This window comes from Salmo trutta, chromosome 4 (assembly GCF_901001165.1).
Source record: "Salmo trutta chromosome 4, fSalTru1.1, whole genome shotgun sequence".
NCBI lineage: Eukaryota > Metazoa > Chordata > Actinopteri > Salmoniformes > Salmonidae > Salmo > Salmo trutta.
Window position 1 is genome coordinate 64,573,375 of NC_042960.1, and position 72,089 is coordinate 64,645,463.

The 72,089-nt window shown below is 41.7% G+C and overlaps 3 protein-coding genes across 3 annotated transcripts in view; all 3 read right to left on the bottom strand.

Annotated features, from left to right (window-relative positions):
• Positions 1-7,944: 7,944 nt before the first annotated feature.
• On the bottom strand, positions 7,945-39,896 carry LOC115192859 (AT-rich interactive domain-containing protein 3B). Its single transcript, XM_029751767.1, has 9 exons — positions 39,485-39,896; positions 37,111-37,761; positions 18,861-18,935; positions 16,937-17,009; positions 13,024-13,207; positions 12,430-12,683; positions 10,316-10,600; positions 10,021-10,116; positions 7,945-9,848 (listed from the first exon to the last, which is right to left on the bottom strand). The coding sequence occupies exons 1-9, from the start codon at positions 39,506-39,508 to the stop codon at positions 9,703-9,705; spliced, it is 1,788 nt and encodes a 595-aa protein (XP_029607627.1). The 5' UTR covers positions 39,509-39,896; the 3' UTR covers positions 7,945-9,702.
• A 2,902-nt stretch (positions 39,897-42,798) lies between these two features.
• Positions 42,799-53,311, bottom strand: LOC115192860 (cytochrome c oxidase subunit 5A, mitochondrial). The gene is made up of 5 exons (XM_029751768.1): positions 53,132-53,311; positions 49,622-49,741; positions 44,241-44,362; positions 43,826-43,943; positions 42,799-42,986 (listed from the first exon to the last, which is right to left on the bottom strand). The coding sequence occupies exons 1-4, from the start codon at positions 53,202-53,204 to the stop codon at positions 43,836-43,838; spliced, it is 423 nt and encodes a 140-aa protein (XP_029607628.1). The 5' UTR covers positions 53,205-53,311; the 3' UTR covers positions 42,799-42,986; positions 43,826-43,835.
• Positions 53,312-65,626: 12,315 nt separating this feature from the next.
• Positions 65,627-72,089, bottom strand: part of LOC115192861 (protein mono-ADP-ribosyltransferase PARP6) — a 17,776-nt gene continuing 11,313 nt past the window's right edge. Inside the window, exons 9-19 of the mRNA XM_029751769.1 lie at positions 72,084-72,089; positions 71,523-71,615; positions 70,993-71,118; positions 70,237-70,302; positions 70,018-70,134; positions 69,445-69,557; positions 69,291-69,363; positions 68,976-69,125; positions 68,750-68,813; positions 66,326-66,410; positions 65,627-65,898 (exon numbers count right to left, since the gene is read on the bottom strand). The exon at positions 72,084-72,089 is cut by the window's right edge and continues 90 nt beyond it. Coding sequence (XP_029607629.1) covers positions 65,802-65,898; positions 66,326-66,410; positions 68,750-68,813; positions 68,976-69,125; positions 69,291-69,363; positions 69,445-69,557; positions 70,018-70,134; positions 70,237-70,302; positions 70,993-71,118; positions 71,523-71,615; positions 72,084-72,089 — 990 coding nt within the window. The 3' untranslated portion in view covers positions 65,627-65,801. The remainder of the gene's footprint in view (positions 65,899-66,325; positions 66,411-68,749; positions 68,814-68,975; positions 69,126-69,290; positions 69,364-69,444; positions 69,558-70,017; positions 70,135-70,236; positions 70,303-70,992; positions 71,119-71,522; positions 71,616-72,083) is intronic.

A 72,089-nucleotide genomic window follows, 5' to 3' on the forward strand; every position in this document is an offset into this window, starting at 1 on the left:
CATACCTCCCAGCTGAACTATACCTTCCAGTTGCTTGGTGAACAGGACCTGTATGAGCAGCCAGAAGAACAGTATGACCATAATGCCTTCGATCATTCCTTTACAGCAGAAGAGTACCACTGCCTGCCACAGCGTCTGGCCAGGGTATTCCTCATCGTGGTAAGGCATGGTGCTGCTGATGCCCCAATGTCTTATTGGACTTGAGTTATTCTTTTAAGTGAAGCGAAGGGTCTAAAGAGCGCATCTTCATGGATGCCCATTGGGCTCTATAGAGTGAGCAGAAACTTCACTTAAATATGGATCCTAGGAGAGATAGCTTACTCCATAGCTCAACTCCTACTCCAGTACATTAGATCCAGAAGACTTTGTAGATATATAAGTGGTTCTACAGGGAGGACCTGGGTCCCAGAGGTCTAATTGGGACTTGACTTATTCCGTTCAGTTCCTAGTGGAGCAGAGGGCCTCAACAGTGCTAGTCTCTAGAGAATCCTGGGGTCCTACTGGAAAATCTCCACAGAAATACGGTGCCTCTAAACATCCACTGGATCCATTACACAGAGTTAGGACTCATTGCCGAGGTAGGATGGATAGTACATTCAGTTCAGTAAAGGGAAAAGCCTGAGTTTAGATATGAGATATCTAAACATCCACAGCAGAATACAGTCCCCAGGTTCCACGAAATTACAGTTCTGGTTTAGGATGGATATGTCATTGTGTGTAGCATAAGGAGAGACAGTTCTGGTTTAGGATTGTTGTCATTCTGTGCAGCATAGGGAAGAGCCAGTTCTGGTTAAGGATGGTTGTCATTCTGTGCAGCATAGGGAAGAGCCAGTTCTGGTTAAGGATGGTTGTCATTCTGTGCAGCATAGGGAAGAGCTCGAGATTAAATCCTGTAGGTACTTCACTTTATTTCTAAACATCCGTACCAGTTCAGAGAATCCAGAAGAGTTCAGATGGATTGCCGAGTTAGGGAGGATTGCAGGATGATTGCATTCTGTGAAGCAGAACAGAGTTTCAATCATGTCAGTACTTCTTCTGCTCCGTGTCTTTATTCCTGCTCCGTGTCTTATTCCTGCTCCGTGTCTTATTCCTGGTCCGTCTTATTCCTGCTCCGTGTCTAATTCCTGCTCCGTGTCTTATTCCTGCTCCGTGTCTTATTCCTGGTCCGTCTTATTCCTGCTCCGTGTCTAATTCCTGCTCTGTGTCTTTATTCCTGCTCCGTGTCGTATTCCTGCTCCGTATCTTTATTCCTGCTCCGTGTCCAATTCCTGCTCTGTGTCTTATTCCTGCTCCATGTCTTTATTCCTGCTCTGTGTCTTATTCCTGCTCCGTGTCTTATTCCCAATCCAAAATCTCTCTTTCTTTCTTCTTTAGCTTTTCTCTTCAGAAGGCTCTTTGTTTGCCCCACATTGCTTCAGAGTGATGACCAAAGTCACAAAGAAAGGAGAACCGCATCTACCTTATATCATTCCAAAATTCCCCATTTCCACACTGCTTCAAGGATGAGTTAGCCAATCTTGCAGTCCTTCTCCAATGTCCTCTCTGTGATTCAATCCAGCCAGGACAATAATTCCAGAGATTAAAGGTTTTGGTAATTCTACAGAGAGACTCCCCAGTGAGAGAGGCAGGGGCCGGGAGGGGGAGGAGGACCAGGCGGGGGGGGGGGGGGGGGGGGGGGGGGGGGGGGGGGGGGCGGAAGGGGGGAGCGGTTACAGGATGAATGAAACCGGTGCTCCAGATGTCAATCCAGCAGTGTCACTAGTACCGACCTCACACACACACACACACACACACACACACACACACACACACACACACACACACACACACACACACACACACACACACACACACACACACACACAGTACACCTACCCTTCACCCCTCATCCCTGTATATACACACACACACAACCCCCCTCAAGCTGTCACTTCTATTAGCATGTCCACAGTCATCCATCTGTTGCACATCCAAGTTCAGGAATTGACTCTCCTAATCCGGAAACAAACTCCTTCTCTCCATTCCACACACAAAAACACACTTTAAGATGGTGCGGAGGAGTCATTAAAACTATTTTTCAACCACTCCCCAAATTTCTTGTTGGCAAGTCGCTTAGGACATCTACTTTGTGCATGACACAAGTAATTTTTCCAACAATTGTTTACAGACAGATAATTTCACTTATAATTCACTGTATCACAATTCCAGTGGGTCAGAAGATTACATACACTAAGTCTCCTACAGATAAACGTACTTTGGTGCGAAAATTGCAAATCAATCCCAGAACAACAGCAAATAACCTTGTGAAGATGCTGGAGGAAACAGGTACAAAAGTATCTATATCCACAGTAAAACGAGTCCTATATCGACATAACCTGAAAGGCCGCTACGGGTTGCAACTGCACATGGGGACAAAGATCGTACTTTTTGGAGAAATGTCCTCTGGTCTGATGTAACACAAATATAACTGTTTGGTCATAATGACCATCGTTATGTTTGGAGGAAAAAGGGGGATGCTTGCAAGATAAAGAACACCATCCCAACCGTGAAGCATGGGGGTGGCAGCATCATGTTGTGGGGGTGCTTACTGCAGGAGGGACTGGTGCACTTCACAAAACAGATGGCATTATGAGGAAAGAAAATGTTGTGGATATATTGAAGCAACATCTCAAGACATCCGTCAGGAAGTTAAAGCTTGGTCACAAATGGGTCTTCCAAATGGACAATGACCCCAAGCATACTTCCAAAGTTGTGGCAAAATGGCTTAAGGACAACAAAGTCAAGGTCTTGGAGTGGCCATCACAAAGCCCTGACCTCAATTCTATAGAACATTTGTGAGCAGAACTGAAAAAGCGTGTGCGAGCAAGGAGGCCTACAAATCTGACTCAGTAACACCAGCTCTGTCAGGAGGAATGGGTCAAAATTCACCCAATTTATTGTGGGAAGCTTGTGGAAGGCTACCCGAAACATTTGACCCAAGTTAAACAATTTAAAGGCAATGCTACCAAATACTAATTGAGTGTATGTAAACTTCTGACCCACTGGGAATGTGATGAAAAACATAAAAGCTGAAAGAAATTATTCTACTATTATTCTGACATTTCACATTCTTAAAATAAAGTGGTGATTCCTAAGACAGGGAAATATTTACCAGGATTAAATGTCAGGAATTATGAAAAACTGAGTTTAAATGTATTTGACTAAGGTGTATGTAAACTTCCGACTTCAACTGTATACCTATATTCATCTACACACATACATCTATACACGTACATCTACATACATACATCTATACACATACACCTATACACATACATCTATACACATACATCTACACACATACATCTACATACATACATCTACACACATACATCTACATACATACATCTATACACATACATCTACACACATACATCTACATACATACATCTACATACATACATCTACACACATACATCTACACACATACACACTTTTTTTTGAATATACCTTTATTATTCCCCAAACCCTACCACCCTTCCCCCAATTGGAGTAAACTAATGGACAACAACACTTAGACGTTTACTTCCAGTTTATACATACTATACACATTTTACAGACATAATCTATTATACAAAAGTTATGTTTTGTTTGTTTTTAGTCCTGGCCTTCTATTTCTGATGTCCATCCAGTTTGATTATATTTGCCATATATTTTTCAACTGTGATGCATCACAAAAGCACTGAACCTTTCTATTCTCATAGCTTCTAGAGATTGTAAATTAAAGATAATTTTTTTTTTGCTAAAGTAATTATATTATTGATCAATTGACTATGACTTTTCAAATCACCCAGTATTGCTATCTGCAGCGTTCACTCTGGGTAAATATTGCAATTCTTCAGCCATTCCTGGACCTGTGACCAAAAACGAGCTACATATGGACAGTACCAAAATAAATGATCTAATGACTCTGCCTCCTCGCAGCAGAATCTGCAGAGCTGGAAAGATTGTATCCCTCATACAGTGAGGGAAAAAAGTATTTGATCCCCTGCTGTTTTTGTACGTTTGCCCACTGGCAAAGAAATGATCAGTCTATTATTTTAATGGTAGGTTTATTTGAACAGTGAGAGACAGAATAACAACAAAAAAAATCCAGAAAAACATGTAAAAAATGTTATACATCTATTTGCATTTTTATGAGGGAAATAAGTATTTGACCCCTCTGCAAAACATGACTTAGTACTTGGTGGCAAAACCCTTGTTGGCAATCACAGAGGTCAGACGTTTCTTGTAGTTGGCCACCAGGTTTGCACACATCTCAGGAGGGATTTTGTCCCACTCCTCTTTGCAGATCTTCTCCAAGTCATTAAGGTTTCGAGGCTGACGTTTGGCAACTCGAACCTTCAGCTCCCTTCACAGATTTTCTATGGGATTAAGGTCTGGAGACTGGCTAGGCCACTCCAGGACCTCTCATTGACAAGATTCTCCCGTGTAGTTCTGGGCTGATTCCTCACCGTTCTCATGATCATTGCAACTCCACGAGGTGAGATCTTGCATGGAGCCCCAGGCCGAGGGAGATTGACAGTCTTTTGTGTTTCTTCCATTTGCGAATAATCGCACCAACTGTTGTCACCTTCTCACCAAGCTGCTTGACGATGGTCTTGTAGCCCATTCCAGCCTTGTGTAGGTCTACAATCTTGTCCCTGACATCCTTGGAGAGCTCTTTGGTCTTGGCCATGGTGGAGAGTTTGGAATCTGATTGATTGATTGCTTCTGTGGACAGGTGTCTTTTATACAGGTAACAAACTGAGATTAAGAGCACTCCCTTTAAGAGTGTGCTCCTAATCTCAGCTCGTTACCTGTATAAAAGACACCTGGGAGCCAGAAATCTTTCTGATTGAGAAGGGGTCAAATACTTATTTCCCTCATTAAAATGCAAAACAATATACCATTTTTGACATGTGCTTTTCTGGATTTTTTTGTTGTTATTCTGTCTCTCACTGTTCAAATAAACCTACCATTAAAATTATAGACTTATCATTTCTTTGTCAGTGGGCAAACATACAAAATCAGCAGGGGATCAAATACTTTTTTCCCTCACTGTATATATAAAATCATTCTATTGGTTGCAAGAATTTTATATAGTAATTTAAATTGAAAGTTTTGAATCTGGTGTCGTTTTGCATGTCAAATCATAAACCATGTGCCATGTAATAGGTACATTGAAAATCTCTTCCCAACTATTTTGCAATTTATATGACACAGCTGTCAGTTTCTTGGTCCTTAAAAGAAACGGGTATATATTTCTATTTATCACCATTTTCTTTAACCAGTTTTGGTCTTTAATGCAGGGCTGACAGACAAGTTCCTTACTTTTCCCCCTTCTACTTGCCTCTTCCATTTTTGTGGTAATGCTGCAATTAGTTGAGTTGGTTGTAATTTTGGGTAGAGCAGACATTTCCATATGTCTGTGTTAGCTGCATGTGTGACATAACTCCACCAGTCCTATTTATGATATCATACACAAATATTATACCTTTCTTAAACCTTTTATCATTTCATTTTTTTATTTTTTTTAATCAATTAGTATATTTGAGTTTAACCACAATATTTGTTGTATTATATGTTCTGTATTTTCAGGTGGATTAAACTGAAATTGCCTCAACTTTCTATAGCTCGTTTAAAAAATAACGATATTTTGGAGATGATTTCTTTTTCAAATAACCGAAAGTGAGCGGTTGTAATCTGAATAAAGGGAAAAAGACCATTCTTGAACACGGGGTGAGACATTCTAACTAATTTACTAGAGAACCATTTTGGATTTAACTGTTGTATGACTGAAGCATTTAGTGAGAGGTCTAATGCTTTAATATTTAATCATTTCTGCCCTCCGAATTCATATTCATTATATAAATAGGCCTTTTTAAATTTTGTCTGGCTTGCCACTCCAAATAAAATTGAATATTCTTTGCTCATATTATTTCAAATGCAGGTCGCTAAGTGTACGCAAAACCACAAGCAAATAGGTAAACTGGGATATGACTAAAGAGTTAATCAGGGTGATTTTTCCACAAATAGACAAGTGTTTTCCTTTCCATGGTAGCAAGATCTTATCTATTTTTTGCTAACTTTCTATTAAAATGTATTGGAGTGAGATAATACATTTATTTCAGGATATGAATACAGAGTATGTCCACATCCCCATCAGACCATTTTATTGGTAAACTACACTGTAATGTAAAAGTTGTATTTTTTTGTGATTCAATACAAAATATAGTACACTTATCATAATTTGGATTTAATCCAGAGAGGTTAGAAAAAGTATCTAGATCCTCTGAGGCTGTGGAAGCAGTGCGGCTTGGCTGGGTTGTGTTTCGGAGGACGCGCGGCTCTCGACCTTCGCCTCTCCCGAGTCCGTACAGGAGTAGCAACAATTGGACAAGACTGTAACTACCAACTGAATACCACGAAATTTGGGAGAAAAAGGGGTAAAAAAAAAAAAAAAAACGTACAAAAAAACCAAAAATAAATAAATGTTGTGGAGGCTGTGTTGTATCTCAAATCACATGTATTTATAAAGCCCTTTTTACATCAGCAGATGTCTCAAAGTGCTTAACAAGAAACACAGCTTAAAACCCTAAAGAACAAACACCGCAGAAGAACAGTGGTGTTAGCAGTTGATGTTACCCTTCAATAACACAGACCCCAAAGCAAATCAGAGGGAGGAAAATAGGTTTATTCAAAAAGGACAAATAACGCTTGGAAGTAGATGGTCATTCTCCCCTGTCCTCAGTGATTCTCCCCCCAGAACAAAGGGACAGCATGTAGTTTTATAACCCAGCCCTAGCCTGTGGCTGACCAATTAGAATTCCATGCAATAAAACTTGGCCAATGGCCAAATAACAAGTATCCCATTTCAGACTTTATAGACAAATTCCTCCCATGTCTCTGTGTTAATCCCCTATACAGAAAATCCAACTATGTCCATTGATCGTTATTACTCTATTGACTTCTCGTCCTCTGTCTCTGCGTTATGTATTTGTCTTCGAAATATTCTTATTAGTGGCTAGGAAAAACTCCCTGGAAAGGCAGGAACCTAGGAAGAAACCTAGAGAGGAACCAGACTCTGGCTGTGCCAGGTGGACATTATTAGAGTACATGGCCATTAAGGCTAGATCGTTCAAGATGTTCAAACGTTCATAGATGACCAGCAGGGTCAAATAATAATCACAGTGCTTATATAGAGTGCAACAGGTCAGCACCTCAGGAGTAAATGTCAGTTGGCTCTTTATAGCCGAGCATTCAGAAGAAAGAACAGCAAGTGTGTTAGCAAGAAAGAGAGTGAGAGAGGGTCGAAACAGCAGGTCCGGTGAACAGGTCAGGGTTTCATATCCGCAGGCAGAACAGCAGAAACTGGATCAGCAGCATGACCCGGTGGACTGGGGACAGCCAGGAGTCGTCAGGCCAGGAAGGCCTGAGGCATGATCCTAGGGCTCAGGTCCTCCGGGAGGGGAGAGAGAGAGCGAGAGAAAGATGGGAGAATACTTAAGATCAAAGGACACCAGACAAGACAGGAGAATTACACCAGATATCTGTGAGGTTATGGTAGAGGCTTAATAAAACAGTAATACACATTTGAAATAAAAACAGAGCACAGATATGGACTCTGCTCCAGAGATGTTGCTGGATGTAATCTCAGTCTAAGAGGCAATGCCACCCCCAACAAGTCACTGAATCATACTGCATCCATCCTATACTGCATCCTACTAACTAACACTTCCCATGAATACCCTCTTCATAATGCAAAGTAAACATAACACCTTATATCCATGTCAGTTATGAGACATTCATAATGCATGACACATGAGCTAATAACGTCTCATACACATCTATAACTACATTCCTAAAGCGTTAAAAATCAAATCAGGCTTTTGGTCTTATGAAGCAGCAACACAAACACCAATACAAAGTGAGAAAGCGACTTTTATTTCCTCAAGGAGTTTATTTAGTTCCTCTTGTCCACATAAGAATACATTGAGTGAACAAAACACCAGAAACGTTTGAATCGTTTCCTATCAATACATCAGGTCTTTGGTATATATAATGCAGCTAGCTGGTGATTCTGAGGCATTTTGTGTGTGAGTGATTTGTGGAGTTTGCAGTGTGAGGTATACATGAATGTTAGCCTGGTTAAACCAAACGAAATGTTTTCGCAAAGTGAAATAACGCTGATCTGGAAACACTGACACAGCATTCAGTATGGTTTTACCAGGCTATGACTATGGCCCCATGATTGTACGTACAGAATTATCATATTAAATAAGGTCCCTGACCAATGACTGGTTTGAAAGATACAGGCAGCTGAACCCTCCCACTACCTATCAAAGCATTTTGCACTAATGAACACAACCCAGCTCCCATGACACAGATGTCACAAGTGAGGTAGACCTATTTCCGTGTCCCACTGTATGAATACTGAACAATTTTCCTGAAGAGTATTCTAAGACAGACTACCCTGGTCCTGTGAGTTCCTGAGAAAATTACTTCCCAAAATGGAAAGGCCTTAAAAGAGGAAGTTCAGTATTTTACAACTTAAACACTAGATGGATCCTCACCCTGAAAGTACAGTTTCTCCAGGGTCATAGAATACTTTCAGGGTGAGGAACAATGTAAACATCAAGTTGTAAAATACTGAACTTCCCCTTTAAATGAGGTAAGACGTGTATAGTTTCCTGTTTTACAAAACAGCTCATCTCTGAGCTGTTACCAGTTACTTTAGTTAATTGTAAGAGATCATGACTTTTGGGTGCATCAGTTTCACCTCACCCTGCCTGTGAACAGGGGGAGCTTTCACTTTAGGATGGTCTAAAATGTGTCAACTCTACCCAACCGGCGCCAAAGGCGAGTTAAAATGAACGCACCGGTTGAAAGCCCTTATTGGCATCCATATTGTCCTGCTGATGGCTATAATAACATATCGTAAACAGAAGTGATGGCTACATAATGTAAAAACCATCAAATGAGGTAGACAACCAATCGGCTCCAGAGTACAGACAATCACCATACAGTATTTTGATGTAAAAAATATTTAAAAAAATAAAACAAAATAAAACTACAAAAAAAATCTGCTTTTGCACAAACCTTTTCAATCATGCTTTTTTGCTTTATTCTAAAGGTTTAAAAAATAAACTAAAATCTAATCGTGAGTCTTTACATGATTTAAATACATTAGTCTGTTCACAAGCAGTTTGTGTTGTGGCAATAAGTGGTTCTTTACTAATACTGTAGCTCTCACAGCCAATGAATTGAGGTATACAAAGAAAACAGCACTTTTTTTGTAATACGTGAAATTAAAAGAAATCAAAAAATAAAAGTGTAGCAAAACACAAAATTTGCCTCTTCACCTGGTTCTAATTTAGATTTTCCCAAAATGCATTGCTTGTTTTTAAAGCAAATTTGTGTTCAGTACAAAGATAAAGTGATTGTACAACAGTTGATTGGTTGTCAGGGGTGCAATTAGAAAAATGAACTTACTAATAACAAAGTAAATTCGTTTTTTAAGGTAAATTCCTTTGATTTTCCTCCCCCATATTTGTCGTCAGTAACACAGACGAGTTCAGTTTGACTAAAGAAGAGGTATTTGATTGAGCACTAATTTATCCTCAACACAGGCCAATAGAATAACATGAGTAACACTGGAAAGAACCTGATGGAGCACCATGGTCAGTTTGGCCCCTTGGAGGAAGAGGAGGAGGCGGAGGAAGGGCTCTGAGAGGAGGAGAGGACACCAAAACCACTCTGTCCAGCAGGAGCCACGGTCTCCGACATCACAGAGGCTGCACCAGGAGTCTTCTGGGCAAACAGCATTCCTACAGGGGAGGCAAGAACACATGTGTTAGTCAGTAGTGGGCCTCTGTGTGAGTGTGACAAGTTCAATGCCACACCGCCTAAGGAATAAGGGGATCGGAGTTGTTTCTGAACGGGTCAGAAATGTCTCAAGAATCTGAAATACAGCATTAATAATCTTTTGATTACTCTCACCTGAGTATAGAGTTCCATTGACCTCCACAGACACACTGATGCTGGCTGCCCCATTACTGGAAATACTGAGAGACAGGTCTTGTTCACTGGTACTCTCTGAGGTGGGACAAAAACAAAATGAGACAGTCTGTTAATGTTTACAATTCAATTATGTGAGTAAATGTTTGGCTTGACAATGGGCTGCAATGGAGTTTAGAAAGAGCACAAACAGATCTGAGAACAGGCTAAACCCGACTACGTAAGCGGTAGAATATGACAACTAATTGGTAGCCAACACACCCAGCCCAGTACCAACCGTGTCTGCTGTTATTGAGTTTGAGATGATTCATGCCGGGGTTGAAGTGAGATGCCATAGCCAGAAGGTTCTGTTGGAATGCCTGCTGCATCAGTCTCTGCTGTTCCTCCATGGCCAAACGAGCCATCTTCATGTCTGGACCCTCTCCTCCTCCAGCAGCCCTCTCCAGCTTCTCTCGAAGGTGCTCCAGCGAGGCGGCTTGGGCTAGCTGCTGCTGCTGCTGCCCCAGGGAGAGAGCATGGGCCATGGGTAGACGGCTTGGAAGCATGGGGGTTGAAATCTCCTCTGAGAGGGGACAGAGGAAGAGAAATTTTCATAGATCAGTCACCCCTCAAATATCACAATTTTTCAAAGCATGGCCATTAGATTTGTTGTTTCAGGAGCACGGCCATTAGATTCGATTCAGGAGCACGGCCATTAGATTCGATTCAGGAGCACGGCCATTAGATTCGATTCAGGAGCACGGCCATTAGATTCGATTCAGGAGCACGGCCATTAGATTCGATTCAGGAGCACGGCCATTAGATTCGATTCAGGTGCACGGCCATTAGATTCGATTCAGGTGCACGGCCATTAGATTCGATTCAGGAGCACGGCCATTAGATTCGTTGTTTCAGGAGCATGGCCATTAGATTCGTTGTTTCAGGAGCATGGCCATTAGATTCGTTGTTTCAGGAGCATGGCCATTAGATTCGTTGTTTCAGAAGCATGGCCATTAGATTCGTTGTTTCAGAAGCATGGCCATTAGATTCGATTCAGAAGCATGGCCATTAGATTCGATTCAGAAGCATGGCCATTAGATTCGATTCAGGAGCATGGCCACTAGATTCGATTCAGGAGCATGGCCACTAGATTCGATTCAGGAGCATGGCCACTAGATTCGATTCAGGAGCATGGCCACTAGATTCGATTCAGGAGCATGGCCACTAGATTCGATTCAGGAGCATGGCCACTAGATTCGATTCAGGAGCATGGCCACTAGATTCGATTCAGGAGCATGGCCACTAGATTCGATTCAGGAGCATGGCCACTAGATTCGATTCAGGAGCATGGCCATTAGATTCGATTCAGGAGCATGGCCATTAGATTCGATTCAGAAGCATGGCCATTAGATTCGATTCAGAAGCATGGCCATTAGATTCGATTCAGAAGCATGGCCATTAGATTCGATTCAGAAGCATGGCCATTAGATTCGATTCAGAAGCATGGCCATTAGATTCGATTCAGAAGCATGGCCATTAGATTCGATTCAGAAGCATGGCCATTAGATTCGATTCAGAAGCATGGCCATTAGATTCGATTCAGGAGCATGGCCATTAGATTCGATTCAGGAGCATGGCCATTAGATTCGATTCAGGAGCATGGCCATTAGATTCGATTCAGGAGCATGGCCATTAGATTCGATTCAGAAGCATGGCCATTAGATTCGATTCAGAAGCATGGCCATTAGATTCGATTCAGAAGCATGGTCAGCCATTTGTTTATTTTGGATCAGATCCATGCTATCTGGATGGTGAGTGATTCATTCTTTATTTAACTTGGCAAGTCAGTTAAGAACAAATTCTTATTTACAATGATGGCCTACCCCGGGCCAAACCCGGACGACACTGGGCCAATTGTGCGCCGCCCTGTGGGACTCCCAATCACGGCCGGCTGTGATACAGCCTGGATTCAAACCAGGGACTGTAGTGACGCCTCTTGCACTGAGATGCAGTGTCTTAGAGCACTGCGCCACTCGGGAGCCCAGTGATCATGTCTGAATCATTACCATGTTCTCATTACTACTTTGTATTGCTTCTTCGTGTAGAGGAGAGCATTTCCCTGTTCCATTTACACCCTGTATCCTGTGCACGTGACACTTTTGATTTGAATAGACAGTTCACTGTATATATATATTTGTTTCAACTGGCCTAGCTGGTTAAATAAAGGTGAAATGAAATAAACAGCAGAGGGTGACATAACACATTAACTCCTTGTAAATGTGGTGTCAAAACTAGGTAGCCCATCACAAGGTAGCCACATGACAGCAGCTATCACAGTAGATGAACACCATGGAGGATTTCCAAAACTACATACCAAAAACAATTACACGTTTAAAATATGTATAGAAATACCTGTGGATCTTTTCAGAGATGGGCTGAGGGAGGTGTGCAGGCCGTTGTGACCGGCTGAGGAGTGGTGGGGCATCTTGGGGGGAGAGAGGAGGGAGTGGTGTGGGTGGCCAGGGGCGGTGGAGGGGGAGAAGCGGTACAGGCTGTTGCTGTGTCTTCGGCCTTCCCTTCGGTTACCGTCTATAGCAGCCTGGAGCTCGCCTGGAGAGCTCAGCCTTTTCTTCTCACACTCGTACGGGTACAGGTACTTCATATACCTGGGTGGACGTATGACGAGGCAGTGGTTGGATTTCTTATGCATTTAGAAGTACATTTCTATCATGAACAGAAAAATGTATGTTGCCTATAAGAAATCATTTCTCATTTGAAAACAACTAACATCTACTGAGTAGCTGGGGGGTGTTGGTGGTTGTATATAGTGCTGGGTTGTGTTCATTTGGGCACACTGTAAGAAGACGTTATAAACTGGTTTGTAATGGTAAAATAAAAACATTTCTTATTGGACAGGTTCACATAGTACCTCCACCGATAACCTCAATTTCGGGAACATTTACTTCTGTTTTGGTGCAGAATGAACATGGTCCAGAGTAGACTCACTGTGTGCGGAGGGTGAAGGCTGCTGAGGTGATGGAGGTGGGCAGGTTGAGTCCTCTCGTGATCTCTCTCCAGATCTTCTTGTTAATGACCTCCACCAGGCCGCCCTTCTCCGTCACCAGCTTGTAGAGCATGTACAGGTCCAGAATCTGCTTAGCCATGATGGGGATGCGGTTCACCGGGGTGCCTGGAGAAAGAGGTAAAAACAGGTAGAAGAGTTGAAACTAGACGTCTCCAGATCCAAGATGGTGGTAGATATCATGATGGGGATGTGGTTCACCCGGGGTGCCTGGAGAAACATGGGTAACACTGAATGCATTCAACTGAAATGTGTCTTCCGCATTTAAAATCCAACCCCTCTGAACCGGGGGGGGGGGGGGGGGGCTGCCATAATCGACATATATGTCTTCGGCACCCGGGGAACAGCGGGTTAACTGCCTTGTTCAGGGGCAGAACGACAGATTTTTACCTTGTCAGCTCGGGGATTTGATCCAACAACCTTTCGGTTACTAGCCCAATGTGCAGAACACCTATTTAACCCAGATTAAAACAGTCAGGTAATAGGAGAACTATTGTAAATGGCAGGTGGACCGAGTCATGGAGAGGAAGAGAGTGAGGAATCTCAGAAATGAGGATTGACAGTCAATCCTAAAACCAATTAACGAAGGGGGCTAAACGGCAGTTGTTGGGTTGGGATTATTTCTTACTTTAGACATGGGGATGAGTTTGTAAAACGCACATAAACACACACACACACGTGTTTTCAAATCATGCCATTTGTTGCCGAGTGGGGAATTAAGGGCAGGAAGGGCTAACATGTAGCACAACCAGTAAACCTCTGTAGATGTCTGTCCCAAATGATGTCATCCATTGTGGGTCCATTAGCCTACAAACCTACAGTAAAGCTAGAAGTCTATTCAGCAGGTCATGAAGAACCTGTGTTTTGTCTTGCAAACCACTGTCTGAATCATAACATAAAATTAAAAAGAAATTAGGAAAATTGAATTTATTATTTTCATCTTAACTGATTTGTAATGGAATTGATCCCTACCCTGACAATGAATTCCAACACTTCAGAGATATAAAATTATATGAAAAACTAGCCATTTCAATCTATGACCGATCACTGTACCTATACACAGCCAATCTGTAAATAGCACACCCAACTACCTCATCCCCATATTGTTATTTTATCTTCTTGCTCTTTGGCACCCCAGTATTTCTACTTGCACATCATCATCTGCACATCTATCACTTCAGTGTTAATGATAAATTGTAATTATTTCACCTCTATGGCCTATTTATTGCCTTACCTCCTTACTTCATTTGAACACACTGTATACAGGTTTTTCTATTGTGTTACTGACTATGTTTGTTTATCCCATGTGTAACTCTGTTGTTGTTTTTGTCGCACTGCTTTGCTTTATCTTGACCAGGTCGCAGTTGTAAATGAGAACTTGTTCTCAACTGGCCAACCTGGTTAAATAAAGGTGAAAAATAAAAAAATAAAAGCTGGCCGCCCGGCCAAACTGAGCAATCGGGGGAGAAGGGCCTTGGTCAGGGAGGTGACCAAGAAGCCAATGGTCACTCTGACAGAGCTCCAGAGTTCCTTTGTCGAGATGGGAGAACCTTCCAGAAGGACAACCATCACTGCAACACTCCACCAATCAGGCCTTTATGGTAGAGTGGCCAGACGGAAGCCACTCCTCAGTAAAAGGCACATGACAGCCCGCTTGGAGTTTGCCAAAAGACACCTAAAGGACTCTCAGACCATGAGAAACAAGATTCTCTGGTCTGACAAAACCAAGATGAACACTTTGGCCTGCCGCCAAGCGTCACATCTGGAGGAAAACTGGCACCATCCCTACGGTGATGCATGGTGGTGGCAGCATCATACTGTGGGGATAATTTTCAGCGGCAGGGAATGGGAGATTAGTCAGGATCGAGGGAAAGATGAACGGGGCAAAATACAGAGAGATCCTTGATGAAAACCTGCTCCCGAAAGCTCAGGACCTCACACCGGGGCAAAGGTTCACCTTCCAACAGGACAACAACCCTAAGCACACAGCCAAGACAATGCAGGAGTGGCTTCGGAACGAGTCTGAATGTCCTTGAGTGGCCCAGCCAGAGCCCGGACTTGAATCCGATCTAACATCTCTGGACAGACCTGAAAATAGCTGTGCAGCGACACTCCTCATCCAATCTGAGAGCTTGAGAAGAATGGGAAAAACTCCTCAAATTCAGGTGTGCCAAGCGTGTAGCGTCATAACCAAGAAGACTCGAGGATGTAATCACTGCCAAAAGGTGCTTCAACAAAGTACTTAGTAAAGGGTCTGAATACTTATATAAATGTGATTTCATTTTGTTTAACTTTTAATACATTTGCACACAAAAAAAAATACAAACCTGTGTTTGCCTTGTCATTATGGGGTATTCTGTGTAGATTGATGAGGGGAAAAAACAATTTAATCCATTTTAGAATAAGGCTGTAACGTAAGAAAATGTGAGGGGTCTGAATATTGAATATGAGTTTGGATTTAGAATGGACCATTATCATGCACCTGTCTGGGAACAAGGGGGAAAAATACATGTCTACTAAATGACCATCAGCAGCAGCAGAGCTTGGAGAAGCCTCGTTACCGTGACTAAATGGTCACGTGGAATTCGACTGCGGTCATGAGTCGTGACCGCCGGTGTGGCGGTAATACAGTCACGCTAACAGCCCTAGGTGTGAATACTTTCTGAAAGTATTGTATGAAAGAAGAGGCCCTGAATTAGAGAGGCTTGTTCATCCATCAGGCCTAATTGAAACACAGGGGCCCCTTAACCTACTTCCTACCCCCCTCCTCACCCAAACACCCCCACTTTGCATTGCTAATAGCGCTAGCGCAACATGCTTGCCGTTGCCATAAACTTCCAGTCATTGAGCTAACAATTACTCATTTAAAAACGCATCTAGGCAGAAATATACATACATTTGAAAAACATCCATATTTGAATATAGGGGAAAGACTGAACATACGACGCATGGTGGGGGGGGGGGGGGGCGCTAAAGAGGGTACATTATTTTAAGGCGGAAAGAATGGCTCTAGCTTTAATCACAGCTGACATCTTCAATAACATTTGAACTGGAGGATTTTAACTGTTTAACCCGCCATTACCGACATTCCTGCAGTATTGCACTCATAAACCATGAATAGACGGTTCAATTGTGTGAGACGTTGATTATTTTCTCATGAAATGTAGTCTACAAATAAAGCTGGAGGAATTTCAGGAAACCGTTTAGAGGGACCCCAGGGACTCAAACCCACAGACATGGCTCCTAGGACATAAGGTTAAGATCGATCCTTACTTCTTAAAGACTGTGAAAAAATGAACAACTCCATCCAGAACCAAACTGAAAGTGGAAATGGAACATTAAACATGTCTTGGGTGAGTGGCATGCTACGTTATTCTATGAGAGTTTAGATGAGAGGCATACTACGTTATTCTATGAGAGTTTAGATGAGAGGCATGCTACGTTATTCTATGAGAGTTTAGATGAGTGGCATGCTACGTTATTCTAGGAGAGTTTAGATGAGTGGCATGCTACGTTATTCTATGAGAGTTTAGATGAAAGGCATGCTACGTTATTCTATGAGAGTTTAGATGAGTGGCATGCTACGTTATTCTAGGCGAGTTTCGATGAGAGGCATGCTACGTTATTCTATGAGAGTTTAGATGAGTGGCATGCTACGTTATTCTATGAGAGTTTAGATGAGTGGCATGCTACGTTATTCTAGGAGAGTTTAGAATGTGCAGTATAATCTTAAAACAGCTCGACTGAAGTTTCACATGTTCACTCCAAGTGAGGAATCCCCAGGTGCAATGTTTTCCACAAAAGCGGAACTGGCTTTACAATAAAAAGAGGTTTTACCTCTTTTCTGCATGAAGACAAACAGTTCATCAAGGAACTCCTTCCGGTTTGGGTCACTGTCCAGTTCATACAGCTGGGGGTAGAAATTAACTTTGTTAATAACTTTATCACAGAGTTAAATAGTCGCTTTCAAACTAGGGATTCCGTTGCTAAATGAGTTAAGACAGTAATTCTGCTCATAGATTCTGCATGCATGAACTACTTATTGTCACAACCAGCCCAAAGCGGGAGGTTGAAAAAATACTGCCGTAGTTTAACCCAAAATCACCAGACCTCTGTTCCTTCACTTTGATAATCGACTTTATAAATAACTTAGTTAACCCAATCAGTCCCGAGATAGCAGCCAAAACTTGTCTTTCAATTGATCTGACTTTCATTTATCTGCCCACCCAGTAATTATATTTAGCCTCAATGAAGGGTTACCGTTGTCTTTTCAGGACAACCAGGGCTACAAGTAGAACACAACAATTTGACAAACAGTTGAAGTTGATTTGACAAATGGCAATAAAAAAAAATTCAAGTCAGCAAAAGCAACAATCTGATAAAAATGCATTTATATGAATGCTGGTTCTCTCAGTCGGAAATGAATATCCAACTAGTCAGTGACAACTCTGTGGTGTTTGGAGTTTGTGACATCAACTATGTGAGCTTATTACAGTATTATAGACATTATGTCCTGGGATTTCATATGATCTTCTATGTAGAAGAACCCCTTACAGTATTATAGACACTATGACCTGGGATTTCCTATGATTTTCTATGTAGAAGAACCCCTTACAGTATTATAGACACTATGTCCTGGGATTTCCTATGATTTTCTATGTAGAAGAACCCCTTACAGTATTATAGACACACTGTCCTGGGATTTCCTATGATCTATGTAGAAGAAACCCTTACAGTATTATAGACACTATGTCCTGGGATTTCCTATGATTTTCTATGTAGAATAACCCCTTACAGTATTATAGACACCATGTCCTGGGATTTCCTATGATCTATGTAGAAGAAACCCTTACAGTATTATAGACACTATGTCCTGGGATTTACTATGAAGAGGAACCCCTTACAGTATTATAGACACCATGTCCTGGGATTTCCTATGATCTTCTATGTAGAAGATCCCTGTACCTTCTAACGATGGTTGTGTAGCTTGTGAGTGTCATAGAGCAAAACATGTTACATGTGTGTGTTCGTGAGGGTCTCAGCTTTTCATAGATAGTTTGTAGCTCAAACCGTTCGGACTCTTTTGTATAGAAAAGAGACGGCCCGGGCCCCTTCGGGATCTGCCATCAGATCCCGTTAATCACACACTAATGGTTGGCATCTACAGACGCAGAGAAAATAGAAAAATCTAATGGTACAAACCCAGAATTGACACCCAAACACACAATGTTCAAAAAAAAAGGGTTTATAAGTCCAAAATAGGCCAGAGTTACGGTGGGACTCATTGGGTTAACAACCATCCAAACACAATTATGTTTATTCACTATTCAGACATACTATTCAGTGGTAGGCCCACGAAGACCATCGGAGAAAAACTACACTCGTCTCAACAACACTGGTTGTCAGCTGCAATCAGATTTCAGAACTCTGTAGGCATGCCACACTGAAAATTTGACAAAATAGAAGCCACATCAAGATTTTGTGTACAAAATGAATCATCAAAACTAATCCAGTTTGGAGTATAGGGCTGAGTACCTACTCCCTAAGAAGTGTACACTTGTTCACTACCCACTCAGGCATTTAAAAAGGCATTGGATTGGTGCAAGCATAGTTGGAGGGAGTTTCCACCATATTTCCTTACACCAGTCCTTTTAAATACACGGGTAGAGCATGGGAATGTAGCTTAGCTCAGCCGGTCTGTGTGGATTAGTTTAGCTGAGCTTAATGCATCAGCTTACATCCTTCTTTAAAATCTGATTACCTTGGCGAAGTCTCTGGACGGCTCTCCTCTTGTTTTGCCTCCTTCATTCTCCTCCGCCCAGCCCACACTGCCTTTCTGTAAACACACACAACAACAAAAAACATGGTTACACACGCACACACACACACAAAGGGGCTGCTGCCTCCAGTGCATATGTACCGCAGCAGAATGGGTTTGAATCCGTGCTACTGCTTTGTCAGCAGCCTCTCCTCTTTCTATACAATAAACCTGTGAAGACTTAATAAAACGCACACACACACACACACACGCACGCACGCACGCACGCACACACACACGCTCAAAAGTTTGGAGTCACTTAGAAATGTCCTTGTTTTTGAAAGAAAAGCACATTTTTTTGTCCATTAAAATAAACATCAAATTGATCAGAAAGACAGTGTAGACATTGTTAATGATGTTAATGTTGTAAATGACTATCGTTGCTGGAAACGGCAGATTTTTTTAATGGATTATCTACATAGGCGTACAGAGGCCCATTATCAGCAACCATCACTCCTGTGTTCCAATGGCACGTTGTGTTAGTTAATCCAAGTTTATCATTTTGAAAAGGCTAATTGATCATTAGAAAACCCTTTTGCAATTATGTTAGCACAGCTAAAAACTGTTGTACTGATTAAAGAAGCAATAAAACTGGCCTTCTTTAGACTAGTTGAGTATCTGGAGCATCAGCAATTGTGGGTTCGATTACAAGCTCAAAATGGCCAGAAACAAAACACTTTCTCTGAAACTCGTCAGTATATTCTTGTTCTGAGAAATTAAAGCTATTCCATGCGAGAAATTGCCAAGAAACTGAAGATCTCATACAACGCTGTGTACTACTCCCTTCACAGAACAGCGCAAACTGGCTCTAACCGGAATAGAAAGAGGAGTGGGAGGCCCCGGTGCACAACTGAGCAAGAGGACAAGTACATTAGAATGTCTAGTTTGAGAAACACACGCCTCACAAGTCCTCAACTGGCAGCTTCATTAAATAGTACCCGCAAAACACCAGTCTCAATGTCAACAGTGAAGAGGCGACTCCGAGAGATGCTGGCCTTCTAGGCAGAGTTGCTCTGTCCAGTGTCTGTGTTCTTCTGTATCCAACAACCCCATACTTACCCCCATACTCTCTGCCCTATATTCTCAATATTCTACCAGCTACAAAACAGGGTTCAGGGAGAGCCAGTGGATGGAAACGTGTGTGTGTGTGTGTGTGTGTGTGTGAGAGAGACTTCACCTTTATTTGCATAGTGTGACCCATGAGCGATGTTCTCCATTTATACAGCTGTGGATTTTGTTTGTTCCCTTGGCTTCAAGGACACAATGACCTACTCCAGCTGGTGTCTCAGACAGCTCTGCTCCCAAGCACTGAAACAATTATACAGACAATTCTGATCATAAAAACTACTGTTAAGACCTGAATAAGGGGTCATATTAAAGTAAATTTGACCATAGGCCAGTGGCTATGTGAAAAAAACATAACAAAAGTGTGACAGAGCCACTAAATTTCACACCTAGCTAGGTCATGTCTAAATAAGCGGGTTTTTTTGCTGTAGTGACATCTTAGATTTTTTTTCTCCTCTTCATCTCCACAGAGGAACTCTGGAGCTCTGTCAGAGTGACCATCGGGTTCTCGATCACCTGCCTGACCAAGGTCCTTCTCCCCCGATTGCTCAGTTTGGCCGGGCGGCCAGCTCTAGGTGGTTCCAAACTTTTTCCATTTAATAAGAATGGAGGCCAGTGTTCTGGTAGACCTTCAAATGCTGCAGACTTTTTTTTGGTACCCTTCCCCAGACCTACAGATAATTCCTTTGACCTCATGGCTTTTGCTCTGACATCCACTGTCAACTGTGGGACCGTATATAGACAGGTGTGTGCCTTTACAAATCATTTCCAATCGAGTTTACTACAGATGGACTACAATCAAGTTTTAGAAACATCAAGAATGATCAATGGAAACAGGATGCACCTGAGCTCAAATTCGAGTCTCATAGCAAAGGGTCTGAATACTTATGTAAATAAGGTATTTATACATTTGCAAAAAAAACTAGAAACCGGTTTTCACTTTCTCATTATGGGGTTCTGTGTGTAGATTGAGGAAAACAATTCATATAATCAATTTTTGATTAAGGCTGTAATGTAACAAAATGTTGAAAAAGTGAAGGAGTCTGAATACTTTCCGAATGCACTGTCCTTTAAACTTAATGCAGAAATGTGGTGGAAATGTCCTCTAAAATTACTGTTCTGTTATTTATAATTGGCCATTAGTAAGTGACATAAATGATGGCTTAAAATGTTCACAGTAGAGTAGAAAATACAATCAAAGAGATCATGTATGTTTTTAAAAATATTACCAAAAATGTGCCCAAAATGCTGTTTAAATCATATTATATATATATATATATATACCTCAATTGAGAGGATAACATTTTGAGCATGCTCCTAATGATTTCTAAATATTGTGTAATACCTGTGGATTAGAATGATATATAACATGTACCAAAACAGTGCTGGCATAAAAGGTAAATGGTAGTCTTAGTATCATGTCCTATTCCATCAAGGTAGAGTTATATTGGAAATGGCTTCATGTCCATGGTTCCATTGCCAACATTCTAAGTACAGGGAAGGTTTCTTGTCACATTTCTTGAAATTGACAAAATGCAGAATGTCATATTTTATATCACTGTATTTAGTAGACTTTAGGAAACCCATTTGACAGTATGTTCAAGAGTCAGTATTTTGGGTAGGTTTTTTTGGGCACCTTGTCTTCAAAATATTCAAAAAGGACAAATATCAATGGCATACTCGAACCATTTTATAGGTTCTCAAGACACCAACTAACATTTCTAAGCCATCATTTGGCAGTGTGTACCAGTTATTTATGGAGATATGAATCCTTTCCAATATGGGCCTACGGAGCTGGTTGGTGGTCGTTTTGGAAAATCTAGTATAAAATCACTGTTGTAAAAGCTGCCTGACGAATCAATGTCTCGTAAGATCCACTTAAAAAGGATGATTAATTCGTATTCTGCATAACAATACTTTTTCTTCATGCTCCCTGTGTTGTTTTTTTTAATTCTTCTCATGTAGCCAGATACACATTAGTTCTGGAGACCACCAAACCTACAATAGCTGGGGGGGGGGGGGGGGTCGAGGCTATTCTTTAGGAACAGTCCATCTACACAAAATCCATTGAAAAGCCCTGTATGGTTCCCTGTGTGTTACGCTTTTAACTACAGTCCGTCCTCAAAGACAGATACAGCCAATCCATTGTAAAGGCCGTATTGTCCAGCCGTAACAGTACCCCTGTGAGTACAGCTGTCGCATAAAGCAGCAATAATGGCCAAACCGGTGGCTATATATTATTCTAATAATGGCAGTCTGGTTGCCCTGGGCAACCGACCAACAGACTGGACCTTTCTATTGACGGGGAAGCAGATGCCCCTGCCCTGATCGGAGTGACTCGTTGGTAATAAAGTGAAAATAAAATCCCCTTCCCTGTTGAGGAGATAGACAGATCCATAGTGGGATTTCACTATTGACAAAAAGCTCCACTTAGTCATCTCCTTTTAGTGATTACTTTCTAGGTTTTCAATTCTGACCACTTACTGCTCGTTTAAGATAAGAGGACCCTACAACAGAGAGCAAAACGCAGATCAGGGTAAAAGCATTCAGGGAACTCCTATTTATCCACAATATAATCACTTAGTTGATCTAAAACTCTACTTGTATCCAATAATACACTAACTATAGTGAACAAAAATATAAAAACTGAGTTACAGTTTATATTAGGAAATCAGTAATTCTATGGATTTCACATGACTGGTAATACAGATATGCATCTGTTGGTCACAGAACTTCTTTTTTTTTTTTTAAGTAGTGGCGTGAATCAGAAAACCAGTCAGTATCTGGTGTGACCATTTGCCTCATGCAGCGCGACACATCTCCTTCGCATAGAGTTGATCAGGCTGTTGATTGTGGCCTGTAGAATGTTGTCCCACTCCTCTTCAATGGCTGTGTGAAGTTGCTGGATATTGGCGGTAACTGGAACACGCTGTCGTATGCATCTATCCAGAGCATCCCAAACATGCTCATTGGGTGACATGTCTGGTGAGTATGCAGGCCATAGAAGAACTGGGACATTTTCGGCTTTCATGAATTGTGTACAGATCCTTGCGACATGGGACCATGCATTATGCTGAAACATGAGGTGATGGCAGCGGATGAATGGCATGACAACGGGCCTCAGGATCTCATCACGGTATCTCTGTGCATTCAAATTGCCATCGATTAGATCCAATTGTGTTCGTTGTCCGTTGCTTTTCTAGTAATGAGCTTCATTACCAGAGGTGCAGCTGCTCCTGCAGTGAAACCTTATCCCTAAAACACACAGTTGCAGCAGTGGGAGGGCAAATCTTTCATCCAAATGATCTTTAAATCAACTTATTGGGCCTCCACTCTCCCCTCCACAAGTCCAAATAATTGGTCTGGCCCCTTGCTGTGCCCGGGGTTATCTGAGCGGATAAGAGTCTTTATCCAACAGCGTTAGCTCAGTGATGTCATGGTTAGCTGGTGTGCCTGGTCACACGCAAGGATTAAACATGGCTGGCCCTGGCCCAGCACTGTGGAAGTTGTTGCTCATCGGGTGGGGTGTGCATTCTGCACGTTTCAAGACTGATAGGTTATTCATCTCCAAAGATATTTGTTTAAAAAAAAGGAAACATTCGAAGACACCAGATTGCTACAACATTATTGCTATTAAGAAAATAAAAAGCCAAGTCTTTTCCTCAATAAGGCTACTAAAATGGATGCCATTTCAAAAAAATGTAACTCCATTTTAGATTTTTCTAGAATCTTAAACCTCTTTTCAAACATTACCATCCTTTACCGCACAATGCAAGGGAGCAAGCTAAAACAAAATAAATCGAAAAGCTATACACCGAGTATAACCAAACATTACCATCCTTTACCGCACAATGCAAAATAAATCCAAATGAATGACAAGAAACGTGTATATATATATATATATATATATCTTTTTTTTTTTAATACTCCACATCACTACCCCTCTCCACAATGATACACTGAGTATACCAAACATTAAGAACACCTTCCTAATATTGAGTTGCACCTCCTCCCCTGTTGTCCTCAGAACAGCCTCAATTCATCAGGTCATGGACTCTACAAGGTGTTGAAAGTGTTCCACAGGGATGCTGGCCCATGTTGACTCCAATGCTTTCCACAGTTGTGTCAAGTTGGCCTGATGTCCTTTGGCTGGTGGACCATTCTTGATACACACGGGAAACGGTTGAGTGTGGAAAAACCCAGCAGTGTTGCAGTTCTTGACACAAACAGGTGCTCCTGGCACCTACTACCATACCCCGTTCAAAGTCACTTAAATATTTTGTCTTGCTCATTTACCCTCTGAATGGCACACACACACAATCCATGTCTCAGGCTTAAAAATCATTCTTCAACCTGTCTCCTCCCCTTCATCTACACTGATTGAAGTGGATTTAACAGGTGACATCAAAAAGGAATCATAGTTTTCACCTGGATTTCACTTGTCACGGAAAGAGCTTGATACGTTATGTATACGCACACACACGTTCAAAAGTTTGGGGTCACTTAGATATGTCCATGTTTTTGAAAGAAAAGCACCCTCAAAACACCAGTCTCAACATCAACAGTGAACATCAACGACTCCGCAATGCTGGCCTTCTAGGCAGAGCTGCAAAGAAAAAGCCATATCTCAGACTGGCCAATAAAAAGAAAAGATTAAGATGGGCAACAAAAAAAAACAAGACACTGGACAGAGGAACTCTGCCTAGAAGGCCAGGATTCCGGAGTCGCCTCTTCACTGTTGACAATGAGACTGGTGTTTTGTGGGTACTATTAGTGTAAGCTGTTAGTGTCTTAATGAACATGCACCTGAGGAACAGTCATTAATTGTTTATGGTTCATTGAACAAGCATGGGAAACAGTGTTTAAAATGAAGAGCTGTGAAGTTATCTTTGAAAGACAGGGTCCTGAAAAAGGGACGTTTCTTTTTTTTTCTGAGATACACACACACACACACACAGTTGAAGTCGGAAGTTTACATACACTTATGTTGGAGTCATTAAAACTCGTTTTTCAACCAATCCACAAGTTTTTTGTTAACAAACTGTAATTTTGGCAAGTCGGTTAGGACATCTACTTTGTGCATGACAAGTCATTTTTCCAACAATTGTTTAAAGAAAGATTATTTCACTTATAACTCACTGTATCACAATTCCAGTGGGTCAGAAGTTTCCAGACACTAAGTTGACTGTGCCTTTAAAACAGCTTGGAAGATTCCAGAAAATGTCATGGCTTAGCTTCTGATAGGCTAATTGGCATCATTTGAGTCAATTGGAGGTGTACCTGTGGATGCATTTCAAGGCCTACCTTCAAACTCAGTGCCTCTTTGCTTGTCATCATGGGAAAATCTAAAGAAATCAGCCAAGAAGTCTGGTTCATCCTTCGGAGCAATTTCCAAACCCCTGAAGGTACCACGTTCATCTGTACAAACAATAGTACGCAAGTATAAACACCATGGGACCACGCAGCCGTCATACCGCTCAGGAAGCAGACGCGTTCTGTCTCCTAGAGATGAACGTACTTTGGTGCGAAAAGTGCAAATCAATCCAAGAACAACAGCAAAGGACCTTGTAAAGATGCTGGAGGAAACAGGTACAAAAGTATCTATATCCACAGTAAAACGAGTCCTATATCGACATAACCTGAAAGGCCGCTCAGCAAGGAAGAAGCCACTGCTCCAAAACCGCCATAAAAAAAGCAGACTACGGTTTGCAACTGCACATGGGGACAAAGATCGTACTTTTTGGAGAAATGTCCTCTGGTCTGATGAAACAAAAATAGAACTGTTTGGCCATAATGACCATCGTTATGTTTGGAGGAAAAAGGGGGAGGCTTGTAAGCCGAAGAACACCATCCCAACCGTGAAGCACAGGGGTGGCAGCATCATGTTGTGGGGGTGCTTTGCTGCAGGAGGGACTGGTGCACTTAACAAAATAGATGGCATCATGAGGAAAGAAAATTATGTGGATATATTGAAGCAACATCTCAAGACATCAGTCAGGAAGTTAAAGCTTCCTGACTGATGTCTTGAAATGGGTCTTCCAAATGGACAATGACCCAAGTTAAACAATTTAAAAGCAATGCTACCAAATACTAATTGAGTGTATGTAAACTTCTGACCCACTGGGAATGTGATGAAAGAAATAAAAGCTGAAATAAATCACTCTACACTGTTATTCTGACATTTCACATTCTTAAAATAAAGTGGTGATCCTAACTGGCCTAACACAGGGAATTTTTACTAGGATAAAATGTCAGGAATTGTGAAAAACTGAGTTTAAATGTATTTGGCTAAGGTTTATGTAAACTTCCGACTTCAACTGTATGTATGTATGTATGTATGTATGTATGTATGTATGTATGTATGTATGTATGTATGTATGTATGTATGGACATTTTACACACACACAGTGGCAGGATGTAAAAGGCATATAACCCATAGGGTGGGACAGGACTAGGGGTGTAAAGGGTACATGTATTCGTACCGCACTGTGAAGCCTAATTAATACCTACCAAAAATGTACAAAATAAAAACAAGGCCACTAGGCTATGCTGAATTCTAGGCCTCGAGTAAATCAGAGCTGAAAACATGTCAGGCTATTCCCTTAACTAGAGACTATGCACAAGTTGTAATATTCTATCCATAAATGACACATTCCAAAAACAGTCCTTTTGTGAGGCGCAGCCGGGAACTAGTTCTATATGATGTCGAGTGGTGGGGTGGATAAACCAGAATTGGAAGATCTTCCACTGTTCTTTAAAAATCGCCCGTTTGGGAACATTGTAGCATCCCAGAAGATTCCCAATGATGCACAGAGAGTTGAGGATCAAAGATTAAACAGTGTGTTGCCACGCTCAACGACAATAGCCTTTGCAGCTGCCAACACCTCAAACATGTTGACCCATGTCACGCAGATATCACCCAGTACACCGGAGCAAGACTGACACGAAAAGAAACATCGTCTCCCCTCTGAATTCAAGCAGCCCTTGGCAGCGGATTCTGACCTGGACAGAATAAATTACAAGAGTAGTAGGTAGGCTACGTTTATATATTTTTAAATAAAACGTTAAATAAAATGTTAAATAAAAAAAGCTTGTAAACAAATAACTGAGTTCATAAACCACATGAATAGATTGCTTTTTATAAATACTGTTGTGTTGTTGCATTTAACTGCCGAAAATGCTGTTCTAGAGGCCATTTCCATTGTAGATGAGGTCACCATGTGTGAGAATGAGTAAATCACCAGTTTGAGAGCTTTTCAAGTGGTTTTTTCCCAGTCGTATGTGGTAGATTCCCACTTGTTTACGAATGCACCATGACACTGCCTGCTCCAGATACACACTTGTTACCCTCATAAAGGAGGCGTGTTTGTAGCGCGGTGGGGTAATGTGATTGGACTGTCACTTATTTTTTATTTAACTAGACAAGTCAGTGAATAACAAATTCTTAATTACAATGACGATCTACCCCGGCCAAAACCTCCCCTAACCAAGAACGACGGACGACAATGGGCCAATTGTGTGCCGTCCAATGGAATGACAGCATAACACCTGTACTTGACACAACCTTGTTGGCTATTAGCCAAAATGGCATTTCTCAACTAGTTCAAACCACATGAATTCATCCAACTTTTATTTACGACTTAAATTCCCACCTCCTACATGGTTACAAACGCAGCATCAGAATGGAAACTTGAGAGGCCTAACATGTCGATCCGGTCACAACAACAATGCAAGGAACATTGTGAATGGCATTTAACTTTCCCCAAAAACTGCAATATGTACAAAACCATGGGTTTGGTGAAATGTTACACCCCTAGAACTAATATAAAGACAGACCCTTTAACCTTCTCTACTTGGTTTATAAACCATCTTGTATCCACAAGACAGTTGGTCCTCATCAATCAACGTAAATGAGGCCAGAATAAAACCAAATCAGGGCCGTGTTTAGGGCTCCATTGATCATGTGCAGCTGTGCCAAACTGCAGCACAAAGCGTTGCCGAGCGACAGCTGAATTATGCAAGGACCAGGGGTGGTCAATGAGTACTGAATTGATTTCATTTATTTAACCAGGCTAGCCTCGTTAAGACAAATAACATTTTTTTTTTTGTTATTGACAGAAATGCAGTACTAAATAGAAGATCTCCTCTTGGGCCCACTCACAAGGTCAGGCCCCTTTAAACTCATGTTAAACAACTATGTAACGTGCTGATTGTAGAAGACATACACACATACACACATATACATATACATATATATATTTATATAAAATAAATAGCATTTAGCAGACTTTTTTTTAATCCAAAGTGACATAGTCCTGCGTCTACGCATGGGTGGTCCCGGGAATCTAACCCGCTATCATGGCATTACAAGCACCATGCTCTACCAAGTGAGAAACAGACGACCATTTTGTAATTGTATTTATTAAATGATCCCCATTAGCTGCTGCCAACGCAGCAACTACTCTTCCTGGGGTCCAGCAAAATTAAGCCGGAAAAAACATTACAATAAATTACAGAATCCACAAACACACTTAAGTGTGTGCCCTCAGGCCCATACTCCACTACCACATATCTACAACGCAAAATCCATGTGAACGTGTGTGTGTGTATAGTGCGTATGTTATCATGTGTGTGTGTACTGTATGCATGTGTCTATGTTTGTGTTACTATTTGTTTATGAATTTAACCTTTATTTAATTAGGCAAGTCAGTTAATAACATTCTTATTTACATCTATTGAGCAAAAAGCTTTAAAAATGGAAACCCATCCTCCACTCTCTCATTTGTAAATGGATTTTATGGCATCTGCTAGCCTTTGTACGGACAGACAGTGCCATCAAACCAGTCTGGCTCTCCACCTCCATCTTTCATGACATCTGACCCTGAGACTAAGGAGGAAAACTAGTCTATAGGCTGCAGTAAAAGATGAAAGGGAATTAAAGCATTTGAGGCAGACATATTCTTGATCCAGGACACTATCCTAGTACTACACTCATCCAACTCAACAAACAGCTTTAAAAATGTACTTATCTCACTGAGGGACAAGTTTGAATTAAACCTGAGATAAGGGGGAAGTATCTTTAAGGTTTCTTAACTGGATTGAACACAGAAGGAAAATCAGAAATATGTAATATTCTCAAAACAAATCCCCTCGTCTCCAACACAATCTTTAATGACAACTGACACTAGGACCAAAGAGGAATACAATTCTATAGGGTGCAGTAAAGATGAAAAAGAAATGGAAAGTTTCAAATTACAGGGTAGTGGATACATGACCTTGGGGGGGGGGGTAATGTAAGAATGGATTACTAGTAAAAGATTGATGTCAGGCACCTCTAAAGAAATACACACAGCACTAATTATCTTACACCACACCCAGGTAAAAGTCACCCCACACCCAGCTAACTCAAAGTTTTTTGTTTTTTCTCAGTCTATGTCCAACCTTTTGTCAGTTCTTGGAGGTTTGTTACTGAAATACCTTTAATGCAGGGAAACAATGCGTTTCACCTCATTTCGATCAGCATGTAAAATTTGCAACCAGATGGAGAAAAATAAATAATACCTATTTTCAGGTGGTCTACAGTTTTAGTTCTTAACTGACTTGCCTAGTTAAATAAAGGTAAAAAAGTAAATTTTCCCCAGAGGGAAAAAAACTCTAGACCACCTTTACTCCACAAACAGAGATGCATACAAAGCTCTCCCTCGCCTCCATTTGGCAAATCTGACCATAATTATATCCTCCTGATTCCTGCTTACAAGCAAAAACTAAAGCAGGAAGTACCAGTGACTCAGTCTATAAAAAAGCAGATGCTAAGCTACAGGACTGTTTTGCTAGCACAGACTGGAATATGTTCCGGGATTCTTCTGATGGCATTGAGGAGTACAGCACATCAGTCACTGGATTCATCAATAAGTGCATTGATGACGTCGTCCCGAAAAGTGACTGTACGTACATACCCTAACCAGAAGCCATGGATTACAGGCAACATCCGCACTGAGCTAAAGAGTAGAGCTGCTGCTTTCAAGGAGTAGGACTTATAAGAATGGATGACAAAGGAACACCTATGTGAGAATGCTGTTCATTGACTACAGCTCAGCGTTCAATACCATAGTGCCCTCAAAGCTCATCAATAAGCTAAGGACCATGGAACTAAACACCTCCCTCTGCAACTGGATCCTGGACTTCCTGACGGGCAACCCCAGGTGGTAAGGGTAGGCAACAGCACGTCTGCTACACTGATCCTCAACACGGGGGCCCCTCAGGGGTGCGTGCTCAGTCCCCTCCTGTACTCCCTGTTCCCTCATGACTGCATGGCCAGGCATGACTCTAACACCGTCATTAAGTTTGCCGATGACAACAGTGGTAGGCCTGATCACCAACAACGACGAGACAGGATATAGGGAGGAGGTCAGAGACCTGGCCGTGTGGTGCCAGGACAACAACCTCTCCCTCAACGTGATCAAGGCAAAGGAGATGATTGTGGACTACAGGAAAAGTAGGACGGAGCACACCCCCATTCTCATCGACGGGTGGAGAAGTTCCTTGGTGTCCACATCACCAACAAACGAACATTGTCCAAGCACACCAAGAGAGTTGTGAAGAGGGCACGACAAAACCTATTCCCCCTCAGGAGACTGAAAATATTTGCCATGGGTCCTCAGATCCTCAAAAAGGTTCTACAGCTGCACCATCGAGAGCATCCTGACTGGTTGCATCACTGCCTGGTATGGCAACTGCTAATCATTTTGCATCTTCATCTGTATTTACTGATACTTATGGTTGCAGTTGCTAGCTAGCTTGCTTTGGCTCACATTAGCTATTAGCTGTGTACAAGCCCATGGGATTGTTTGAAAGAGAAACTCACATCTACTACTATGAGAGTGTACAGTCATGGCCAAAAGTTGAGAATGATACAAATATTAATTTTCAAAGTCTGCTGCCTTAGTTTGTATGATGGCAATTTGCATATACTCCAGAATGTTATGAAGAGTGATCACATTAATTGCAATTAACAGCAAAGTCCCTCTTTGCCATGCAAATGAACTGAATCCCCAAAAAACATTTCCACTGCATTTCAGCCCTGCCACAAAAGGACCAGCTGACATCATGTCAGTCCTTGTAGTGTTGACGAGGACAAGGCTGGAGATCACTCTGTCATGCTGATTGAGTTTGAATAACAGACTGGAAGCTTCAAAAGGCCGGTGGTGCTTGGAATCATTGTTCTTCCTCTGTCAAGCATGGTTACCTGCAAGGAAACACGTGCCGTCATCATTTCTTTGCACAAAAAGGGCTTCACAGGCAAGAATATTGCTGCCACTAAGATTGCACCTAAATCAACCATTTATCAGATCATCAAAAACTTCAAGGAGAGCAGTTAAATTGTTGTGAAGAAGGCTTCAGGGCACCCAAGAAAGTCCAGCAAGCACCAGGACCGTCTCCTAAAGTTGATTCAGCAGCGGGATCGGGGCACCACCAGTACAGCGCTTACTCAGGAATGGCAGCAGGCAGGAGTGAGTGCATCTGCACGCACAGTGAGGCGAAGACTTTTGGAGGATGGCCTGGTGTCAAGAAGGGCAGCAAAGAAGCTACTTCTCTGCAGGAAAGACATCAGGGACAGACTGATATTCTGCGAAAGGTACAGGGACTGAACTGCTGAGGACTGGGGTAAAGTCATTTTCTCTGATGAATCCCCTTTCCGATTGCTTGGGGCATCCGGAAAAAAGCTTGTCCGGAGAAGACTAGGTGAGCGCTACCATCAGTCCTGTGTCATGCCAACAGTAAAGCATCCTGAGACCATTCATGTGTGGAGTTGCTTCTCAGCCAAGGGAGTGGGCTCACTCACAATTTTGCCTAAGAATACAGCCATGAATAAAGAATGGTACCAACACATCCTCCGAGAGCAACTTCTCCCAACAATCCAGGAACAGTTTGGTGACGAACAATGCCTTTTCCAGCATGATGGAGCACCTTGCCATAAGGCAAAAGTGATAACTAAGTGGCTCGGGGAACAATACATTGATATTTGGGTCCATGGCCAGGAAACTCCCCAGACCTTAATCCCATTGAGAACTTGTGGTCAATCCTCAAGAAGCGGGTAGACAAACAAAAATCCCAACATTTTGACAAACTCCAAGCATTGATTATGCAAGAATGGGCTGCCATCAGTCAGGATGTGGCCCAGAAGTCTATTGAAATCATGCCAGGGCGGATTGCAGAGGTCTGAAAAAGAAGGGTCAACACTGCAAATATTGACTCTTTGCATCAACTTCATGTAATTGTCAATAAAAGCCTTTGACACTTATGAAATGCTTGTAATTATACTTCATTATTCCATAGTAACATCTGACAAAAATATCTAAAGACACTGAAGCAGCAAACTTTGGAAATTAATATTTGTCATTTTCAGAACTTTTGGCCACAACTAACTCCCTTATTTCTGCTTATCATCACGTGTTATAAAATGACAACAATGCCTTGCTAGCTGACTTCTCCACTGTCGAAGCAGTGTTTCCTGAAGCATTCTGCCCTGTTCTGAAAGAACTCCCTGGGTTTACCATCATGCTGCGGATGTTTGGTCAGGACGTGTCATTAACTTGTTCGCTTTGATTGACTCATTACTAAGCACTTCCCCGCACATAACATATTGTGGGCGCCCCTCGTTATTTCTCAAAGTTTGTATGAAACCAAGAGAGAGAAACTCATTGCTGTATTTGCATTTCATGATGATTGAGCCCAGTCAGAACTTGTGGCTAGCTTGAGTCAATTTGATGACAGCGGTGAGTGATGGCGTGTGGGAATGGCAAGTCAGTAGCTGACAGCGCATCATCTGCTGCTGATCGACAGCGGTGCAGCGTGTGTCGCGGAGGGATCTTCAAGAAAACTGCAGGAAAATAAATATGGTAAACCGTGAAACACACAGGCATCTCCCACTCCCACAGCTGCCAAACTGAGCAGACCGCTGCTAAGCAGAGAGCGCACTGAACAGTGAGCGCAGTTGCACTTGGCCAAATCAATCCCAGTAATCAATGAAATAGTTATACATTTACTCTGACACGTTGCGACCCACCATTAACAGGTCCGCGACCTACACTTTAAGAAAGGCTGCTCTAATTAAATGGCTACCCAGACTACTTGCACTACTCAGTTACCTCGACTAACCGGTGCCCCCACACATTGACTCTAATCAACCTACCAGGGTGTTTAAAAACACTACAGGAACAAGATCATCCACATGTATCGATCACATTTTTACTAATACTGTAGAAATTTGTTCTAAAACTGTATCCGTACCCATTAGATGCAGTGATCACAATATAGTGGCTATATCAAGGAAAGCCAAAGTTCCAACAGCTTGGCCTAAAATAGTGTATAAGATATCATACAAAAGATTTTGCTGTGACTCTTACGTGGATGATGTTAAAATATTTGTTGGTCTGATGTGATTAATGAGGAGCATCCAGACGCTGCACTTGATGAATTTATGAAATTGCTTCTTCCAATTATTGATAAACATGCATCTGTTAAGAAACTGACTGTTAGAACTGTTAAGGCTCCATGGATTGATGAGGAATTGAAAAACTGTATTGTTGAAAGAGATGAGGCAAAAGGAGTGGCTAATAAGTCTGGCTGCACATCTGACTGGCTGACTTACTGCAAATTGAGAAATTGTGACTAAACTCAACAAAAAGAAGAAGAAACTGTATTATGAAGCCAAGATCAATGATATAAAGATTGATGGAAAAAGACTTGAGTACTTTAAATTAAATTATGGGCAGAAAGACAAATTCAACACCATCTTTCATCGAATCAGATGGCTTATTCATCACAAAACCATTTGATGTTGCCAATTACTTGAATGATTATTTCATTGGCAAAGTGGGCAAACATAGGTAGGAAATGCACACGACAAACAGTGAGCAATTATATTCATGTATAAAAAGCCAATGAAAGAAAAGCATTGCAAGTTTGAATTTTGTCAAGTTAGTGTGGGAGAGGTAGAACATTTATTGTTAACGATCAATAATGACAAACCTCCTGGCATTGACAACTTAGATGGAAAGCTACTGAGGATGGTAGCTGACTCTATAGCCACTCCTATCTGTCATATCTTTAATCTGAGCCTAGAGGAAAGTCTTTGTCCTCAGGCCTGGAGGGAAGCCAAAGTAATTCCGCTACCCAAGAGTGGTAAAGCTGCCTTTACTGGTTCTAACAGCAGACCAAACAGCAAACTGTTGGAAAAAATTGTGTTTGACCAAATACAATGCTATTTCTCTGTAAACAAATTAACAACAGACTTTCAGCATGCTTATAGAGAAGGGCACTCAGCATGTACTGCACCGACACAAATGACTGATGATTGGTTGAAAGACATTGATAATAAGAAGATTGTGGGAGCTGTACTGTTAGATTTCAGTGCAGCCTTTGACATTATTGATCATAACCTGTTGTTGAGAAAACGTATGTGTTTTGGCTTTTCAACATCAGCCATATTGTGGATTCAGAGCTATCTATCCAATAGAACTCAAAGGATTTTCTTTAACGGAAGCTTCTCTAATGTTAAACATGTAAAGTGTGGTGTACCACAGGGCAGCTCTCTAGGCCCTCTACTCCCCGTAATAAAGCGATGCAAAGCTTTTTTGACACCACACTCAAAAAAACAAGTTCTGCAGGCTCTAGTTTTGTCTAATCTTATTTATTGTCCAGTCGTGTGGTCCAGTGCTGCAAGGAAACACATAGTTAAGCTGCTGCTGGCCCAGAACAGAGCAGCACCTTTTGCTCTTAATTATAATCAGAGGGCTAATATTAATACTATGCATGCCAGTCTCTCTTGGCTATGAGTTGAGGAGAGACTGACTGCATCACTTCTTTTTATAAGAAACAATGTGTTGAAAATCCCAAATTGTTTGCATAGTCAACTTACACACAGCTCTGACACACACACTTATCCCACCAGACATGCCACCAGGGTTTTTTTCACAGCCCCCAAATCCATAAAATTCAAGAAAACGTACAGTATTATACAGAGCCCTTATTGCATGGAACTTCCATCTCATATTGCTCAAATAAACAGCAAACCTGGTTTCAAAACAACAGATAAAGCAACACCTCACGGCACAACGCTTCACCCCTATTTGACCTAGATAGTTTGTGTGTATGTATTGACATGTAGGCTATGTGTGCCTTTTTAAAAATCAATCAATCAAATGTATTTATAAAGCCCTTCTTACATCAGCTGATGTCACAAAATGCTGTACAGAAACGCAGCCTAAAACCCCAAACAGCAAGCAATGCAGGTGTAGAAGCACGGTGGCTAGGAAAAACTCCCTAGAAAGGCTGAAACATAGGAAGAAACCTAGAGAGGAACCAGGCTATGAGGGGTGGCCAGTCCTCTTCTGGCTGTGCCGGGTGGAGATTATAACAGAACATGGCCAAGATGTATGTATGTATGTAGTTCTGTCCTTGAGCTGTTATTGTCTAATTATGTTCTGTATTATGTGTCATGTTTTGTGTGGACCCCAGGAAGAGTAGCTTCTGCAACAGCTAATGGGGATCCTAATAAAATATCAAATACCAGTACCCCTTGCATATAGCCTCACTATTGTTATTTTACAGCTGCTCTTTAATTATTTGTTACTTTAATTTCTTATTTGTGTAGGTATTTTTCAAAAATACATTGTTGATTCGGGGGCTTGTAAGTAAGCATTTCACTAAGATCTACACCTGTTGTGTTCAGCGCATTTTGACAAATGCAAGTTGATTTGATTGCCTGTCCTGCATTTGATTGCCTGTCCTGCATTTGGTGTCATATTCATTCACAAATACTAGTCTCCCACTTTATGGCCTATCACATCTCATTCTGAACCAGCTGCTTCCAGGAGTTCCCATTCATTCAACAGTGTCTTGGACAGAGGCCAAGGCTACTTAGCTCTGCCAAGAACCCTTCTTTCTGTGTGAAGAGTGTGGCGGGTACCCTCCCAAATGGCACCCTATTCCCTATATAGTGCACTACTTTTGACCAGAGTCCATGTAGAAAGTGGTGCACTATATAGGGAATAGGGTGCCATTTGGGACGCAAACAAGAAGTCACACGAGCCGAAAGGAGAAGGTGGGAAAACCCCTGGAGCGTCCGGCTGAATAAACTCCCCTCCTGTTGGGCTAGTGGCCAGGAAGACACGATGACAAAGAAGAAAGTGGGAGAATAACCTCCTCTCCCCTTCCTGTTGGGCTAGCTGCTGGGAGAACACAGTTCTCTGTGCTCTCTGCCTGACCTCTACATGAGAAGAAACAGGAAGCAGAAGCAGTGCAGGCTGCCTGTGTATACTCAATTGTTAAGAGGATTTAGGTGGTGCTACAAGCAATGCCAAAGTCATGAGTTCATGTCCAATAAGGATCACACCCCTACTACAAAATGCATTAATCTCAGTGTGCTGGCCAGCTATTCCATTTATGTTAACAGCCCGTCAAGAGAATATAAAAATGTAGGCTCTATGCAATCACTCTAATCTACCAAGTCATTTTGGATAAAAACACAGTTTTGCTAAAGTGGGACATTGTATGTTACTATGTTATTTTAGCAGCAGGAGCAGAGATGGATGGCAGTGTGCCAGTGTTCGGTCCTTGACTCTCAGTGTGAGTGGGTCAACAGAGAGAAAGGAGGGATGGAAACAAAACAACAGAGAAAAAAAAAAGAAAAAAGATGGCCCTTCCTCCCCCCTCACTGTGAAGCATTATGCAAGTTTCATATGGAGCCAGTCATTAAAAGTGACTGCATACCACGTCGCAGTAAGCAAACAGTAGATAATAGCCTGTTTTACATAGAACTGCTGTGATCAATGGAGGAAAAAATACAAAATACTCCAAAACCTTTGTAACATGGTAAAGTGTGTGGATTCAATATTACGTCTGCTGCTGGGCTTTTTTGCTGCACATGTGATACCTAAAGCTAATTTCACGGTAAAGCATGCACACCACCAGTGTCTTCCTACAGTGTAGGCTACCCATTCCCTGTAGAGACCCATTCCAATGTTCTTGAAGTGAAAGTAGATCACACTCCTGGCTTTTGGAATGTAAAATCTTACCACAAAACATTTATAGAGTGTAAGGGGTTGAAGGGTGAAATACAACTTACTTGTTTGAATGATCCATCATCAAAGCCCCAATCTCCAAATCCATTGGATGATGTGAAGGAGTGTTGTTCTGTTGTAGACTGGTCTTTCTCCTCAGACTCTTGCTTTAGATTCATAGGAAGGGAAGCGGCGCTGTGTTTAGCAGCCGCTGATGGAGAGATCGAATACAGAGGAAAAGAAGATAAGGAACTATCCTGTTGGAGTGGAGACATCTTCGTCATGTGGCCACCATCATCATCATCCTCACTGTTCTCTTCTTCACATGCCATCCTTTCTTCTTCCTCATCATCATCTTCCTCTGACCCTTCACCTCCCAGTCCCTCTTCCCCGTTCTCCCTATCCACACCACTTTGAGTGTTGGTGTTACTACCACCAGCCTCGGTCTGTGGCTGACCCATCTGAGGGGTCCTTCCTGTCCTGGTTCCGTCCATCCGTTTGCCCAGGAAGGTAGAGTCCAGGGGGGCTCCAGTGTTCCGGGTCGCAGTCACATGTTTAATGAACATCATCTGGGCCTGGCGGAGGTGTTTCTCCTGCCGGTCCATCTCCAGCTTGGCCTCCTGTTGTCTCTGGAGCTGCTCCATCACAGCCTCTAGTCTGACACCAACAGGGCTACCTAGACCCAGACCAACCCCAGCCTCCTGTGATAGGTTGGGCTGTAGGGAGAGGAATGGAACGAAATGTACACAGTAAATATATTGTAAACAGATCTTATTTTTCCCCACAGATGTAAGGAAGTAAAAATGACTTGCCTAGTTAAATAAAGGTTAAATTTAAAATATATATATATATATATATATATATATATATATATATATATATATATATATATATATATATATATATATATACACACATACATACATATAAAATTAAGATTTTTTTCCCAAAGATAGAATATCTTATTTGTATAGTTATGTAGTTTATGGCTGGGTGTTACAGGGGTGTAAGATGTTTCTATACGCGGGGTTCTGGGTGGCCAGCAGATCCAACCTGCTTGGTTACAGCTGCACCAGGGTCGGACAGCATTCCTGTGTATATTAAGACAGGGTTTCCCAAACTCGTCCCTGCCCCGCTGAGTGCACATTTTGGTGTTTGCCCAAGCACTACACAGACAATTCAAATAATCAAAGCTTGATGATGAGTTGGTTATTTGAATCAGCTGTGTGGTGCTAGAGCAAACACCAAAATGTGCACTCAGGGGGGCAGGGTCGAGATATGTCTCTGAAGATGTTCCTCAATCCAAGCATGAGAAATGCATTGTACTCCAAATTGTCCCATTATCCTAACTGTTACACAGTAAAGATTAAACTGCTAGCTTAAGTATAGCAGTTGTTCAATCTTCTCAGTTTAACAGTTGGAGTAATGGGCCAATTCGGAGTCCAATGCATATCTCATCCCTGGGTTGAGGTACATTTTCCAAGCCATATCTGACAATGGTTACGCAGTGTCTTAATATACACAGGAATGCTGTCTGGCCCTAGTGCAGCCAGTAAGCAAGCAGGTCGGATCTGCTGGCTAGGGTTCTGGGTAGAGCCTCAACCACTCCACTTCAGAATTTTACCTACACAATGTATGGCCAGCTGTTAACATATAGGTCTATAAGTTAACCTGAAAGAAAATGGCGGCAGTGTAAGAGCCAACACAGTTTCTATAATTGGCTTTTCTTTTCAGCATGTTCAAAGTTATTTAAAAAGCGTGTAAGGAGAGGCATGTTTTCTTTGATAAACAGGGGCAGTTACGTACCACACGATATTATGCCCCATAAGACATCAAAAGGGAAAATATGATTAATTAAATATTATTTATTAAACCAAATTCGTTTGATAAAATAGGCCCCTATCAAAATTACCGTTAGTACAGTCCCCAATTATTATTTTTTAATAAATAGGATACACTGGCACGTGGATGACTCAAACAAACTTATTGTTGAGAAAAATAAATCTCGCGCGTGGTTTAAATTACATTAAAACAATACCAACAGATGAATTTACAAGTATGATTGATCTACAAAGTGTTATAAGGTGACTAGAAAACATGTTGTCGAATGTTTATTTCACGAGATTCCATCGACAATGTATCAATCTCCAACTTTGTAAAAGGTGAACTCTTCTGCTCCGTGGTGATGGTAAAGCAGACATGACGTGTACTAGTTTTACTTTTCCAAAGTAGTGGCTCAATGTTTAAACACGTATAGGAATAAGGTAAACAATTCGCCGTCCAGGTAACAAAATGTCGTCCCATCATGGTTTATAAAATACTAGTTTCAAAAGTGTAAAACGACATATGAGTTTCACGACTGTTCCAGTCTCTGACTAAATGGGGCACGGTGCCAGGGAAACCGGCCGTCAGCAGCGAACTGACTCGATTGAAACTCACCATTTGCGATTTCGAGTTTTCCATCCTCCCCTCAGCTTCCCAATTTAACCTTCTTTTCCACTCGTTCTCTCTCCTACGTAAATCAATTTATATGCCAATATAGTTTATTATGATAGACCTTCGGTTGAAATCCATATAATGCCTGTAAGTGTTGCGATGGGAAGATTGTCGAGGAGGCCAGTGTAGGGTAAATGCCAGGCCTCACCTCCCTGACCGCAGCCTGGTCTTGATTGTCTCTGCCTGTATAGGTTAGTAGTCTACTACACCCCCCACAGTAACAAGAGAAGGCCCGCCCTACTTCAAAAGGGGTGCCTCTTCGTTTACAACATTATGGTGTTGGTCAATTCTTACCACAGTGCTCCTCAGACAGCAACGTCAAATACTATGAATAGTGTTTATAGAATAAATGACGCAACTGTAGCCTGCTATGTGAAGCTGTTTTTCATAGCACAGTTTATATCCTAATAACCTACACCATCAACAATACATGTATCTATGGGTCATCAACGTGTTTAGCAGGATTAGTTGCGTTCCCACTTAACACTGCAAAAATATATGTTTATATAATGTTATATGTTATTATATTATAATATTATTATAATATAATGTTTATGTATTCCTATTGGTTGGTTTAATTTACATATCAAAAAGGTGTTATGTGATTGGTCAGGTTTGCAGATTAGGGGAGATCGCCAACATAAATTATTCCCCGTCTGATATTGACATGCATGCAGTCGGTCACGTTCTGAAATACTGTATTATATTCTCATATTTACAATGTGTATGAATTCACTATGTAACGTTACATGTCCTGATGTTTTATAGATATATATATATATATATATATGAGTATGGTAGGTGTTGGGGACGTCCTGAGATGTGTTTTTTTTGTATGCTATTGTTGTAAGAGCGAGTTAGCTTAGCATGCTGTTAGCTTCCCTGCTAATTCAGTTATTTCCATGCCAACAGACGAATCACGAATCTACACCCATCGACATACTGTCGCCCCGCTCATCTAACGTGCTACTTCCGTGTGTATATCATCAGAAGAAACACTGTCTGGACAGTCCTTTCTTTAAAAACAATGCTAGGAAGTACGATCACATGTTACACTGGTGCGGAGACCAGACAGCGGTTATCTATTTCTTTGCATTGCATATTTCTATACCATCTTTTTTTTCTTTTTTTTAAATATAACCATACCATGTTTATGCAATAACGCTTTGAATAATTGTGTATATGCCTACAATCCGTATCTAGGTCTGCTCTTTGGCCATGTTGATGTAGTCTCCCCCATTTTATAATGGAGGCCATCCATGCGCTTCAGTGTGATGAGCGCATATAAAGGTCATGGTTTATACAGAATATAACTTATGTCAAATTGAAGTCGAAAGTGGATTTTCTTTGGTGCATTTTAGTTAAACCATTTTCCTAACCTGCTGCGTATGTTCCCCTAACCGGATATAAAAAAGTGCATTATGGTAAATTCTGACAAACTATACTCTAGTCAAAACCGCATATAAAACCTGTAACAGTACTTATCAAATTCAGGACTCGATTCTGCTCCCTGGTGGCATAAACATACTATAACATGACGGACTGCTTCACCAGTTGCTCTAGTCACGGCAGTGCAGAGCAAGAGTAATTCGTTTAGTAGTAGGTTTATACGTTCTCCGGTGCTATAGTGCTACTCGAATTAAAACATTGTAAAGCAAATCATTCAGGTCAGGATGGACGGAGGATCTCAGAGACCATGGACAGGAAGAAGCGACGTGAAATTTGTCCACGAAAATAAACCCAAAAGCAGTGGTGGAAAAAGTACTCAATAGTCATACCTGAGTAAAAGATATCTTAATAGAAAATGACTCAAGTAAAAGTGAAAGGCACCCAGTAAAATAATACTTGAGTAAAAGTATTTGGTTTTAAAAATACTTAAGTATAAAAAGTAAATGGAATTGCTCAAATGTTTGTTTTTATTTTTAACTGCATTGATGGTTAAGGGCTTGTAAGTAAGCATTTCACTGTAAGGTCTACACACCTGCTGTATTGGGCGCATGTTACAAATACGATTTGATAAAAGTATAAATCATTTCAACTTCCTTATATTAAGCAAACCAGACAGCACACATTTGTTATGTTATTTTTATTGACGGATAGCCAGGGGCACACGCCAACAGTCAGACATAATTTACAAACGAAGCATTTGTGTTTAGAGTCCGTCAGATCAGATGCAGTAGGGATGACCAGGGATGTTCTCTTGATAAGTGTGAAAATAGGACCATTTTCCTGTCAAAATGTAACGAGTACTTTTGGGTGTCAGGGAAAATGTATGGAGTAAAAGTACATTATTTTGTTTAGGAATATAGTGAAGTAAAAGTTGCCAAAAATATCAATATTAAAGTAGAAATACAAAACAAAAACTACTTCAGTAGTACTTTAAAATATTTTTATTTAAGTACTTTACAACACTGCCCAGAAGTGAGGAGTTTTGTATGGAGGTCAATGAGCATCTTATTTGGTTAAATACAAATGTAATTGCTTATTTGCTACTTGAGGTTTATTTGATTTAATAGATGTTTGGAATGGTTAGTTTGTTATAAATGCACTGAGTGGCTGCCCATGCTGTCACAGATGCTATAACAACACCGATACAAATGAGTCCTCTATCTATCTCTATGGCTCAGTCACCTTTTGGCAACTTACCCAAAAACAAACTTATCAGAGTTGTCATCAGCCTGTTGTCTTTGAGACTAAATGACAGATAATGCATTTGAGCATGGACATTGCCAGAGGGCTTCCACCATTTTAAAGTAGTCAACTGGGTGGTGATTCCTGAGTTGAGCACAGTCAGACAATGATGAAAATGGACTACTTTAAAATGGCTAGAATGGTCCTTGCAAATGGGTCCTAGACTTCCTGACACCGCACCCACCCCCTCAACGGTCAATTACAATAACGGCCCAACGGTTACTTGCGGTTACTGGCCCAACACTCTAACCACTAGGCTACCTGCCGCCCCAGGGGATGTGAGGCATTTTGGTTAAATTGTGACTGATCTACAAATAATTAATAGTTCTTTATGACGCAAGGCAATCTGTAGTTCAGTCAGTCGGCAATCACATAGGGCGGAGCACAATTGGCCCAGCATCGTTAGGGTGTGGCCGGTGTAGGCCATACTTGTAAATAACAATTTGTTCTTAACAGACTTGCCTAGTTAAAATTAAAAACTGGAAAAAAAAAGAAAAAAAAATCACCTGCAATGTTGAAATGCAAACATATCTAAAATGATACCAAGAAGCACATTTGACACATTCAAAAAAAAAAAGTGTATTTTTTCCTTTATTAGGTTCATCAATATTTTACAAGCAAAATAACTTAATAAAGGCCCAAATTAAATATCACACATTATATGAGGCAAAGACAAAGTACAAGGTTCCCAGAGAGTCCCAGAGAGACAACAGCAGCCCAGAGAGTCCCAGAGACAACAGCAGCCCAGAGAAAACTAGAGAGGAGAAGGAAAAAAAATTCCGTTAAACAGGCCTGGACATGTGTAAGCAATATTGCTGCATTTCCACCAGGCCTATCTAAGGGCAATATACAAGATGGAGCATCACCATACTGCTTACACCTATCCAATCTTCTCAGATCTATACATTTAGTCTTCAATGGGTGAAGGACTATCTTTGGGCAAATTGACAGCAAATAAATATAACACATTTTCAGTGCGGCCCTTCAGACCTAGTTTGTTTTATGCTCTGACTATCTAGCTTTTATTTCAGTGATGATCAGCGACACAGTAAAAATAATTATAATTTCTACACCAGTTTCAATTCGGTTTTAGTTATTTTAAAGCATATTGAGTTTGTGTCCCCCCCCCCCAATACAAATATTATTTAAAATTACAAACAAAACGTGTGCCGATTAGACCCGCGGGCTGAATGTTTGACACCCCTGGCCTAGTCCTGTAGGGGTTCATTTGGGATTCAGGGTATAAAGACTGTTATAAACTGGGTGGTTCGAATGCTGATTGGCTGACAGCCGGTATATCAGACCATAAACCACGGGTATGACAAAACATATATATTTTTTTGTTGCTCCAATTATGTTGGTAACCAGTTTATAATAGCAATAAGGCACCTCGGGGGGTTTGTGGTGTATGGACAATATACCACGGCTAAGGGCTGTGTCCAGGCACTCCGCGTTGCGTCATGCTTAAGAACGGCCCTTAGCCGTGGTATATTGGCCATATACCACACCCCCTCGGTCCTTATTGCTTAGACAGTGCATGTCCATTGGATACCCTACCCATCTATACTTAGTGCATGTCCATTGGATACCTACCCATCTATACTTAGTCCATGCCAAGCTCTTCAGGTGTAGAGATACCAAGCTCATCTAGTGTTGGTCGCAGCTCCTGAATTAAGTATGGGTAGATTTTTTTGTGGGGGCCAGATTTGTCCTGGGGAAAAAAACATAAACCAACTGCTTTAAGAAAAATGACAGGGAAGATGTGTGGCAAAACATGATATATAAAGAGGTGATGCAGCTTTTATGTTTTGCTTATTTCGGAGCAGAATGATTACAAAAAAACATAAAATAAATAAAAATGTCCAGAGTAAAAATACAGAAAGGGGATAGACTAGTGACTAGTCCAGTCAAAGGGGTCATGCTGAAACATTGCCATTCAACACGTGTTCTTCTAGCACTGATCGTTATCATTTTAATAAAATGTTCAGAGGAGCATCCTCCAACTCACCTTGACAGCCTCCAGGATACGCATGGCACTAGCCAGGTCATTTAACCTGCGGCAGGCTCGGAGGGCTGCTTCCAGGATCTTAGGCTCAGGCACCAGGTCGTACCCAATCAGCGTGTTCATCCCTGGACAAAGAACGTCAGGTTAGTTACGACAGCATGATGGAAAAGGTCTACTTTTAACAACAGTTGCTTATTTAAAACTAATGACGGCAAGTCACATGGTCTGTGAGACTCCAAAAGGATAGATTTGTTTACTCAAATCATTCCTTTAAAAAAAAAATATGACTCATCTAGGATGCTGGTTCTGGCACACTACCATTACCCCTGGGGAAGACTCAGGGCAGAGGAAAATATGATTGGGGTTCAGTAACCAGAACAGGTTGAGCATAGGGCTGGCATGGTGACCATCTTACCACCACATCGGCAGTCACATATCATGACCGTTGAGTCATGGCAACTAGGCTTCTTCAAAATGCTCGGATGTCGCTGATGGTCATTCACAGCCTACAAAAATGTGCTAACGGCCTGGCACTCAGTGCTCTATTGTCCCTCTCATCTCTGACATCAATGCTAATGCGATCGAAAAACAAATTAAAACACAGAGCCCTGGCATTGAGTTGGAGCGTAATAGGAACACCTGTTCAGCGAGAGCCAGCTCCTCACTGCTGGTTGATGATTTAAAATAACTTTCTATTAAAGCCATGTTGTACAACTTTTCTATAGGCTACACATTTCAGTGAGAAAGTTGATGATCTTTTTAATACAGGCCACATCAGCGTTCTATAGGCAAGGCCTATTTATTTATTTCTCAACTTTGCTAATATTAATATCGCGTCGCTTCACGACAAGAGTAGCGTACCTGGCTGGCATGAAAATGAACTGCATGAAGGGAGTCCTCTATCTGCTATTCAAGTGCATACCTGTATTTTAGAAAAATGTTCCATCCCGAGAATAAATCATTTTACTCCTGGGTTCCCGCCAAAACCATAAGTGTCATTCAAAACTATATAAATATGTCTGGATTTGATTATAGATTTGATATAAAATTCAAGCCTGATGCTACCGGAGCCTAACGAGCCATACATTAAATACATTTTAGGAGTACTACATAAAAAATAAAAAAAATACATTTACTGAGCTCAAGGAAGCCCAAATGATTGCGCCGTTATCCAATACATATGATAAAGGCTACTGCACATTACACAACAACAGAAAAATATACAGTAAAAGCCCATAGATGTAGCTAGCTATATGCTCTCTTGGGTAAATCAATGAAACTAGTTCCAGTAGGCTAATCTTTTTTAGTGGGAACTGTATTACTGTACTGTATTATACGGACTGGAATCATTTAAACCATGATAAAGCAAGTAGAAGCTAGCGAATTTGATTTTACATTTTTAAATAAAATAGGGCCTATTTGTATAACTTCTTATGGATGGTGGCAGTGTTGAATCGCTTGGATGACTGACGTGCCCAGAGTAAACTGCCTCCTACTCACTCCCAGAAACTAAGAAATGTATATTATTAGTAGATTTGGATAGAAAACACTCGGAAGTTTCTAAAACTGTTTGAATGATGTCTGTGAGTATAACAGAACTTATATGGCAGGCAAAAACCTGAGAGAAAAAAATCCAACCAGGGAGTGATTTGAAGTTTTTCTATCTAATCCCTGTTCAAACTACAGTGTCTGTGGGGTCATTTTGCACTTCCTAAGGCTTCCATTGGCTGTCAACAGCCTATAGAAACTTGTTTAATGCGTCTCCTGTTACTGGGCAGAGAATAGGAGCTCAGTCAATGAGTGGACTGCCTGGGAGCAGTGAGTTGTTTACTGCGCAGGCACGTTTGGCACGCCGCTCATTCTTTTTCTTCTGTAATGAATACGCTATTGTCCAGTTGGAATATTATCAACGTTTTATGTTCAAAAGACCCTAAGGATTGATTGTAAACATCGTTTGACATGTTTCTACGAACGGTAATGGAACTATTTGGCTTTTTGTCTCTTGTTTAACACTCACGTGTAATGCCTTTGGATAGTGATCTGAACGTACGAACAAAACGGAGGTATTTGGATATAAATATGGAGTATTTCGAACAAAAATAACATTTCTTGTGGAAGTGGGAGTCCTGGTAGTGCATTCCGACCAAGATCAGCAAAGGTAAGGGAAAATGTATAATACAAATTCTTTGTTTAGTTGACTCCAGAACTTGGCGGGTAACTGTATAGCTTGCTTTGATGGCTGAGCTCTGTACTCAGAATATTGAAAAATGTGCTTTTGCCGAAAAGCCATTTTAAAATCTGACACAGCGGTTGCATTAAGGAGTAGTATATCTATAATTCTTTCTATAACTGTTGTAAATTTTATCAATGTTTACGATGAGTATTTTTGTAAATTGATGTGCTCATTCACATCATAAACCCCATTTTACGCGCCAATGTAAAATGGGGTTTATGGATATAAATAAGAACAAAACATACATGTATTTTGTAACATTGAGTCCTGGGAGTGGCATCTGATGAAGATCATCAAAGGTTAGTAATTAATTTTAGCTGACTTTCTGGTTTTTGTGACACCTCTCCTTGCTTGGAAAATGGCTGTGTGGTTTTTCTTGTTTAGGTGCTGTCCTAACATAATCTAATGTTTTGCTTTCGCCGTAAAGCCTTTTTGAAATCGGACACTGTGGTTAGATTAAGGAGAATCTTATCTTTAAAAGGGTGTATAATACTTGTATGTTTGAGAAATTTTAATTATGAGATTTTTGTTGTTTTGAATTTGCCACCGTGCACTTTCACTGGCTGTTGTCATATCGATCCCGCTAACGGGATTCAAGCCATAAGAAGATAATTAGTAGGCTGACATGTTTACAGTGCATTCGGAAAGTAATCAGACGCCTTGACTTTTTACCCACATTGTTACATTACAGCCTTATTCTAAAATAAATTACATGTATTCCCCCCCCCCTCTGTCTACACACAATACCCCCTAAATGACAAATCGAAAACAGGTTTAGAAATGTTTGCCCATTAATAAAAACTAAACAGAAATATTTTATTTACTTAAGCATTCAGACCCTTTGCTATGAGACTCGAAATTGAGCTCAGGTGGATCCTGTTTCAATTGATCATCCTTGAGATATTTCTACAACTTGATTGGAGTCCACGTGTGGTAAATTCAATTGATTAGACAATTTGGAAAGGCACACACCTGTCTATATAAGGTCCCACAGTTGACAGTGCATGTCAGAGGAAAATCCAAGCCACAAGGTCGAAGGAATTGTCCGTAGAGCACAGAGACACGATTGTGTCGAGGCACAGATCTGGGGAAGGGTACCAACATTTCTGCAGCATCGAAGGTCCCCAAGAACACAGTGGCCTCCATCATTCTTAAATGGAAGTTTGGAACCACCAAGACTCTTCCTAGAGCTGGCCGCCTGGCCAAACTGAGCAATCGGGGGAGAAGGGCCTTGGTCAGGGAGGTGACCAAGAACCCGATGGGCACTCTGATAGAGCTCCAGAGTTCCTCTGTGGAGATGGGAGAACCTTCCAGAAGGACAACCATCTCTGCAGCACTCTACCCATCAGGACTTAATAGTAGTGGCCAGACAGAAGCCACCCTTCAGTAAAAGGCACTGACAGCCCGCCTGGAATTTGCCGAAAGGCACCTAAAGGACTCTCAGACCATGAAACAAGATTCTCTGGTCTGATGAAACCAAGATGAACTATTTGGCCTGAATGCCAAGCATCACGCCTGGAGGAAACCTCGCACCATCCCTACGATGAAGCATGGTGGTGAAAGCATCATGCTGTAGGGATGTTTTCAGCGGCAGCGACTGGGAGACTAGTGTAGGATCGAGGGAAAGATTAATGGAGCAAGGTACAGAGAGATCCTTGATGAAAACCTCCAGAGCACTAAGGACCTCAGACTGGGGCAAGTCTCTGAATGTCCTTGAGTGGCCCAGCCAGAGCCTGGACTTGAACCCGATCAAACATCTCTGGAGACCTGAAAATAGCTGTGCAGCGAAGCTCCTCATCCAACTTGACAGAGCTTGAGAGTATCTGCAGAGAAGAAACGGGGAAAAACTCCAAATACAGGTGTGCCAAGCATGTAGTGTTATACCCAAGAAGACTCCAGGCTGTAATCGCTGCTTCAACAAAGTACTGAGTAAAGGGTCTGAATACTTATGTAAATGTATTATAAGTTTGTTAATAAATTAGCAAAAACGTCCAAAAACAATTTTTTTTAAATAAAAAATTCTGGTTATATGTAAATACCAAATTAAAAATGGAGAATAGTCTGATGGTGAGAATAATATCAAGTCCTTGTCACATTATAAATGAGAGACTGATTGTGTGTAGCCTGACCAATTAACTGAGCAGAGGTCATGCCTTTCATGCAACTTTTTTCAAAACATATTTAGTTGCATCATGCAGCCTTAGAATGTATTAGAAACCAAAACATATAGCCTAAGGTCTGTATCACAACTAAAGTTGCATATAAAAAATTAACTTTAAAATAAAGCACCTGTTTCAAATAATTTTGTTAACCGTTCAACTCCTCCGGAAATCATTTGGTGAAAAGATATTTTCTATTTTATTTCAGCCACGTTCAATTGTATTAGTCTTACTATAAAATAATCATAAGCAAATCTTGTCTGCTAAATGAATTAGTGTAGCCTACAGCCAATGGCATAACCAGATCAGGGCCCAACATAAGGACGACTCAGAAAACGGTATTCTGTTCTTCTGAAATAGACATTTTCACAATGCGTTTTTTTAAACCTTTCTTTAGTATGTCGGTCTGTAATAAAGCCCTTTTGTGGGGAAAAGCAGATTCTGATTGGCTGAGCCTGGCTCCCCAGTGGGTGGGCCTATGCCCTCCCAGGCCCATCCATGGCTGTGCCCCTGCCCAGTGATTTGAAATCCATACATTAGGGCCTAATTCATTTATTTCAATTGACTGAACCTTATATGAACTGTAATTAAGCCAAATATTTTATATTGGTGGATTTATATTTTTGTTCAGTATAAATTGATTTATTCGACTTTCAATTGTGGCTTGCAGGCTATGCTAAATGTGTTTTGTTAATTAACGGTCAATTACCATGAGACCAGCAGTTATTTGCATGACAGTTACCGGCTGACAAAATGTCACGACTGCCACAACCCTAGTTGAGAACTACTGATATCTAGTCAACTGTAAATCTCTCTCTCTCTCTCATATACATACACACACATATATATATATATATATACATACACACACATATACATACACTGTAAATCTCTCTCATATACACACCTCTCTTCCAAGTAATCAATGCAGCTGTGCACTATGCTCCTCATCATAATCGTAGGGCTGACCATGCGATTTCCCCGTCACTCACCTTTCCTCAGCTCCCATGCATCAATATCTGCCTTGTTAAAATAGGTTACCCAGCGGGCATCAAACTCCTCGTCCGATTCCAGCTTCCCACCATGGGCGTAACACCTCTGGGCCAGGGGAGCTGCAGGAAAAGATACATGGATTATTAAAGAAAATGTCATCAGCACCTGTCTTATACCACCATGGGCGTAACACCTCTGGGCCAGGGGAGCTGCAGGAAAAGATACATGGATTATTAAAGAAAATGTCATCAGCACCTGTCTTATACCACCATGGATTTTGGGAGTCAGCCCCCCCCCCCCCCCTTTTCTTTGGGGAATAGAGAGCCTATAGTCTGACTAGAGCATCACCTCAGACTCTAGTCAGGGCCACAGAGCACTTTCATTGCCACAGATATTCAGATCCCAGTTCAAAACATGGGAGGGGCTGAGTATCCATTGCAAAAACACTTCGGCTGCTCAGCTACTCGCTGTTTATTATCTATGCATAGTCACTTTACCCCTACCTACATGTACAAATTACCTCAACTTAACTGTACCCCCGCGCATTAACTCGGTACTCCCTGTATATCATTATTGTTATTTTATTGTTACTTTATGTGGTAAATATTTTCTTAACTCAATTTCTTGAACTGCATTGTTGGTTAAGGGCTTGTAAGTAAGCATTTCACAGTAAGGTCTACACCGGTTGTAATTTGGCGCATATGACTTTTAAAAATATTTTTTAACTACTCTAAACTCCGATAAAACGCGAACATTTTCTGAAATAATTTGTCTTATATTTGATGAGGTTGAAGCACTTCTGCCACCATGTTATGATTTTAGACAGATATGACTTTACAAGCAGAGCACTCAGCTTCAAAATGACCCATTTAGTGATAACCGAGCGCTGCCCGTACCCAAGTTATTGATGGGGATTTTTATTTTATTTTAAACAGGCCCTACCCAGCCCTAACCTGATGTATAATGTCAGGGGTCAGGTAGCAGAGCCATCACTAGTAAAGTGTATTTAGCTACATCTACTAGGGCTGTAGATGTAAATAAGTAAAAACTGACATTTTTCCCATCAATTGGTATTTTGACCAATCACATCAGATCTTTCTGCAAGCTGATATAATTGGTCAAAAGACCAATTAGTGAAAAAGATCAGAATAGGGCTGCTTGTGTAAATCCAGCCCTAGAGTACTTGGAAAGGTTGTGGAGTCCAGTTGGATTGTTGCCAGTGTACTTGCATGACCTAGCTAGATGGCAGTCATGGCACCATTACCACTTAAACTGTTCACAGTCCAACAGGACATTCAGGGTGAGGGAATGGAAGCCAGGTTTGACGGCACAGTAAATTATAGCCTGACGACCGACTAAATTCTTCCGCTGCTCTGTCGTTCATCATTTGTGGTGATGAGGGGTGTTGTACAAAGTAATCAGCAATTGGATCGTCTAACCAATCAGAGTATCAAAGCCAATTATTCTGGTCCAACCAATCGGTTTCTGGACCAATCCGACAGCCCCAAATGTGGGAGCTTTCAGTGAAGGGTCAGGGAGGTACCCAGACTCATTGTGGAGAATATAATAACATCCGTGGGCATGGTGTAGCGTTTATCCGGAGCTAGGGTAGCCAGGCAAAGTAGGTTATGCTTTCTAAGACCCAAACATATTCCAATATATGTTGAGAAAATATAGCTAACAAGTTATGCCAGTTAGCCAGTAATGGCATTTGCTATGGCTTGAGCTATGCAGTGCACTGCAGCACCTAGCTCTAGAAAACCCTTGTTAATTTAACAATAGGGGTTTCATGGGTTAGCGTTGCTGTGTTAACGTTTAAAGTCAATAATCGTCACTTGATAAATGGTTTTCAAACCACATACTGATATGCCCCTTATTTTTCATATCAGCGAGAAATAGTGTAAAAAAACACTTACATTTGCTCACATTGTATATAGACATATTTTTCTACTGTATGTTTGTTTTACTCCATGTGTAACTCTGTGTTGTTGTATGTGTCGAACTGCTTTGCATTATCTTGACCAGGTCGCAATTGTAAATGAGAACTTGTTCTCAACTTGCCTACCTGGTTAAATAAAGGTTAAATAAAACAATTTAAAACAATACTGTAGCAGCTTTGCACATATCCATAGGCCTTCCCTGTGGCTCAGTTGGTAGAGCATGGTGTGTGCAACGCCAGGGTTGTGGGTTCGATTCCCACGGTGGGCCAAGTACAAAAAGGATGCATGAAATGAAATGTATGCATTCACTACTGTAAGTCGCTCTGGATAAGAGCGTCTGCTAAATGACTAAAATGTAAATGTAAAATGTCCATAAACTGAGTGCCTCCAGTTGAAGTGAACGACACTTCTTCCCCAGTTAATAAGGCGTCTGCATGCTTCCCAGCCGAAACAGTTCGTACATATCACATCGGTAAGAGGTTTTTCGGCTGTTCGGGCACAAATGATCGAGGCAAACGGAAGTACGGAGCCGAAGTCTACACCCCTTCATCGGTGATTGGTCAACAGTTGGGCTTCTTCAATAAAATTATTTGTTATTCAACGAGAGACTACTAGTTTATGACCATTTTCTCATTGAGAAATACTGCAACTAAGATATCTGCAAAAACAAATTATTGACCGATTTCAGTTCTTAGATGAATTCGGACTATTGAGGAAGTGGATACTGGCTTCAAATTTCAAAATGGACAAACAGTACTATTGCCGAAGGTATTTTAAGGGAGTAATATACACGGTTAGCTAAAGTCGGCTAGGCACCAGCCACACCGGTGTTTGGAGCACGCTAGCTAGCTAATTAGCACAGGTAGCCGCCCAGGTTCAGAACGAGCTTCAGGGATCTTAAAATACCCCTGGTCATAATATACCATCGTCAGTAGGCACCAGAGCAGTGAGCGTCTATTAATGGGTTATGCAGCATACACTATTAACCAGCAGTTCTGAGCAGTAACGTTAGTTAGCAACTAGTTAGCCGAGCTGGTTTGCTAGCTCGAGTTGCTGCCTGTTAGTACTAGCCCTTTATAAGCACAATCTAGCATCTCGAGTTGAACAACCATTCCAGTCTATATGCAAACGTAAGCTAGTTAACTATAACCTTTAGCTAGCTAGACATGGCTGGCAAGCCCTCTGCTATCCAGTGCTAATTCGCTAGCTAGCATTAGACAAATACAGGCCATGGTTACGGCATTAGCTAGTTAACTTGCTAGCTAGTTACAGGCCTTAAGCCTCACTCAAGCAGTCGGTCATTGCAAGGACATCAATAAAAACAAAGCCACTTCAATATTACAAAGCGCTTTTAAACATGACTTGTTTTAAGGATTGAAGTGATATAGCTCATCTAACACGTCTACTACTTGTAGTTCACCGACAACGTGTATTTTGTCGTTATCCATCCGCAACTGATTGTGCTAGTAACAACATGCTAACGTTAGCTAGCCAGCCAATAACGACTGCCGACAGTGATTTCCGCATGAACGTCGCAAACTACGAAATTAGGTGATAACACAATAATACCTGTACGTCCGAGCTGTGGCCGTGTCAAACTCCGGGCACCGGACACTGAAAGTCGGACGGCGGCTCGAAACATGATGCAGGGACAGTCAGCTAACGTTACGGAGAAGCAGATATTGATGGGATCAGACTTTGACTCAAGGATGTTAGCTTGTAGCTCAATACCAAGCTCCCACGGCGCATGTGCAAGGTTATAAAAGTAACTCCACTCACATTTGTAATACATAGTGCCTTCAGGAAGTATTCACACCCCTTGACTTTTTATTTTTTCCACACAACACTGGTTGTGTTACAGCCCGAATTTAAAGATTGATCACTTGATATTGTGCCACTGATCTACACAATAACCCACAATGTCAAAGGGGAATTTTGTTTAATTAATTTTAATTTGTAAAAAATGTCTAAAGCTGAAAATGTTGAGTCAATAACTAATTGTAAGTGAGCGGACCGAGAGTAGCCAAGGGAGGTGATAGGTCAGAATGAGGATCCATCATTGTACAAAAACAATACTTGCAATTTATTAGAGATCCTGAATTTCAGGATACATGGCTTGTCACAGTTGTCCATAGCAGCAACAGTCGGAAAGAAAATTCACAAAAATGACATAACTGTGTCTAAAGCACAGCCACTCAATTGGGTTCCTGCTGCAGCTAAAACTAGGCCTAAATGCTAAACAGCATAACTAGGGATTACCCCTTTTCCAGTTCTAAACAAAGCCTAACTCTCCCCTTACTGGGACTAAAGAGAGTCTACAAGAACAGCCTAAAGCAGGGCTGCCCAACCCTCTTCCTGGAGATCTACAGTCCTGTTGGTTTTCAGTCCAACCCTGATTTAAAACACACCTGATTCTACTAATTAGCTGCTCAACAAGACCTTAACTAGCGGAATCAGATATGCTAAATTAGGGTTGGGCTGAAAACCTACAGGACAGAAGATCTCCAGGAAGAGGATTGGGCTGAAAACCTACAGGACAGTAGATCTCCAGGAAGAGGGTTGGGCTGAAAACCTACAGGACAGTAGATCTCCAGGAAGAGGGTTGGGCAGACCTGGCCTAAAGCAACTGTCTGTACATACAGGACACAACAAACTGCTATTGAGCACATTGTTAAAACCCTGAGCTGGATGAAAAGGACAGAATTTAACCCTTTTCTCCTCAACCCCAACCACACTTATTAACCAATGACAATAAGGATTTAATTAGAACAACCAGGTAACACTATGCAGGGTTTCCCAAACTCTGTCATCAGGACCCCAAAGGGTGCAAGTTTCGTTTTTTTGCCCCAGCACTACACAACTGATTCAAATAATCAACTAATCATCAAGCATTGATAATTTGAATCAGCATTGTAGTGTTAAGGCAAAAAACAAAACATGCACCCTTTGGGGTCCTGATGACCAAGTTTGGGAAACGCTGCACTATACTGTTTTACCCACTTCATGTATATACTGTATTCTAGTCAAGGCCATCCTATTCAACTAATGCTGTACATATACTATTCTATCCTACGTATTCTATAGATATACTACATATTCTATCCACATACTGTCCATAATGTCTATACATCCCATCTCACACACACACACACATATATATATATATATACAGTACCAGTCAAAAGTTTGGACACAACTTCTCATTCAAGGGCTTTTCTTTATTTGTACTCTTTTCTACATTGTAGAATAATAGTGAAGACATCGAAACTATGAAATAATACATGTGGAATCATGTAGTAACCAAAAAAGTGTTAAACAAATCAAAATATATTTTATATTTGAGATTCTTCAAAGTAGCCACCCTTTGCTTTGTTGACAGCTTTGCACATTCTTGGCATTCTCTCAACCAGCTTCATGAGGTACTCACCTGGAATACATTTCAATTAACAGGTGTGCCTTGTTAAAAGTTAATTTATGGAAATTAATGCGTTTGAGCCAATCAGTTGTATTGTGACAAGGTAGGGTTGGTATACAGAAGACAGCCCTATTTGGTAAAAGACCAAGTCCATATTAGGTCAGGAACAGCTCAAATAAGCAAAGAGAAACGACAGTCCATCATTACTTTAAAACATGAAGATAAGTCAATACGGAAAATTTCAATAACTTTTAAAGTTTCTTCAAGTGCAGTCACAAAAACCATCAAGCGCTATGATGAAACAGGCTTTCAGGACCACCACAGGAAAGGAAGACCCAGAGTTACCTCTGCTGCAGATAATAAATTCAGAGTTTGAGTAACAGACACATCTCAACATCAACTGTTCAGAGGATACTGAGTGAATCAAGCCTTCATGGTCGAATTGCTGCAAAGAAACCACTATTAAAGGACATCAATAATAAGAAGAGACTTGCTTGGGCCAAGGAACACGAGCAGTGGACATTAGAACGGTGGAAATTTGTCCTTTAGTCTGATGAGTCCAAATTTGCGATTTTTGGTTCCAACAGCCGTGTTTTTGTGAGACGCAGAGTAGGTGAACGGATGATCTCCGCATGAGTGGTGCCCACCGTGAAGCATGGAGGAGGAGGTGTGATGGTGTGGGGGATGCTTTGCTGGTGATACTGTTGGTGATTTATTTAGAATTCAAGGCACACTTAACCAGCATGGCTACCACATTATTCTGCAGTGATACGCCATCCCATCTGGTTTGCACTTATTGGGACTATCATTTTTTTTCTTCAACAGGACATTGACCTAACACACCTCCATGCTGTGTAACAGCTTTTGACCAAGAAGGAGAGTGATGGAGTGCTGGATCAAATGACCTGGCCTCCACAATCACCCGACCTCAACCCAATTCAGATGGTTTGGGATGAGTTGGACAGCAGAGTGAAGGAAAAGCAGCCAACAAGTGCTCAGCATATCTGGGAACTACTTCAAGACTGTTAGAAAAGCATTCCAGGTGAAGCTGGTTGAGAGAATGCCAAGAGTATGCAAAGCTTTCATCAAGGCAAAGGCTGGCTACTTTGAAGAATCTCAAATATAAAATATATATTTGTTTAACACTTTTTTTGGGTTACTACATGATTCCATATGTGTTATTTCATAGTTTTGATGTCTTCACTATTATTCTACAATGTAGAAAATAAAGAAAACCCCTTGACTGAGTAGGTGTGTCCACACTTTTGACTGGTACTGTATATATATAAATACACACTACCGTTCAAAAGCTTGGGGACACTTAGAAATGTCCTTGTTTTTGAAAGAAAAGCTCATTTTTTGTCCATTAAAATAACATCAAATTGATCAGAAATACAGTGTAGACATTGTTAATGTTGTAAACGACTATTGTAGCTAGAAACGGGGTATGTACATACGGTCACTGTGAGGACGACATCATCGATGCACATCGATTGATGAAGCCAGTGACTGATGTGGTGTACTCCTCAATGCCATCGGAGGAATCCTGGAACATATTCCAGTCTGTGTACCCAAATCATGCAGGGTTTCTGGTTCTAGCAAAATAGTCCTGTAACTTAGCATCTGCTTCCTCTGACTACTTTTTTATTGATCTAGTGTGAGGTCAAGCCCTGGTCAGGATGGAATATGAATTTTGTCAGATAGGGTAACTTGGGGCTTGAACTGAAGAGGTTGGTACCCTGGGTGCTGGTACCCAAAATCATGCAGGGTTTCTGTGCTAGCAAAACAGTCCTGTAGCTTAGCATCTGCTTCCTCTGACCACTTTTTTATTGATCTAGTCACTGGTGCTTCCTGCTTTAATTTTTCCTTGTAAGCAGGAATCAGGAGGATAGAATTATGGTCAGATTTGCCAAATGGAGGACGAGGGAGAGCTTTGTATGTGTCTCTGTGTGGAGTAAAGGTGGTCCAGAGTTCCTTTACCTCTGGTTGCACATTTAACATGCTGATAGAAATTTGGTAAAATGGATTTAAGTTTCCCTGCATTAAATTCCCCGGCTACTAGGAGTGCCGCCTCTGGGTGAGGGTTTTCTTGTTTGCTTATGGTGGAATACAGCTCATTCAATGCTGTCTTAGTGCCAGCCTCTGACTGTGGTGGTATCTAAACAGCTACAAAGAATGCAGATGAAAACTCTCTCGGTAGGTACTGTGAGATACTCTACCTCAGGTGAGCAGTAGCTCGAGACTTCCTTAAATGTCGTGCACCAGCTGTTGTTTACAAAAATACACAGATCGCCACCCCTTGTCTTACCAGATGCCGCTGTTCTATCCTACCGGTGCATCATATAACCAGCCAGCTGTATGTTGAGGTTGTCGTCGTTCAGCTACAACTCCATGAAGCATAAGATGTTACAGTTTTTAATGTCCTGTTGGTAGTTTAATCTTCCGCAGAACTCGTCGATTTTATTGTCCAAAGATTGCACATTTGCTAGCAGAATGGAAGGAAGTGGGGTTTATTCGATCGCCTACGAATTCTCAGAAGGCAGCCCGCCCTTTGGCCCCTTTTTCTCTGCCTCCTCTTCACGCAGATCACGGGGATCTGGGCCTGTTCCCGAGGAAGCAGTATATCATTCACGTCAGGCTCGTCAGACTCGTGAAAGGAAAAAGAGGATTCTGCCAGTCCGTGGTGAGTAATCGCAGTCCTGATGTCTAGAAGTTATTTTCGGTCATAAGAGACGGTAGTGGCAACATTATGTACAAAATAAGTAAAAAAATATGTTATAAACAAACAAAAAAAACACAATTGGGACCACGTAAAACGTCTGCCATCTTCTCCGGCGTCATCTTACAAGGTGTTTAATGGTGTTTTATCAAAGACAATGTATTTTTTCAGTTTCTCTGTTGTGTCTAAAGGGAGTTTGTGTTTCACAATGACCAATCATAATGTGGGAGTCGAGGGGAACACAATGCGGCCTTCCAGACAGGCTCTCTTGGCGTCAAAAGGTAGCTAACCTAACGTAGCAGGCATAAAAGAAATGCCTGAAAATAGATCTCCTATAAAAACAGCACTGTTTAACCAATCCAGTATATGTGGAGGAGGAGTTGAGATGGAGTGTCGTCTTGTTAACGTCCAAAATCGGAAGTCGCATCACAGGCTCACTTTCCATTTCCCCTGACAACCTGATGTTCCGGTTGTTGGGGATTCGGCAGACGGTAACCAGGGACTCTGGTGAGATATCCTTTTTCCTCCAGCTAGGGGAGCTCTTTCCCTGTCCCTCTACCCAGAGAGTGTATGTAGGTGTAGTGAATGGCTAAGCACATCACTAGTGCTTTTCTGAGACCTAGAAGTACTGTCACCCCAAGATCCAGAAAATGCTTTGGCTTTTCTGGGTCAGTGGTATTAACGGTGCTTCATGAGTATGTTGTGTTACGGTGTAGAGGGTTGTGAGTTCAAGCCCTGGTCAGGATGGAATTTCTACTTTGTCTTATAGGGTCATTTGGGGCTTGAACCCAAGGGGTTGGTACCTTGAGTGCTGGTACCCAAAATCATGCAGGGTTTCTGGTGGCTGATACCCAGGCTCGCGTTGGTCCAGTGGGTCTATAGACAGCAGTAAACTGATAGCAGGGACATTAATCCTGGACCTGGGAGTTACCTTGGACATATGCTGCAGTCCTCTCAGTTTATGCTTCAGGAACTCAACACAAGTTATGGTCTCGGTAATCCCCTTGCCTGACCCAGTAAAACTACCTGTCTCACTCTAAGCCCTGTACGGCTCAGACGATCACTATCCATGATTCCCTGTCCTTGCCTAAGCCCCAGCAGGATTGTACCTCCATCCAAGAATCCTTTTCCCTGCATCAAATCAAATCAAAGTTTATTTGTCACGTGTGCTGAATACAACAGGTGTAGACCTTACAGTGAAATGCTTACTTACAGGCTCTATCCAATAGTGCAAAATAGGTATTAGATGAACAATAGGTAGGTAAAGAAATAAAACAACAGTAAAAAGACAGGCTATATACAGTAGCGAGGCTATAAAAGTAGCGAGGCTACATACAGACACCGGTTAGTCAGGCTGATTGAGCTAGTATGTACATGTAGATATGGTTAAAGTGACTATGTATATATGATGAACAGAGAGTAGCAGTAGCGTAAAAGAGGGGTTGGTGGGTGGTGGGTGGGACACAATGCAGATCTCCCGCACATTGGCTAACCGGGCTCACTGGTTGGTCGGCCCAATTGAGGTAGTATGTACATGTCGTCCGACCACTGTCCAGGAGTCCCTCTTCCTCTCCCTGCCCTCAGCCATGTCGTCCGACCACTGTCCAGGAGTCCCTCTTCCTCTCCCTGCCCTCAGCCATGTCGTCCGACCACTGTCCAGGAGTCCCTCTTCCTCTCCCTGCCCTCAGCCATCTCGTCCGACCACTGTCCAGGAGTCCCTCTTCCTCTCCCTGCCCTCAGCCATGTCGTCCGACCACTGTCCAGGAGTCCCTCTTCCTCTCCCTGCCCTCAGCCATGTCGTCCGACCACTGTCCAAGAGTCCCTCTTCCTCTCCCTGCATGTGAGCCATGGCGAATCCCAAGAAGTTTCAGAACTTGCTCCCCTCCTTCACTCGCATTTCAAGAATGCCTGCTGCCAGTCCAGGGGTAATACAGGGATAGTACAGGGATAATACAGAGATAATACAGGGATAATACAGGGATAATACAGGGATAGTAGAGGGGTAATATAGGGATAGTACAGGGATAGTACAGGGATAGTACAGGGGTAATACAGGGATAGTACAGAGATAATACAGGGATAATACAGAGATAATACAGGGATAGTACAGGGATAGTAGAGGGATAGTAGAGGGGTAATACAGGGATAGTACAGGGATAGTAGAGGGATAATACAGGGATAGTACAGGGATAATACAGGGATAATACAGGGATAGTACAGGGATAATACAGGGGTAATACAGGGATAGTACAGGGATAGTAGAGGGGTAATACAGGGATAGTACAGGGATAGTAGAGGGATAGTACAGGGATAGTACAGGGGTAATACAGGGATAGTAGAGGGGTAATACAGGGATAGTACAGGGATAATACAGGGATAGTAGAGGGATAATACAGGGATAATACAGGGATAATACAGGGATAGTACAGGGATAGTACAGGGATAATACAGGGATAATACAGAGATAATACAGGGATAGTACAGGGATAATACAGGGATAATACAGGGATAGTACAGAGATAATACAGGGATAATACAGGGATAGTACAGGGATAATACAGGGATAGTACAGAGATAATACAGGGATAATACAGGGATAGTACAGGGATAGTACAGGGATAGTACAGGGATAATACAGGGATAGTAGAGGGGTAATACAGGGATAGTACAGGGATAGTACAGGGATAGTAGAGGGATAGTACAGGGATAGTACAGGGATAGTAGAGGGATAGTACAGGGATAATACAGGGATAATACAGGGATAGTACAGGGATAATACAGGGATAATACAGGGATAGTACAGAGATAATACAGAGATAATACAGGGATAATACAGGGATAGTACAGGGATAATACAGGGATAGTACAGAGATAATACAGAGATAATACAGGGATAGTACAGGGATAGTACAGGGATAGTACAGGGATAATACAGGGATAGTACAGGGATAGTACAGGGATAGTACAGGGATAATACAGGGATAGTACAGGGATAGTAGAGGGGTAATACAGGGATAATACAGTGATAATACAGGGATAGTACAGGGATAGCACATGGATAGTACAGGGATAGTACAGGGATAATACAGGGATAGTACAGGGATAATACAGGGATAGTACAGAGATAATACAGGGATAGTAGAGGGGTAATACAGGGATAGTACAGGGATAGTACAGAGATAATACAGGGATAGTACAGGGATAGTAGAGGGATAGTACAGGGATAATACAGGGATAGTACAGGGATAGTAGAGGGATAATACAGGGATAATACAGGGATAATACAGGGATAGTACAGGGATAATACAGGGATAGTACAGGGATAATACAGGGATAGTAGAGGGGTAGTACAGGGATAATACAGGGATAGTACAGGGATAATACAGGGATAGTACAGGGATAATACAGGGATAGTAGAGGGGTAGTACAGGGATAGTACAGGGATAATACAGGGATAATACAGGGATAGTAGAGGGATAGTAGAGGGATAGTAGAGGGGTAATACAGGGATAGTACAGGGATAGTACAGGGATAGTAGAGGGATAATACAGGGATAGTACAGGGATAATACAGGGATAGTACAGGGATAGTACAGGGATAGTACAGGGATAATACAGGGATAGTACAGGGATAGTACCTAGTCATTTATTACAAAGTCTCTCAAACGGAGTGTCAAAACATATACACAGACACCTGGCTGGAGGAACCTGAAATTGATTAGTTAAAGACAAGTTCAGAGGCATTGTGTATTTCCTTTTCACAGGTTTGGCAGCAAGATAACATAAGATCATTTTGGATTTAGACCACATTTTGTATCGAGGCCGTTATTAATATCAACAGCCCACATAGCCTATGGCTAGTAGGTCTACTTGTCTCCTGAGAGAGGGTCATCTGGTGTTGGGGAAATGGCTGTCTGGAGTCTGTGTTTTTTAAGGGGAGTGGGACGCAAGGTGAGCGTGGTGAATAACTCAGTAGTCCCCATCTTCATCACACCTCATGTCCCTCACTGTGTGAGTGACACAGAAAAAGGAAAGGGATTTGGCACATTATCAATTAGTAAGAGGATTGTACTCAAGTTCTTCGTTTTACTTGGTTAGTAGTAACAGGCCGGAAAAACACAGACAGACATTTGTCAGAACATTCGCGTCTTCCATCCTTCTCTTTTCTGGTGAGGAACCACAAGGTACTAAGTAGAATCATACAGGGTTCTTCAGTTTGTCCCCATAGGGGAACCATTTTTTGCTGCTGGGTAGAATCTAGAATCCTCTATGTAGGGTTCTTCAAAGAACCCCCTGTATATAAATCTACCTAGAACCCTCTATGAAGGATTCTACCAAGAACCATTTTATCATCTAAAGGTTCTTCCTAGAACCCTCTATGAATGGTTCCACCAGCCTTATTAGCCTTTACATTTTAATTATTTATGACAATACATTACATGTATCATAAGGCCTTTATATGAGGGCCTAATTATACCCCAACACAGTGGTGTTAGGAAACTCCTGGTTTACAGGCCACATCAGGCCTGCAAGTCACATTATACTGGCTTGCAAAGTGATGTGTAATTCCTATTGGAATCCAGACAGAGTTAGGATATCCAATAAGTGGAATTGTTCATCACCGGCAACCTGTATCCAGAATGACTGGCAGGGAAGGGAAGATTTAATACTGAGACTACTGTACCTCAATCATCTAAACTGGAACAACCGTCTCAGTAACGGGTGCAATAAGTCCAATTACTAGCAGATGGAGTAGTTTAGAAAAAGTTATTTATCTTAATGAAGCATAAAATGTATCAACCAATAAATGTACATGCAAAAACACAGATTTATAGTAAAACAAACAATTCTGGTAATCTCCCTGCAATAGAGCATGCTGGGAAATATTACGAATGGTTCTTTGTAGAACCCTTCTTGTCTTCCAAAGAATAATCAAAGAACCATTTCTTCCAAAAACGGTTCTTAGGATGTTAAAGGTTCTAGGTAGAACCCGTTGCCTTACAAAGAACCCTTAATCAAAATAGTTATTTGTAGAACCCTGTCCCTCCGCAAAGAACCCTTTTGGAACACTTTTGTTTCTAAGAGTTCAGCTATCACTTCACCTTTAAGGGCACTGTTCTATAGCGCAGCCAGAAAATTCATAGATGTTATGTTTCCACTTAAAACCCATTTAATGTGTTTATCTACAATATAGCCAAGCTATTGTTCTGCTTCCTTATCCAAGAGTATGCAACACTCGCTAGAGTAGTAGAGGGATTTGACATGAAGCAGTTGCTGTGGCCCTCATATGGAAAAGGTACAGTGTTATAATGCTGAAATTCTGCCTCACAGAATACACACACACACACACACACACACACACACACACACACACACACACGGCTAACTACGTGTCTGTATCTCCTCCTTGTGGACATTGATGACACTCCACTGTCCTGTGAAATGGGAGCACCTGGCATATGGCACGTACTGTACACTATCTGCATGACAGCCTGCAGTGCTGAGCATCCCCACCTTGTGGCAGATCACTGAAATGGTTCAGTCCATAGGTTAGACCAGTGGCTCTCAATCCTGGTCCTGGGGACCCAAAGGGGTGCACATTTTTGTTTTTACCCTAGCACTACACAACCTGATTCAAATCATCAAAGCCTTTTGATGAGTTGATGATTTCAAATCAGCTGTGTGGTGTTAGGGCAAAAACTAAAATGTGCACCCCTTTGGGTCCCCAGGACCAGGATTGAGAACCACTGGGTCAGAGAGGCTGGGTCTGAGTAGTGATTAAATGGTTCAGTCCATAGGTTAGAGAGACTGGGTCTGAGTAGTGATTAAATGGTTCAGTCCATAGGTTAGAGAGACTGCGTCTGAGTAGTGATTAAATGGTTCAGTCCATAGGTTAGAGAGACTGGGTCTGAGTAGTGATTAAATGGTTCAGTCCATAGGTTAGAGAGACTGGGTCTGAGTAGTGATTAAATGGTTCAGTCCATAGGTTAGAGAGACTGGGTCTGAGTAGTGATTAAATGGTTCAGTCCGTAGGTCAGAGAGACTGGGTCTGGGTAGTGATTAAATGGTTCAGTCCATAGGTTAGAGAGACTGGGTCTGAGTAGTGATTAAATGGTTCAGTCCATAGGTTAGAGAGACTGGGTCTGAGTAGTGATTAAATGGTTCAGTCCGTAGGTCAGAGAGACTGGGTCTGGGTAGTGATTAAATGGTTCAGTCCATAGGTTAGAGAGACTGGGTCTGAGTAGTGATTAAATGGTTCAGTCCGTAGGTTAGAGAGACTGGGTCTGGGTAGTGATTAAATGGTTCAGTCCATAGGTTAGAGAGACTGGGTCTGAGTAGTGATTAAATGGTTCAGTCCGTAGGTTAGAGAGACTGGGTCTGAGTAGTGATTAAATGGTTCAGTCCATAGGTTAGAGAGACTGGATAGTGTATATGGATTTTCACAGATTTAACAAGTAATGGTTAAACAATCCGCCAAACTTTAATACAAAAATATGGTCATAAGAATTGATTATAAAAGCATTGCACAAGATTATAAAAGCATTGCACAAGAATAGTCATATTGTTATACAAACAGTCTCTCTGATAACAAACCACTGTTTACTGTATTGTGATATATGTTTTAAAGGCAAGTCAAATTCATTGTTTTTTTTAGAGGCAGTTGCATGATGACCAATGTGCAAAGCCTAATCATGTTATAATCACATTATAATATCATAAGAGAAAATCCCTCCACATCTGTCACAAAGCAAATCCTATTGCCTCTAATGACAATGAAAGATGACATTCCCTTGGAGGTCAATAGTGATCAGGTCTCCACGTGAAATTGTGTGACTGCCTTTGTAAGGACACCTTTCTTTCTTACTGTGTGGAGTTCCCTATTGGTCCATGCAATATTCTGAGGTCTCCCAATTGGTCCATACGATGTTCCAAGTTCCCCATTGGTCCATACAATATTTCAAGTTCCCCATTGGTTCATATGATATTCAGAGATCCCCATTGGTCCATGTCATATTCACGGTTGGTCCATACGATGTTCCAAGTTCCCCATTGGACCATATATGATGTTCAAAGTACCCCATTGGCCCATACGATATTCAGATACCTGATTTATGTGGTCCATGTGTAACCAGGCCAGCGCAGCACAGCCCTGCGGCTCGGCTTTGTAATAGTGTTTCAGTAGTGTTTAATTGGTAAGAGTTTCCTATCCTCCCTGGGGCCATCTGTGTATCTCCAGCCAGACCCATACTGTACATATAGCTGTGTTTCCCCAGCCAGACCCATACTGTACATATAGCTGTGTTTCCCCATCCAGACCCATACTGTACATATAGCTGTGTTTCCCCAGCCAGACCCATACTGTACATATAGCTGTGTTTCTCCAGCCAGACCCATACTGTACATATAGCTGTCTCCAGCCATACTGTACATATAGCTGTCTCCAGCCATACTGTACATATAGCTGTGTTTCCCCAGCCAGGCCCATACTGTACATATAGCTGTGTTTCCCCAGCCAGACCCATACTGTACATATAGCTGTGTTTCCCCATCCAGACCCATACTGTACATATAGCTGTGTTTCCCCAGCCAGACCCATACTGTACATATAGCTGTCTCCAGCCATACTGTACATATAGCTGTCTCCAGCCATACTGTACATATAGCTGTGTTTCCCCAGCCAGACCCATACTGTACATATAGCTGTGTTTCCCCAGCCAGACCCATACTGTACATATAGCTGTGTTTCCCCAGCCAGACCCATACTGTACATATAGCTGTGTTTCTCCAGCCAGACCCATACTGTACATATAGCTGTCTCCAGCTAGACCAATACTGTATATATAGCTGTCTCCAGCCAGACCCATACTGTACATATAGCTGTCTCCAGCCAGACCCATACTGTACATATAGCTGTGTTTCCCCAGCCAGACCCATACTGTACATATAGCTGTGTTTCCCCAGCCAGACCCATACTGTACATATAGCTGTGTTTCTCCAGCCAGACCCATACTGTACATATAGCTGTCTCCAGCCAGACCCATACTGTACATATAGCTGTGTTTCTCCAGCCATACTGTACTTAAAGCTCTGTCTCACATGTCCTCCTCAGATAGGCTTAGTCCCAATCACCCGTATTATCTCTTGCTCAATCCTTATGTCCTGGGTGTTGATGTCGGCATCTCCCACTTGGCCGTTCTCATAACTAGAGAGTGATAGAAAGAGAGAGAGAGATTTTGGGTTGTGTACATTAGGGCACGAAACATTTTTAAACAGAAATTGTCCATGGTAGTCGCTCCCTGTTTCAGTCTGTTTTCTTTCATTTGGTGTCTAATAAACACAACCCTGATGTATGTAGTCCTAATAGCTGTGTTGTGTTTCAGTGAAAGGTGATTGAAAGGTCAGTGAAAGGGGATCGAAAGGGGATCGAAAGGTCAGTGAAAGGTCAGTGAAAGGTCAGTGAAAGGTTATTGAAAGGTCAGTGAAAGGTTATTGAAAGGTCAGTGAAAGGGGATCGAAAGGTCAGTGAAAGGGGATCGAAAGGTCAGTGAAAGGTCAGTGAAAGGTCAGTGAAAGGTCAGTGAAAGGGGATTTTGTTTTCGTGTTTTAGTTTACTGAAGCTTCATACTCACACGAAGAAGAATCGTGTACAGACGTGGTCGGATATTGGACACACCCATGTGTCCCCATGTTTCTGAAGGTCCTTTGACGTTATCACTGAGGAAACAATAATCAATCAATCAATCAGTCAATCGATTGCTTTATACATTTTATAGACCAGGGTTTCCCAAACTGTGTCCTGGGGAACCCAAGGGGTGCACGTTTAGTTTTTCTCCCTATGTCACGGTTCCTTAAAACCTCTACGGGCTAGGGGGCAGTATTGAGAATTTTGGAAAAAAATATGTGCGCATTTTTAACTGCCTCCTACACCAACTCAGAAGCTAGAATATGCATATTATTGTTTAGGTTTGGATAGAAAACACTCTGAATTTTCTAAAACAGTTTGAATGGTGTCTGTAAGTATAACAAAACTCATATTGCAGGCAAAAACCTGTGAAAAATAGATTTAAAAAAATGAGAATTTTGTGACTGTACTATTTAGTGTCATTGTTTTAAAGATACCACAGTGAGAAAGGATTCAGTTCGCAACTCCTACGGCTTCCACTAGATGTCAACGATCTTTAGAAAGTTGTTGGAAGCATCTGTCATGAATACAGACCGAATTAGAAAGCTTACAAGTTGACACGTCATCACTTCATTTTTTGCGCCTGCGCATGAATCTGAGAAGAGTGTCTTTGTCATTATCGTTTATTCTAGACACTTGATAGGTTGTGTGAAAATATTACCGATGTTTACTGATGTTTCACGTTAAAAATGGACCAAAAGATTGATGCTAAACAACGTTTGACATGTTTAAACAAACGTAAATAGATTATTTACTAGGTTTTCTTTAGCTTTTCGACGTGACTTTACACTGCCCACCTCATTTTGTGGGAGCCTACTGAACGCTAACTATTTGGACATAAATTATGAACTTTGTCAAAAGAAACCACATTTGTTCTGGACCTGGGATCTCTGGCAGCGCCTTCTGATGGAGATAATCAAAGGTAAGGGGATATTTAGAATGTTATTATCGATATTAGATGATGCTAATGCTAACGGTATAGCGTAGCTTAGCTTAGCATATAGCTTATTGTTGTTAGCATAGTACCCAGTTTATGCAAAATGTGATTTCCCAGTAAAGTTATTTTGAGATCTGGCCATTCGGTAGCAATTACGAGATGATAATATATTATTCTTTGAATGACAATATTATAATTTACCAATGTTTTCGAATAGTAATTCCGTGATTTGTAATGCTGGATTCACTGGGTGCATTCGAGCCGAAAAGAATTCTGAATTTCACCGCGACTGTAAATGCTGTTTTTGGATATAAATATGAACTTGATGGAACTAAAAATGCATGTATTGTATAACATAATGTCCTATGAGTGTCATCTGATGCAGATTGTCAAAGGTAAGTGCATAATTCTAGCTAGTTTTCTGTCTGTTGATGCCCTTCTTTGAATTGGCTAAACATTACACGCAGCTATTGTCAATGTACTCTCCTCACATAACCTAACTTTATGCATTCTCCGTAATGCCTCTGAAAATCGGACAGCGTGGTTAGATTTAGGAGATATATCTTTCAAATGGAGGAAAATAGTTGATTATTTGATTATTTGAAATGATTACTCTTGCAGTTTTGAATTCCCCGCCATGGTCACATGACAATGAATCCCAATACCGGGATAAGATCGGGATAAGATCCTCAACAGGTTATTAAGGCAGGAGGAAAGGGCAGAGTCAAATGCAGGAGACGTAGTCCAGTAGTGCCGTAGAACGGTATATTTATTGCACCGAAAAACCACTCGGCGTAACAAAAGGGCATAGGGCGCTACCAGAGACCACCCGGGAACACAGTAAACCCCGAGAAAACAAAAATACGCACGGGGCGCAGCCCGGCAAATACAACATTCCTCTAGCGAGAATCCGCTGGGGGAAAAATGTGCAAGAAACACAGAACGTTCACAGACCTGCCCGCTGACGAACAAACAATCCCGCACAAAGACGAACCCAAAGAAACAAACTAAATACCTCCCCACTAATGACAAACAAGAGACAGGTGCGGGCTAGATCAGACAAAAAACAAAGAACACAGAAACATAGATCGGTGGCAGCTAGTAGACCGGCGACGACGACCGCCGAGCGCCGCCCGACCGAGGAGGGGCGCCATCCTCGGTGGATACTGTGACACCCTAGCACTACACAGATGATTCAAATAACCAACTCATCAGTAAGCTTTGATTATTGGAATCTGCTTGTGTAGTGCTAATGCAAAATCCAAAACGTGCACCCAGGGGGAGGGGGGACCGCCACGACAGGGTATTGGGAAAAACCTGATTTATAGACCAACCAAATAAGCTTCAGGCTACAAATGCAGGACAGTCATGTCTGTTTATTTTGATATCATAATGATAAGTTGTACTGGAAGGTGAAAGAATTGATTTCTGTACCTTCACAAAGTGCGATGCAGTTTAAATTCCTGCTCTGAAGAAACCTGGACTGGCCCTGTCTTTCCTGGAAGGACAAAGAGTTACTATAAAACACATTCAATATAACTTGGAACAAAATAATTTCTTTACTTAGATGTGCCTGTATGTAATTGTGTTCCAGAAGTGTGTTTTGTTGTACAGTATGTCAACGTCTTCAGATGTAAAAATGTATTTTTTTGAACTGTACCTGTTGTATGGTGTTGATGCGGTTGTAACGTTCCACCAGCTCCTGTTTGGTGGTCACATGGTGCTGTCCTCTACCCATTCCTGAATATCCATATGAGACGCTAGAGACAGGACTCAGGTAGATACCCTTCCCATACGCAGCACCATGCAGCTTGTACAGGACATTTCAACAAAGAGTGAACTGAAGGTAACCATTTTATCAGAGTTGAAGGAAAAATAGCTTTAAAAAAAAAAAGTTTTAAAAGACTACCATATCAGATAGATAGGAGATCTCAAATTGTTGTCCCTTGGTACAATTATCTTGAGTGTTACATACTTGCAGTTTTGTGCATGAGGCGTTGACAAGTCCATTTCTCAGAATAGAGTGCCAGTTCTCTATGTGGGAACCACTGGAGAAACAGAATGACAGAGATGTTCGAGTGACTATAGAATGGCGTGTGTGTATGTGTGTGTGTGAGTGAAACTCTTACTGGAATGCGAAGGTGCTGCCATGTAGTTTCCTAGCGACCCGGAAGCGTGCTTCTTTAGCAGGAGGGCTGCTGGTCAACAAGAACTGATGTGGAGTGTGCATGAACTTCAGTTGCTATGTGGGAGACGGAACAAAAATAATTAGGGAAAAGAAAAAACGCATGAGACAATGTCCAGTGTATAAGGGTGAAGCTGGACATGTAGTCGACACTTTGAGCAGAACAAAATGTGACTGGAGTACAGTCAGGGGAGCAACTTTCACTGGGGACATGTCCCCCCCCAGTTTTATCATTGGAATGTGATACAAAATGAGGCAACGGTGTGCTTAAGGACCATGCGAACCCCTCCGAGCGGTCAGGTAGGCTGTTTAGAGTGTTTAACCGAAGTTATGTCCCCCTCACTTCTAAAATCAAAGTTGCGCCCCTGGGTACAGTAAATCAAAAAAGTTGAGAACCACTGATTACAAAAAAAACTAGGCATTGACAGCCTTTTTAGTTTTTTTAACACTGTTATCACACATATTATCAGCTGCTACTTCCAGGAAGTGAATGAACAGCGGTATTGTCCCAGCCTACCCTGTTCAGCGGTAGCTTGACAATATGGGATCTGTTGCTTGATGTGATCCATTGCAGCAGAGGGTGAGCAAGAGGATCTATGGTGTCCATCTGTTTCTTGATGGATGAATATGGACCCTGAAATAGTTTGTGATCGTACATAGTAAGTGAATGAGTCGGTAAATGAAGAGACATTTGAAAACGTTTGAATGTATGATTTCATTGGTTGGCGTTAGTCACCTGGGTCATCTCCCTGATGGTCATGATGCTGTCCAGAGCTTTCTGCAGTCGATCGTAACTCTTCTTCTGTGACAGAAGAAAACACGTTATACAGGTTAGTTTCAGTAAAAAGGAAGCCCTGTAAGAGATACTAAAGTCTGCTTTATCAGCCAGGTCTCACACCACTTTAAAGTCTTCTTTATCAGCCATGTCTCACACCACTGTAAAGTCTTCTATATCAGCCATGTCTCACACCACTGCTATATCAGCCATGTCTCACACCACTGTAAAGTAGTCTATATCAGCCAGGTCTCACACCACTTTAAAGTCTGCTATATCAGCCAGGTCTCACACCACTTTAAAGTCTGCTATATCAGCCAGGTCTCACACCACTTTAAAGTCTTCTTTATCAGCCATGTCTCACACCACTGTAAAGTCTGCTATATCAGCCATGTCTCACACCACTGTAAAGTCTGCTATATCAGCCAGGTCTCACACCACTGTAAAGTCTGCTATATCAGCCAGGTCTCACACCACTGTAAAGTCTGCTATATCAGCCAGGTCTCACACCACTGTAAAGTCTGCTATATCAGTTCATGTGACCTAAACAGCGTGCTAGTCCAGTACCTTGGGACTGAAGGCCAGGGACTTGGGGTTGTATGGGTCGACCACAGTACCTTGGGACTGAAGGCCAGAGACTTGGGGTTGTATGGGTCGACCACAGTACCTTGGGACTGAAGGCCAGAGACTTGGGGTTGTATGGGTCGACCACAGTACCTTGGGACTGAAGGCCAGAGACTTGGGGTTGTATGGGTCGACCACAGAGGGGTATGGCTCGAAGATGATGCTCTTTCGGGAGGACTCCAGAGCTGCCCGGCACATGGCTACCAACAAGTCCACTACCTGGAGGTCAAAACCCAGTAAGGTAGTTATAATCACTGGTGTGTGTGTGTGTGTGTGTGTGTGTGTGTGTGTGTGTGTGTGTGTGTGTGTGTGAGAGAGAGAATGTGTCCATGTGTGTGCATGTGGGTGTGTATGCCTTTTAATGTCTTTGGTGTGTGTGTGTGTGTGTGTGTGTGTGCGTGTTTGTATGCATGTCTGTATGTGTGTGTATGTGTATGTGTGTGCATGTCTGTCTGTGTGTGTGTGTGTGTGTGCGTGTTTGTATGCATGTGTGTGTGTGTGTATATCTATGTGTATGTGTATATGTGTGTGTCTGTGTGTGTGTGTCAATGTGTTTGTGTGTGTATGCGTATGTGTTTGTATGTGTGTGTGTGTGTGTGTGTGTGTATGTGTGTGTGTCTTACCTCTGCTCCATTCGACACCTCCTCTGCAGCTCCTGCCATCACTCCCAAGGTGTAGAAAGAAAACACACACAGTTCCCTGCTACACACTGCAGGCTGTAAACACACACAGTTCCCTGCTACACACTGCAGGCTGTAAACACACCCAGTTCCCTGCTACACACTGCAGGCTGTAAACACACACAGTTCCCTGCTTACACACTGCAGGCTGTAAACACACCCAGTTCCTTGCTTACACACTGCAGGCTGTAAACACACCCAGTTCCCCGCTACACACTGCAGGCTGTAAACACACACAGTTCCCTGCTACACACTGCAGGCTGTAAACACACACAGTTCCCTGCTACACACTGCAGGCTGTAAACACACAGAGAAAATCCAACTATTATAGTAACTACTATATTTCTGTAGTAAAGCCATCCAGTTAACAGAATATTTCATATCACTTTACTTATATACTGCATGTATAATTCCTTGTTATGTGGTTGTAGTAAGCATGTACTGTCTCCTAATAATGTCTCAGAATTATCCGGACTAAATAACAGACGTTTTAAGAGAGCAGACCTTCAA

Excerpts from the sequence above, each read along its gene's own strand:
- LOC115192859 (XM_029751767.1), bottom strand. The coding sequence starts at position 39,508 with ATGGAAAACTCGAAATCGCAAATG. Across the intron at positions 17,010-18,860 it reads CGTCCAGAGACTTCGCCAAG|CTGTATGAACTGGACAGTGA; the intron begins GTAATCAGATTT and ends TTCTACCCCCAG. Across the intron at positions 13,208-16,936 it reads TGTCTTCATGCAGAAAAGAG|GCACCCCGGTGAACCGCATC; the intron begins GTAAAACCTCTT and ends CTCTTTCTCCAG.
- LOC115192860 (XM_029751768.1), bottom strand. The coding sequence starts at position 53,204 with ATGTTTCGAGCCGCCGTCCGACTTTCAGTGTCCGGTGCCCGGAGTTTG. Across the intron at positions 49,742-53,131 it reads GCCACAGCTCGGACGTACAG|CTCCCCTGGCCCAGAGGTGT; the intron begins GTATTATTGTGT and ends CTTTTCCTGCAG. Across the intron at positions 43,944-44,240 it reads GTATCCTGGAGGCTGTCAAG|GACAAATCTGGCCCCCACAA; the intron begins GTGAGTTGGAGG and ends TTTTTTCCCCAG.